The 72,089-nt window shown below is 41.3% G+C and overlaps 2 protein-coding genes and 2 pseudogenes across 3 annotated transcripts in view; 2 read left to right on the forward strand and 2 right to left on the reverse strand.

Annotated features, from left to right (window-relative positions):
* Positions 1 to 14,011, forward strand: part of LOC137262228 (carcinoembryonic antigen-related cell adhesion molecule 1-like) — an 18,076-nt pseudogene extending 4,065 nt beyond the window's left edge.
* Positions 14,012 to 22,106: 8,095 nt separating this feature from the next.
* Positions 22,107 to 34,757, forward strand: LOC137262314 (uncharacterized; annotated as a pseudogene).
* A 6,576-nt stretch (positions 34,758 to 41,333) lies between these two features.
* LOC137262480 (sialic acid-binding Ig-like lectin 5) lies at positions 41,334 to 43,976 on the reverse strand. The gene is made up of 2 exons (XM_067800135.1): positions 43,730 to 43,976; positions 41,334 to 41,668 (listed from the first exon to the last, which is right to left on the reverse strand). The coding sequence occupies exons 1-2, from the start codon at positions 43,974 to 43,976 to the stop codon at positions 41,334 to 41,336; spliced, it is 582 nt and encodes a 193-aa protein (XP_067656236.1).
* Positions 43,977 to 67,782: 23,806 nt separating this feature from the next.
* The window catches only part of LOC137277935 (cell adhesion molecule 4-like), a 10,550-nt gene continuing 6,243 nt past the window's right edge, over positions 67,783 to 72,089 (reverse strand). The window contains exons 6-10 of one of the 2 annotated variants that reach the window (XM_067809948.1): positions 70,331 to 70,352; positions 69,876 to 69,953; positions 69,543 to 69,564; positions 69,150 to 69,205; positions 67,783 to 68,408 (exon numbers count right to left, since the gene is read on the reverse strand). In XM_067809948.1, the coding sequence (XP_067666049.1) occupies positions 69,911 to 69,953; positions 70,331 to 70,352 (65 nt within the window). In that variant the 3' untranslated portion in view covers positions 67,783 to 68,408; positions 69,150 to 69,205; positions 69,543 to 69,564; positions 69,876 to 69,910. The remainder of the gene's footprint in view (positions 68,409 to 69,149; positions 69,206 to 69,542; positions 69,565 to 69,875; positions 69,954 to 70,330; positions 70,353 to 72,089) is intronic. The other variant, XM_067809957.1, reaches the window with a different exon arrangement.

A 72,089-nucleotide genomic window follows, 5' to 3' on the forward strand; every position in this document is an offset into this window, starting at 1 on the left:
CATGATGGTGAATGATGAACTGGGGGATCGTTTTATCATTCATATTCATGGCTGTGACATTTGTTAGTGTTCACAGAGAGAAAAGAGAGAAAATTTGTATTTATGTGTCACGTGTTTTGAATACATAAAATATACATACATAATTTAAAACACTGACAAAATATAACATCCGGCCATATGGCCTACGAGACACAAGACACTACAGAACGTATAGTGCTTGAAGTGAATAATCTATCACAGTATATAAGCACCATTAATGAAAGAAAACGTTATAGTGAATAATGTATCGCCAGTCCCATGTTCACCATTAAAGTGTTATATGTGTAGGTACAGGACTACAATATGCGTTTACGTCTATTAAACATTTCCGTAACCATTGCAGCTAGAGGTTTAATTATCTTAGCATTACTAAGTATGAATGCGGCGTGGTCGGTAGGTGACAGGAGAGGGAAAAAGGATTAGTGTTTAGTACATATTCCTATAAGTCATATCGTAAGTCCGAATATAACGGACATTTGTTCTGAAATGTGCTCACCAATTTAGTGAGACTTGTGGTCACGGTGTCTCCAGACATACCTTGAAACAGACTATGTAACTAATCCCCCTGTTGTTCTACGGGTGACTGCATTTTGTTGTTTTAAGAAAATTGGGCATAGTGGGGATACACCGTCAAAAGTATCGGTGTCAGGCATATGCCAGATCATATCTACCTGATGCAATACAACTGTGGAATTCCCTAAGTTCTGAAATTCAATTACTAGCATTTATACTTTATCCCGATTAAAATGCTCGATATTAAAACCAAATAACTCCCCATGTTTGACCTAAACTGGGGAGTAAGAAGCTTCCGTTGTAGTGATTTGAATGCTGATTGGTTTGATAGACACATCGTCGACAGTACCTCGTGCTCATGTTGTCATCCAGTCAAAATGTTGTGCATTATTTCTTCACATGCAATAAATACACGGAGATAAGACGAAAATCGTATTATTAATTAAAGACGTTTAATTAAAGACTTGGCACTATGGAGATGTGCATCCCTCACAAGCACCAATGTACATGTGTATGCCATGTGTATGAACCAAGAGAATCAAAATACTTGCCAACTCATTAAGATATTACACTGTTGTATGGTTTCTTCATGTACTGTATCGTTATAACCATGCGTTGTAAACTCAACCATCTGTATACAATGCTTTGTATACATGTGTAAATGTATGTACATTTTGTATATGTATGTTATACGGGCCTGTGGCCTATAGACGATAAAAAAACTTGACTTGAAACTAAAATATTTAATTTTTAATTACCTTAATTGTTTGATCTTTGTTAGACATATCAAAGAGCCCGACCTATTCAGTTACTGTATTCATAAGAAACAACTCCTGTTAACTTAGGCCTAAACTCAGCTTACTGTTTATGTCATCACGACGCTAACGCTACACTAGACGCTGTCTTTAACGTCAGTACCGGTTGCGACCTTCGCTCGCTTGGAGCACTGTTTGGCATCTCCTGGACATAGAATAACTGTTAAGATCCCAGCCCTGGGTATTCTAGGTCATTCATTATGCAATGCTTGTCGTAGTTGTTGAAGCGTCTCGGCTCGTGGAAGACGTTGTCGGAGCCGTGGATCGAGATAATCCCAAAGGTGATCGATTGAGTTTTAATGTGTGGCCTTAAAAGGCCATGGAAGCACTGGTTTCTGGTTGGCGAAGAAGTTCATTGTTTTCTGAACTGATTTAGTCGACAGTAATAAATGAATTTCTCTTGACATAGCAAGGCGTAGTCGGTTAGAACATACATGATGGCGATTCAACATTGGTGCTAACTTTAACCACACCAATTATTTGACCGGCATTCGAAACGCTGAGGAATCAATAACGAACCAAGTTAGATTGTACCCTTGGTTTGAACGAAGCCTATGCAGGTGGTCCCAGAGTTCCTTTGTCAGAAGTCGACCCAGACATCACCTAGGTGAGTGGTACAATGGGCCCGGGTCTATCAACCGGCTGGTCATACAAGGTTCTGTGCTATTACGATATGTTACACAAAAGTGATAACGAATGACAACAGGCATTTTTCAGCATTGACCAAATGATTTGTATCTAGGAATGTCAAAAGCATAATGTCAGTTTTAATATTTGCCAAGACAGCATGGCGCATGGGCAATCGTGATAAAAAAATAATCTTTCAGTTTTTCTGCTGGAGTATATCATCTGAGTACCTTTCCAATTGGTACCTTTCAGTTTCTAGCATCTTCTTTGTGATACTCTGTGGTAGGCGGGCAGCTCGGATGATGAAACGTATACACTGAAACTGGCTTTAAAACTAAAACCTAAAGAAGACACACCATTCACATGACAATGATCCTGATGATAATAAACATGGTTGCCTGGATGTTCAACGTCACACTCAGCAATAGTGCAGCTATATGGCGGTGGTGTATAAATAATCGAGTCTGGACCAGATAAACCAGTGAGCAACAGCATGACCATCGATCTACACAATTAGGATTCGATGACGTGTCAGCCAAATCAGCGAGCCTGCCCACCCGATTCCATTAGTAGCCTTGATTGCCAGTATATACAAGGACACACAAGGGCGTGCAACAACGAGAACGTATGAGTAATGCAACAGATCCTCCTGTGTTTCTCACTGGTTACAACACGGTGTCTGTATGCAGTTTTCGCTCCCCATTTCCTCCACATATTAAAACGTTTTAATAGCGCAACGATGACCCTTAATAACACGGAAATACTTCATCACAGTCCTGGCTAACAAATAGTTATATGAATCATCTGAAGTGTTCTGTGGTAGTCAACGCACTGGAAGAAAACACACCTATTATGTTTTTTTCATTTTTTTTGTCTGAAAACTGTGATCTTCTTTGGATGCACACTGGAATTTGCTGGTAAGCGTTTATCTTTACTTTTTATCATTCCAGTTAGGTATAAGGTGTGTTCTAAGTTTGTCATATTTTGGCAGAAACGTTTGAACTTATTTGGTGTTTTGTTTTTCGAAACATTCGACAGAACTCTAACTGAAGTAATCATCAACGATTAATACGATGTGCAAGGTCGGTGTTGCTGGGCAACAAGCCATTGTCTGTCCACTCCATATTACTCGCCTCCTTCCACAATATGAGGTAAAATGTGTTATATCTTACACGAGGTCAGAAAGAAGGCCCAGGAAGCTTGGTCAGAATGCGATCCTTTTGTGAACATAACTGTTATCATAACTATTTTTTTAGTAATTCATTCACACATGCTCTTGGCCGAAATCTGAAACCGGGACACCAAGCTCCCAACTGAGAACCATACTTTTATATCATGGTCAGTGTTGATTGAGTTTGGTTTTACGCCCCTCTAATTGGCAATATTCCAGCAATATCACAGCAAGGGAGACGGAAAATGAACTTCACACAATGAACCCATGTAGAAAATCGAACCCGAGTGTTCGGTGGGGCCAGTGAAAGTTTTAGCCACTAGGCTGCCCCGCCGCCATTTCTGTATGATAAAGAAGTCTTGTGAGGACATGTAACTAGATAAAGACATATCAGATCACAAAATCTTCAAAACGTCCTAAAGGACATGATAGCGGTTGGTTTTATGATGTACATTCGTCTAGAATGGAAGATAATGAGATCGTATTTTTTTTTAAGACGCGGTTTATACTGTACGAATGGAATATTTTCATCAAAATACGATAGTCAGACGTTCGTAAATCCAAACGAATGTTTTAAACGTTCGTGGCATGTTTACGGTACTTCAGAAAACTGCCATTAAAATTAGAAGCGGCTTGTGGCAATCATGTGCTGCTACAAATATCAGTGATAACGAAAGTCAACGTCTGTTGTACATTTGTTGACTTCATGAAATTGGTGAAAAGACGAAATAGATGCCAATCGCAACATCCCATCACGAAGTCTCGAAGCTGGAACGTACCAGACCGGATTTGCAAATCACATCAACGTACACAAGAACACCATATCTCGTTAAATTAACCACCTCAAAGCAATCATGAATGTGGGGTAGCCTTGTGGGTAAGGCCTTCCATGTGGGTTCGATTCCCAACATGGGTACAATGTGTGAAGCCAATTTCAAATGTTCTCAGCTATTGCTGGAATATTGCGAAAAGAGGCGCAAAACTAAACTACTTACTCACTCACTCACTCACTCACTCACTCGTCTCTAGTATTGTGATCAACCTTCAGCTGTCGGTGTATAGCCCATCTATAGCCCATTCTTCCGTCTCTAGTGATAGTCTGTAGTATTGTGATCAACCTTCAGCTGTCGGTGTATAGCCCATCTATAGCCCATTCTTCTGTCTCTAGTGATAGTCTGTATGATAGCGTACTAGTTTCAAATTAAGAGACGTGATAATCTAATATTTTTACTGTCCAGTGATGACAGCTTTACGTTAAAATTATATTGATTTTAATATTGATATAAATGAAATAGTTCTCGTCACGATATTGCTGCGATATAACTTGCAAAACATCGCAACAATCGTGTCTTTTATCAACCTCACCGCCATATACCACTAACGATACTGCTGGACAAGTGTATTCTATGTGCTGTTGATCGACCAAACAACATGAAATTAGACACCAAAGTATTTGTTCCTTTGTTGAGTAGGGAGTGAGTAAGGTGAGTGAGTTAAGTTTTACGCCGCACTTTACAATATTCCAGCTCTATGGTGGCGGTCTGTAAATAATCGAGTCTGGACCAGACAATCCAGTGACCAACACCATGAGCATCGGTCTATGCAACTGGGAACCGATGACATGTGTCAACCAAGTCAGCGAGCCTGACCACCCGATCCCGCCTTTGTTGAGAAGTCTGCACCGACGACGCCGACGTGCAGCATGGAGCAACACCTTGCATGTGTGGAGAAAATGGCCTTATGTCAGGAGCAATGATGATTCGTGAATTCTCCCTCAATGCTGAAATTGTTGGTAGCCTGTCGTCTGACGTCAAATGAAGGTATTGAGCACTTTACGACAGGTCGACAGGTTTGGTGTCGAAAGTGTGATAGCGTGGGGAATCATATCCTTGGGAAGATCTACAGGGTGGCGGTTCAGGGAACTGGTGCAGGGACCATATTTTTCAAACGGCAGACATCGTAGGATCTTAATCCGATACAGCATCTTAGTGTTTGCATTGAGGTCAACATAAGACTGAAACACGTTTACAATGCATTGTGGGAAGAATGGCAGAGAAATCCACATAACATAGTACAGAGAAGTGATGATCGACAGCTCACTGAGCGGGCATCTTACGACAGGGCAATTAGCATTATGTGATTATCACCATAATGTCATCTTTGTATCAATCAAAATGGAATCAAATATGCAATTACGCGTATTTATTTTTCAAAGTTGGCCTTTATGTTTCTGTTCTGTATCGTGTACTAATTATGCTGACATGTTTCAGCTTCTTATACCAAAACTGTGGCCCGTGTCGGACAAAATGTCAACGTGACCTGGAGTGTCAGTCAGTCAGCTGAGAATTTTAAGATAACATCTATCACATACAAACAACAGAAACCCAACAGAAATGATTCCACTGTCCTGTTCATTGTGGATGAAAATAAGCTTCTGTCTACAATTGTCAACACACACACAGAGAACGGGACGAGGATTCAGCTGAATGTCAGTACATCTATGGAGGGGAGGAAGCTAGTCAGTCTCACATTCCACAGTGTTGACGTACAGGACGCCGGAGTCTACAACTTAACCACCCCTAACAGTCGCATGTCTCTTAGGACTCGACTTCTTATTGTACTGCGTAAGTGTGAAGACAATCTGAGTACCAAATATAAACATAAATTCCGCATCAAAAGCGTGTGTTTTTGAGACAGATTGATAGAAATTTGACGGTCACAGGCAGATAATCTGCGAAATAATAATCCATACTTACACAGGAAGTTTTATCATTATAGCATTATAGTTTAATGTCGTTTACACAGACGTCATTGCAAGAACTAATTACGTTAGCGATGAAGCTATAAAGCTTCATCCTGTAAAAGAATCCAGATGAAATAAATATATCTTATTATTGTTGAAGGGTAAACTAGCACACTGGCCAATCTTCTTCCATGGCACTTTCATGAAGGTGTTGCTTGTGTTTTATGACACCTGACCTTCCTTTCTCCTTACAGATGTTTTGTAACACCTGACTTTCCCCTCTCACTACAGACGCTTTATAACACCTGACCTTCTCTCCGTGCAGACGCTTTATAACACCTGACCTTCCTCTCTCCCTACAGACGTTTTATGGACAGTACCACGGATGTGGTCAGCGATTCTGCCTCACTACATTCATTATCCGTCTGTTATTGCTTCCTTGGGAATGGATAGAAGTTATGTCGGGAATGACGTTCACTAAGATCAATTCATATATACTCTCCGCTCAAACGACATTCTGGCATATGATGACTTAATGTCACTGAATCTATCGTACAAATTCATATATCATTCATAATTGATAAGAATAAGGACAAGATTACAACCATTTCCATTCATCTTTTCACAGAGAAACCATCAAAACCAAACATCATCACGACTGTCGCTGACCCTGTATCCGGTGATCCTGTCAACCTGACCTGCTCCACAACCTTCCGGAGTCTTCCTACAGACCAGTCTCTGTACCCGTATACTCTGAACACGTCCTACACCTGGAGGAGAAACAACAGGAGTGTAGACAGCAGGGTAGACAACAGAGTGCACGTGGACGGACAATTCCTGACCATAGACTACGTCACCAAGGAGGACAAGGGAGAGTACTCTTGTCAATCTGGAGAAGAAGGACTACTGTCAGACTGGAGTCGGGGATACACACTCAGTGTTTTATGTGAGTTCAGTTTGAGTAATGTTGAAACAATAACTAGAAGCTAGATGTTTCTTCATATATAATCCTCAAAAAATCTTATTCTACTTCATGTGCTGTCACTATCAACGTTTGATGCCTAACTTCAAGTGAACATGAAGCTTGCCCATTCGATTATACACAGAAACTACAAACTTCCTGAAACGGATTATTTATGGAAAGACCCGAGCTATTGTGTCTCGAGATATCGCCAGAGAAATTCCGATCCGATTCATCATCACACCTTATCATATTGCAATTGCTCAGCCATTCTGCACATATACGCATAAATAGAGATTATCACCTTCGCCTCTACTGATATCAATTATATAAACAGAGTCTATATATTGATAGAGTTACAAAGGCGTTCCCAGGATATCTTTAGTTTTATCAACGTGTGTGATATCAGTAGACTCGAGGTTGGGATTCTAGTTATAATCAAATATCATTCTTCAATCTTGAATCCCTTTGGAAGACAGCCACACTAGATATATGGTGGCATGGTTATGACAGAAGAAAATTTCAAATTATTATTTCTGACCATCTCACATGCATTCCAGATGGACCTGACCAGATACAGTTTGACGGCACAAGGGACAAGCTGCAGATAGAGGAAGGGAAACCTGTAACAGTGAGATGTTCTGCTGACTGTTACCCTGCCTGTTCTGTAACCTGGATGGAGATATCCAGACAGGTGGTGATTACAGGACACAGGGAGGCTGTGTTGTCTATAGCAGCTGTAGATGTGTTTGTGTCTGGACAGTACACGTGTCATGTCAACAACACCCATGGGAGTACATCACGCAACCTTACACTGGAGGTCATCAGTAAGAGCTGCACACATTCTTTAGTAACAGAATATGCAACATTTAAAGCTGTATTTGGACAAAACCTGACACTATTCACAATTAGTGATCATTTCAACCCGTAGTACTCATTAAGAATTCAATTTTGACCATTATGCAATAGAAACATTACGCCAAGGTTCTCAGTTATCAGCTACAATCCCAGGAGCGTTGACTCGTCACGCCGATAACCTAGGTTCGAATCTCCACATGGGTACAATATATGAGGCCCATGTCTGGTGGACCCCGCTGTGATGTTGCCGGAATATTGCTGAAAGCGGCGTAAAACCAAAAGAAGTCAGACAGTCAGTCCTACAATCTCAAATGTTTTTTCTGTTTGTCCTATAAACTGAAAATATACTATGAAAGAAACCATGATGTGCAACGTGACAAAAAGAAATATTATTATAGATGTCGTTTGGAAGTGCCACCGTATACCCTTTGTAATATTACGTATTGTGGAATACTGAGAGACATCCAAAGAAAGAAAGTGCCATGCACACGTACAGAAAGTGGATACGGTATTGCCGATATAGTAGATAAGGCATTGCATATTTGCATTCAAAACAGGATTAAACACATACTAAAGTGCATGGTACATATTAAATGTTTCAGCACGTGAGCTTAATGAATTTGGTGTCGTTTCCATGGTCCCCGTGGCTGCTGTCTGTTTGGTCCTGATCGTGGTCATCGCCGTTGTCGTCATAGTTGTTGTTTGTAGAAAACACAGACTCGGGGGTAATACGGTGTGATGTGAGAGTGAATGAAAAAGTGTTCCACCACGGTATTTTAGAATCCTGCGTTCATGTTTGTCTGTACGTGGTATTATTAAATTTATGCTATGCCATGATCCAGCTTGATCTTATAACCATGGAATGTATACGTTCAGAAGCACTTCTTTCGCACTTCCAAGTGCAAGTAGGGGCGGTGGGGTAGCCTAGTGGTTACAGCATTTGCCCATCACGCCAAACACCCGGGTTCGATTTCCGACATAGCGACATAGGAAAAATATTTGAAACCCATTACTGTTGTCCTGTCCTATTGCCGAAATGTTGCTAAAACTAAACTCACTCACTCAGTTGCAAAATTTAGTACTTTAAGGTGTGTTGCGATTATTCCCTGCATGTGTTATTCTCTGCAATCTTAATAGCACGGTATTCAGGCACTGATGTTAACAAGAAAGGAAGAAAGTCGCCTCTTTGTGGCGAAAAGGAACCTGAGTAAAGCCTTTAATGCAGTGTTTATACCCTTTAAGAGACACGATTATTGAGTGACATAAACTCATCCGAGAAGTCATGTGAAATAACCGCCACCTGTGTTGTATCTACTTGATATTTTGCTCCGTTTCCTGACCTAACAATTGTGTAAAGAGTCTAGAATTGTTCTGCAAAATTAAATTTGGTATTTATGATTCCTCTGTGTGCAACTACACCAATAATTCGTTGATCGTATATTTGTCGTGTAACATTTTGCACGTGTAATTGTCTACTCCCTTTCAGGGAGGGGATACATTCTTAATCGGTGAGTATAATGGCTTTGACATTTTCTGACACAGTCTTAATTGATAGTATACCACAGATCAGGCTGCTGGTGGCTGGGAATAAATACGTACTGAGTTTTCATCTCTATTGACGTTTATGTATGCACAAGTATATTAATCCAGTACAACCACTTTTTTACTTGATAAGTACGAAGCACGACCAGTCTTGTCTACACACACAAACGTGAACGTCAACATCGACTGGAAGTATGGTTCCTATCAGTGCGTCACCGACTGGGTTGTGACGCATTTCTCAAATCATGGTTGTGGTTACTACTGCTAGACACATATTAGATGATCCTGCACACTAAACGCATTTGTGACAAGAGAGGTGGTACAACGAATTGGGCGAGTACACTTGGCTGCTGCAGGTAGCTTGACGATTATGCACGTGCAATACATGCTAACCGTGACATGAAATCAACACCGCTGCTGATTAACACCTGTCTCGCTACTGTTTTACACCTGTCTCAATACTGTTAAACAGATATAAACATATCAAAAAGTTAAATGAAACACAGTTAACTATATGTAGTTATTATCTATTTAATATTTAGCAGACGAAAAGTCAACTTTACCCATTAAAACAACACCGCATATTCCTTCGAATGATAAGACTGCAATTTCAGGCATAAGATACTGATATTCCACGCTAACCTTTACTTAAGACGAAGACATATAGATGATTGGGGCATTGACAAGCATTTTAGATATTCAACAATTTTGTTTAAAAAAAAACCCAGGAAAATGTCATTTGCTTCGTTAATGGATCGGTGGTCCTAAACATATTTGCTCAGTATATTTTGTTGATTCAATTCGTTGGGATTGTACCTGTTCCCAAATCGAGTGTGCTATAACAATTCATGCGTGAAACGCACGGGGAAAATGAACTTCTCGATATTTACCAGACAACCTGTCTCCCTCTTGTTTCAAGTGGATCGTTCTGTGGGGCGTTCCCAAGTATGCAAATTGGGGTCATTTGTCAGGTCGTGTATCATCTTATATGTGTTTAGCAGTAGACGAATCACCACTAGCGACCACAGGTGACTTGAAACGCTTCACAGTACATTATGTCTAGATATAATGTACTGTGAAGAGTTTCAAGTCGTGGGTCATCTCAAAATGTTCATATTTAAAACAATCTTTAATCCTCGCAATGACACAAGTGCCTGTGCTAGAGACCACATTAGTACCTAGATGCCTGTCTCATGGCTAACATCCCTCAGTCTCCTAATAAATGGGAATCAAGTCTCGAATCATCTACCATTCATTTTATAGAACTAATCGAAAGACTTTCGATTTGATTGATATCGTCAAATTATGGCTTACAAAATGTGGCACGACAGCGGTATACTTCCTGTTGATAACGTCGATCGGTGACTGTTCTTCAGAACCGCAGCTACAGTCTCATTCTAATGGTACTGGATAGAAACCCGTGAAATCCGGGTGAGTCAACCTATGTCTGTTAGAGGCGACTAACGGGATAGGGTGGACAGGCTCGTTTATTTGGTTAACACATGCCATTGTATCTCAGTTGCAAAGATCGATACTCATACTGTTCATCACTTCATTGTCTGGTCCATAATATAGATGAAATAGTGTCGTGTGCAACATTAAGAAAAACAAGTAAGCAAACAAAACTAGTGGAGAGTCGGACTCGCCAGTCTTTATTACTGACAGAGTTCTTCTGTCTGTGTCATGGTATTACATGTTTCCAGACGAATCAGGACTCGATCATCAAGGTCATTGGTCTTTCTTGGTCTTTACTTCCCCAGTGGTCACTTACGTCCTCACTAGTGGACTAAAACAATTTTGATGAATGTACATGTTAGCACCGAATCAACATGTTTTTCATGTTTTCTGAAAGTCTGTCTTGCCGGTGTAAAAACATTTCCCGTTATATCACTGTCGTTAGGAAACTACAGTTATGAAATTCCCAGCACGTGTACATGTATGTAATAGATTTTGTGAAGCAATTACATTCCAGTGTGTTTGACTGTCTGTTTGGACAAACTTTAACCTTTGTAAAATTCTGTCCTCAGCATTGTCACATACACCCGGGACTCAGGAGAAGACGGGGGCTACCAGGAGATAGAAGGTTGGTGTCATAAGTCATTTCTAACATATTAAATGAAATATGTAATACATCAGAAGACGTTTCTTCAAAGGTTAAAAGGGTACCCATGAATCATTAAATACTTAATGTATCACTTATGAGTAACAGTTCCTGTTTTTCTTTATTCATTCTGAACATCTGAACATTCACGACAAATGGTGGTTACTTATTTCAGCGCAGTTTCTTGTACACTTGTAATTTCTGAAACGTGTTTAAAGAGTACCAAAGTCGCATATCGGCGTGCAGTAATAAAATCATTAAGGGTGGACAATGAACCATCTCTTTGAGTTCATCATTAACCACAGAATATTGTAACTTTCAGAGACAGGATACGCTGATTATCGGTGAGTTTCAAATGAAATGAATAAACAGTTCCTCGCCTCGAATAGCTGCCAAATTATTGCGACATGTAGCAATACTCACTCATTTATTCTCCACAAAACGGTGTGACCTTGAATGACTTCAGAGTGAAACGACACAAAATCCACATCATAATGTAATATTTTGTGTCAGTGACTTTGTGTGGACCTAATTATCATCACGTTTAATATTCATTTCCTCACATTTTCCTCGTGTTCAATAATCACTTTCATCAGTCTGGTATCGTATCACAGGGAAGGTGAAAATGACAGCAGCTACCAGGAAATAGAAGGTTGGTGTCTCAAGGTTAACTACGATCATGCTGTGAAAGGACTGTGAACTGTGTCAATTCGGAGCCAAGAAATGTTGCCATATGAGTCTTATTAATTATTACGATTTTATTATTCATAATTCCTGTTATAAATTAAATCCGATAAAAACATGAAATCCCTTAGTCACATTCTTATGTGTTCTGGTGTCATGACGCGTCTATATGACACTTCTTAATTTCCACGAAACGTAACCAGGGTACAGTGATAAAAGATCCACTAGCCTGGATAGATGTAACGGTCATGTTTCCGGTCATGCCTCACGGATAATTCTTCCTCCTTCAGTAATTGCTTGCTTCCTTTTCCTTTTATGTGATGCAGACACATGGTTTATAAAGAATCGTAGTTTCTTTGACAAGTTGGTCATAGAACAAATACAATTTTGCTTAGTTTTAAAAACTCTTAGTTGGCGATTATTGATGTCAGGAATATATTCAGTGTTTAGTAGGAATGAGGTAATATTTCATACCTCACGAATGATTCTTTTTCCATTGTCCATCTCTCGCTTCAGTAGATGTTTTGTGATGAAGACAGGGATCTGTTACTTTGTTATGAATTGCAGTATCTTCGAAAAATATACAAAAAGTATTTCTTCCAAATGTACTACAATCAGTATCTGTGATTTGAAAGTAATAAGGAATATTAACGACGGATCTCATATGTGTCCAATACTAAATACATGTGTTATATCAGGAGGTGATGTCAACGTAGACGACATCGTCCCCATCGTAGCTGTCTACTCCGTTATGCTGACTGCTGTGGCAGTTGTGGTGGCAGCAGTCGCTGTTCTTGTCTGCAAGGACGTGAAAGGTACAAAGAATGCATGCATATTTTTCATCAAATGAATCAAATGCATTAAGTCATCAGTTCACTCTCCCCCATAAACCAACAAACCTCAAGCAGCACGCCCTTATCCTTTGCCCCAAAGTGAATTGGTCTTCAGCAACCCACTGGTATGCTCGTCATAACAGGCGAATAACGCTAGCTGATTTCTTCAGCGATTTCAGTATAATTTACCAATCAATGAAGGGGTACCCGGTTGGATGAGATGATAATGACTGCAAACCATACACTGTCTTACAATACACCTTGGAGATCCGGGTTAGAACTGATCCTGTGCAACCTATGCTTGTTACAAATGCAAATGTCTCTTTTATTCGTTGTTGTTTGGATTCAGTAAAGGTCAGTGCAGTAGCCTAAAGTTAAAGCGATCATTCGCCACGCTGAAGACACCTAATAATGTGTGAAGCAGTATAGGTAAAGGTGACATGAAACTACACGCAGTCTGTCTGTCCAATCGGTGATATTTTATGAATATTGTCATAAGCAGAGAAAAAACAATACTCACTCACCTACTCGTGTTCAGTAAGTGGCAATGTAGACGATTAATTCATTTTAAGTGTTCCCTTTGTTTCGTTTTCAGATTACCAGGGAAGAAGGTACATATATTTACTTTTGTATCTTTAATGTTGGAGTAGTATGGAGTAGAATCTTTTTTTCTTGCCCAGCTGCTGTCTCATGTCTATGTAAAGACTATTTGATCGACTTATATCAGAAGACTAACATCATATTTAAAGAAACAACGAAATTTGGTAGACCGATGCTTATGCTGTTGATAATTGGATTGTCTGGTCCAGACTCCATTATTTACAGACAGCTGCCATATAGCTGAAGTATTACTGAGTGTGGCGTTAAACAACGAACAACAACCATCAGGATCATCTATAGAAATATAAGTGTACTGTTGTAATTACAGATGTGGTGACTATCTTACTGTGATGGCAGAGAGATTATCCCATGACTTCAGTGATGTATCTCGTGCTTCCAACAACGATATCTTACCTCTACACGATTACGAGCGACTCCTGAGGGAACAATTCCACATCTACACGTCTCTCCACCCTTCATCTTCCTCAACAGAGGACCACAGTACCTGGCGAAACCCAAACTGACGGTACAGGTCCACTTCTACAAGTGTCTTCGCCCTTCCTAGCCCTAAACAGTGGACCACAGTAACAGGTGAAGTCTAAACTGACGGTACAGTTCCATATCTGGACATCTCTCCACTCTTCATCTTCCACAACAGAGGACCACAGTACCAAGTGAAACCTAAACCGACGGTACAGTTCCACATCTACACGTCTCTCCACCCTTCACTTCTTCAACAGAGGATCAAAGTATCAGGCGAAGCCTATATAGTTCAACATCTGCAAATTCTTACAATTTCAGCTGGAAAAATAAGAGTACTGCAATAGGTGTGAACAGGAAATATTTTCCACAATGTCCTCTTTTACAGAGGACTGTACTGATATCGACAGTTATGAGATATGTTCCTGCTTGCCCTCTACATACCCGGCGAATGCAGTCACCGAACAGTATGTCCTTTCAGCGAGCGGACGCTGGTAACGAAAAGCTTTGAGCTTTACTCACAGTACATATAGTATATCAACAACACTGATTTGGCAACAGATTATGTTTTTCACCACAATGGCCCATGAGAAATGTCTTGGCAAATATTAAAACTGAAATTATAAATCTAGGTATCAGTAAAGCTGTTTCCACAAATGCCATTCTTGGTCAGACAGGCAGACACCCGCTTTGTGTTAAATATTATACTCGCTGTATCAAGCACCGGTGTCGACTATTATACATGGAACATACAGGATATCGAAAAGCCTGTTATGAGATGCTCAAGATATACGACAAAAATGGGATAATAAATTGGGTGTCACAAGTTAGATTATTACTTTGGTACACTGGTTTCTCATATGTATGGGTCGCCCAGGATTGTGGTCACGCTGGCATATTTATTAAGCAGTTTCAACAACGTTGTGAAGATATCCAGTTTCAAGATTGACATTCTAAGATTAGTAATTCTCACTTTTTGGGTCCTGAGAAATACATAGCCGCACCTGCTGACAGACACGATTTGAGAAGAATCCTATGTAAGTTTCGTTGTCTTTTAAATAAGTTAAATACTCAACAGTATAGGTTTGATAAAACTGTTGAGAAAAGAATGTTATTATGCACTAAGTACCAATTGCAGCAAATCGAGGATGAGTACCATTTTTTCCTTATTTGTCCTTATTATTCTGGAAGCCGCAAGAAAACTATTCCATCATATTATCATGCTAATCCATCACGTGCTAAATATTATCAGTTACTGGCATTAACTCATTATGAAAACATACTGGCTTTAAGTATCTATTTGAAACGAAACTTACCAATTTGAGTATACTGGCAGTACCCAACCCTCCGCTCTCCCTCCCTACACTGCTGTGCACTATTTCTTTTGAATATTTAATGTACTTTAGGCCATGTGGCCTTCATACTGAAATAAATTGTCATTGTCATTGTCATTGTCATTGTCATTGTCATTGTCACTGTCATTGTCATTGTCATTGTCATTGTCATTGTCACTGTCATTGTCATTGTCATTGTCATTGTCATTGTCACTGTCATTGTCATTGTCATTGTCATTGTCATTGTCACTGTCATTGTCATTGTCATTGTCATTGTCATTGTCATTGTCATTGTATATCAACAACACTTATATGGCAACATTTTTTTCAGTCAATAAAACTTTAACCTTTAAAACATATTTTAAATCAATATAGATTTAACCTGTTTTATCAAAAAGATATAACTGTTATGTTGTCTCCACACACTGATCAGTATAAATGTTTTTGAACAAAACTCTCTTATATCAAACACTACACACATAAGATTGCCCTTGATAGTTTTCACACGGGGTAGATAGGAATATCGACTAAGGTTCCAAATAGGACTCCATATGAATAGAACACCCATTTCAAAATAAACACACGCATACACACACGCGCACACACACTCACACACGATTCAAATACATAGCTAAAGAATTGTTTTTACATCTCTCCCACAAACGCTTTAAAAGCTTTACTGTAGTTTTACATGCTGTAAGCTTGATCAAACTGTTTATTTCATACAAATGGCGTGACACGGGTGTCCATTATTGTACAGGAATGCTCAGAATTCACATTACTGCTATCCTACTTCTGTATTGGTATCATCCTGCCTGGAATGTATTCCTCGGGAAATATTTGTCTTAAGAGTGACGTATCGTGATCTGTAGCTTAACACCAGCTGACATTTGAACAACTGTTAACAACCCGTTTCCTGCACATATCACTGAACCATTCTTTCTCGTGTAAAGAAATGCTGAAGCTGTCATAAGGATGGAATGTGAAATATCCCTCTTGAAAATAATACAGTAGAGTATTTCTGTACTGCAGCGCCGCAAACAATTTTATCCATGCATGGCTTCAGATCGGACAAAGTCACGAGACTTGTTTCGATACAGTTGAGTTGAGTTGAGCTGCATTTTATGCTACACTGGTGTTGATGCAGCCATATAGGAACCTCCTGTATGTATTATGTGCAACTGTGCGAGAGGTTTTGTTTGAAAAACAACATTTCTCTCCAAAAAATCAAAGCAATTTTGCTGGAATAAATCTAACATCGAAATAATCTTGTCAAAGTTTCAACTACACAGAACTTTTAGTTTAAGAAGCCAAGTCTGAATACATGCATGATCACTAAAAACATTTCCGTGTCGCTGTAGCTCACTCGGACATGTTTTACAAAGTTTAAAGGTCAACGCTGGGGATGAATGGGTGAGTGAGTGAGTTAAGGGACCTTGAAGGAGTTCAGTAGTGACCTTGGTTTATATTCCTCGGGTGAAGGTGGTGTACCCTGGTGGACAATTTGTTCGTTCGTCGCGCCAAAATCAGGATTCCGTTTTCCCCACATTCACAACGTGTGAAGCCCATTTCTGGTGCTCCCCGTGGTGATATTGCTGGAATATTGCTAAGGGTGACGTAAAACCAAACTAACTCACTCATATTCCTCAGACAGACTGGATATTTTGGAGATTACCAGTGAGCAGAATTACCATTTTGTACATCTGGGTATTCTCGCATACACGTCACAGAAACAAACTGCACGTATATATCTCGGTACTCATACATATACGTCACAGATATGATCTGTAAATACACCTCGGTATTCACACATATACATCACAAAACAATCTGTACATACATCTTCATATACTCACATATATGTCACAGATATGATCTGTAAATACACCTCGGTATTCACACATATACATCACAAAACAATCTGTACATACATCTTCATATACTCACATATATGTCACAGATATGATCTGTAAATACACCTCGGTATTCACACATATACATCACAAAACAATCTGTACATACATCTTCATATACTCACATATATGTCACAGATATGATCTGTAAATACACCTCGGTATTCACACATATACATCACAAAACAATCTGTACATACATCTTCATATACTCACATATATGTCACAAAACAATCTGTAAATACACCGCGATATTCACACATATACATCACAAAACAATCTGTACATACACCTCGGTATTCACATTCGGATCATTATATCAAACCTTATACGCCACGACTTATCAAAAACAGCTACTTGCACAATTTCACGCCAAAATCATGGGTCACCAAAGACAGCGAAAACGTAAATGCGTTAATTACTTTCAGTCAAGGCCATCTATGGCCGACAAGTCGATACGATTTTGGAAATGATATATATGATGTTGCAAAAGGTTTTTAGACCCGTGGAATGCTGCTGTCGATCGATTCTAACCCTACACAGGTGCTGTCAACGTGGCTTGTATTAATAAACGACTTTGAAAGGTGAATTTTCGCTGTCTTGGGAGATCCAAGACCACTGTAGAATAATTGTTCATATTGTGACCAGTCATCTACCTCCAGTTGCTGGAGATCTATAGCTCTTTCCTATGTTCTAATGTCCTACTTGGTATACAATTTTCAGCTACATGATAGTTTTTAATGCCTTACTATGATATACTAGTTGTGTTATTGCCGTTTGGTGACAGGTTTTAATGAAATAAATTTAGCATTAACTGTTTTAGTCACGAGATGGTTGAAATATTACCAGAGTGGCTTTAAACTCACTCTATCATCGTTACACTTTCTTCTGACTTCCAGCACATTCTGACTACAGGTACTTCTGACCTGAGATAACCGCCACTTCTGTCATCACAACGTTTACTTTTACCACCGCGTTTAGTAGACGGGTGCTTCGGACATGACATAACCATTACACAAATATGGGATTCCAGCCTGTCCCATTTGATCTTCACCTGTAACATATTTTCTTCACCTGTAACATGATGTCCGCTTTAAATACATGCCCAATGTGGAACATAAAGACGGCAGTGGGTTCAATATTTTGCAGTCCGATTAATGAGATCCAAACTCAGTTTTAGGTTCTTGTATCTCTACTGTCATGTATCTGAAATAGCCTCTCCCATCCCTCTGTGCTGCGGCGATATTCATCCTAATCCCGGGTAGAATTATTTCAGATCCTCTGAAATAATACACATTGGACGTACGCAGCTTGAAAGACAAAATTTATTTCCCTTACACAGAATTTCGACCTTTTGACTTTAAATGTCTTACAGAATCCTGGCAGCACGCAGACATCCGCAGCGTTGATGTAGCAATACCTGGACACCACCTACCATTCGGGAAATACTTGTGGTGGTGATTTGGCGATCTAATAGTATGTCAGTAGGGTTTACTCCTACTGTTACCTCCTTTTTTAAATGCGCAGTGACAGTGTATCAACATATCTGGAAACAACAGTTAATGAGAGACACAATCAAGGTATTGCAGAACAGATTTTCTTCCTTAAGGGTTACGTCTCAATACTTCTTCCTTGATGGACACAGCTTGCTGTAGTTCTGCAGTTGAAGGATGGTTGCCGTTCTATTTGATAGGTCCTTCATTTATATTCAGTGTCGCTCGGCAGTCTTTGACAAGGACTCCAGTAGTCTATTATTCTTTCGGTTCTTAATCCTAAACCTATAGCTGCCGTATATCACATTTTGTCCACAATGAGCGTAGCTACAAAAATATATACGCTCACTGATATGCTGTATGTTTTTGAAATGTACCAAATGAGGTGAGACTCTAATAAATAATTATCTGTCCATAGCAAAAATGGCGTGGGCTTACAGATGAATTGCTAAAAAGGCTGGACAAGCCTTCAATACTATCTAAAAATGAAGTTTTGTAACCTATCGGGCTAACACCAAAAGGAAATGGCTTGCAACACGTCTGTCCACCTTGAGAATATATAACGTACTGGACGCCTTCTTGAGCATTAGCCATGATGATGAATGATGAAGTGGGCGGATCGTTTTATCATTCACGTTCATGGCTGTGACATGTGTTAGTGTTCACAGATAGAAAAGGGAGAAAATTTGTATTTATGTGTCACATACTATGCATACATAATTTGAAACACTGATAAAATATAACATCCGGCCATATGGCCTACGAGACACAAGACACTACAGAACGTATAATAGTGCATGAAGTGAATAATCTATCACAGTATATAAGCACCAACGATGAAAAAAATAGTTATAGTGAATAATGTATCGACAGTTCCATATTCACCAATAAAGTGTTATATGTGTAGTTACAGGACTACAATATGCGTTTACGTTTATTAAACATTTTAGTAACCGTTCCAGCTAGAGGTTTAATTACCTTAGCATTACTAAGTATGAATGCAGCGTGGTCGGTAGGTGAAAGGAGAGGGAAATAGGATAAGTACTTAGTACATTTTCCCATAAGTCATGTCGTAAGTCCGAATATAACGGACATTTGTTCTGAAATGTACTCACCAATTTAGTGAGACTTGTGGTCACGGTGTCACCAGACATACCTTGAAACAAACTATATAACTAATACCCCTTTTGTTCTACGGGTGACTACATTTTGATGTTTTAAGATATTGGGCATAGTGGGGATACACCGTCAAAGTATCGGCATCAGGCATCTGCCAGATCATTTCTACCTGATGCAATAAAACTGTGGAATCCTGTAAGTTCTGAAATTCAATTACTAGCATTCATACTTTATCCAGATTAAAATAACTCGATATTAAAACCAAATACATGTAACAAAACTTTTATGTTTGACCTAACCTATATACTAAGAAGTCTCAGGTTCCGTTGTAGTGATTTAAATGATGACAGGTTTGAGAGACACATCATCGACAACCCCTCGTGCTCGCGTGGTCATCCAGTTAAAATTGTTGTGCAGTATTTCTTCACATACAATAAATACACGGAATTAAGACAAAAATCGTATTTTTCATTAAAGACGTTTTGTTTCAGTCCGGCACTAAGGGATGTGCATCCCTCACAAGCAATGGTCTACACAAATTCAAAAGAATCGATTCCCCCGCCGTGTCCCCCGCCGTGATATTGCTGGAATATTGCTAAAAGTGGCGAAAAACTAAACTCACTCACTCACTTCAAAAGAAGTTCATGTACATGTGTATGCCATGTATATGAACCAAGAGAATCCAAATACTTGCAGTTCATTAAGATGTTATATTGTTGTATGTTTTCTCAATTCAGAATCTCCTTGTGTGATTTCAGTGAACACTCTGATCGTAAATGTGAAAATTTAAATCCAAGTGAATTTTTATGTGTAAAATGTAATAGCAATGAGGTCGAGGATAAATATCATGTGTTATTTGTGTGCAAGAACTACCGAGACCTGCAACAATAAATGTCTTTCAAACTTATGTACAGGGTATAAAGATCAACATTCCATGATAAATCTTTTAAATTCTAAGAATGGAGATGGTATTATCTCCGTCGCATGTTTTCTGAAAAAAAGTACTAGTTTTGAAACAAAAACATATAACTGTACTATGGGTCGTTTGGCCTGAATTACTGTATGTCTGTCTTTGTTAGACATATCAAAGAGCCCGACCTATTCAGTTATTGTATTCATAACAAACAGCTACTTTTCAGTTAAGCCTAAACTCAACTTACTGTTTATGTCATCGCAACGTTAACGCTACACTCGACAGTACCGGTTGTGACGTCCGTTCACTTTCAGCATTGTTTTGCATCTCCTGGGCATAGACAGAAGAAGTGTTCGGATCCGAGCCCGAGATAATCTCATAACTGATCGATTCGTTTTGAATGTGTGGATTAAAAAGGCCATGGAAGCACTGGTTTCTGGTTGGTGAAGAAGTTCATTGTTTTCTGAACTGGTTTAGACGACGGTAATAAATGAACTTCTCTTGACATAGTAAGGCGTAGACTTTTAGAAAATACACGATGGCAATTCAGTATTGGTGCTCACTTTAACCACACCAATTATTTGACCGGCATTCTAAACGCTGAGGAATCAATAACGAACGAAGTCTACGCAGGAGGTTGAGGGCATAATTTCAGTTTTATTATTTGCCAAGACGGCATGGCTCATGGACCATCGTGGTGAAAAATAATCTTTTAGTTTTTCTGCTGGAGTATATCATCTGAGTACCCTTGCAATTGGTACCTTTTAGTTTCTAGCATCTTCTTTGTAATACTCTGTGGTGGGCGGGCAGCTCGGATGATGAAACGTAAACACTGACACTGGCTTGAAAAACTAAACCCTAAAGAAGACACACCATTCACATGACACTGATCCTGATGATAATCAACATGGTTGCCAGGATGTTTAACGCCACACTTAGCAATAGTGCAGCTGTATGGCGGTGGTGTATAAATAATCGAGTCTGGACCAGATAAACCAGTGAGCAACAGCATGACCATCGATCTACGCAATTAGGATTCGATGACGTGTCAGCCAAATCAGTGAGCCTGCCCACCCGATCCTAGTAGTCGCCTTGATTGCCAGTATATCCAAGGACACACAAGGGCGTGCAACAACGTATGAGTAATGCAACAGGTCCTCCTGTGTTTCTCACTGGTTACAACACGGTGTCTATATGCAGTTTGTTTTCGCTCCCCATTTCCTCCACAAATTTAAACGTTTTTACAGTGCCACGATGACTCGTAATAACACGGAAATACTTCATCACAGTCCTGATTAACAAATAGTTATCTGAATCATCTGAAGTATTGTGTAGTAGTCAACACACTGGAAGCAAACACACCTATTATGTTTTTTCATTTGTTTTGTCTGAAAACTGTGATCTTCTTTGGATGCACACTGGAATTTGCTGGTAAGCGTTTATCTTTACTTTTTATCATTCCAGTTAGGTATAAGGTGTGTTCTAAGTTTGTCATATTTTGGCAGAAACGTTTGAACATGTTTGGTGTTTTGTTTTTCGAAACATTCGACAGAACTTCAACTGAAGTAATCATCAACCAGTGATTAATATGATGTGCAAGGTCCGGTGTTGCTAGGCAACAAGCCATTGTCAACAAGCCACTTGACCCATTTTACTCGCCTCCCTCCAAGACCACAATATGAGGTAAAATTTGTTATGTCATACACAAGCACAGAAAAAAGGCCCAGGGAGGCATGACGGGAGCGGCAGCTAGGTCAGAATGCGGTCCTTTCGCAAACACTATTTCGCGAACTATTTTCTGGTAATTCATTCACACGTGCTCTTGGTCGAAATCTGAAACCGGGACACCGCGCGCCCAACTGAGAACCATACTTGTATATCATGATGAGTGTTGAGTGAGTTGAAGAAACGGTTTATACTGTACGAATAGAATAATTTCTATCAACCTACGGTAGTCAGAAGTTCGTAAATCCAAACGAATACTTCCTAAACGTTCGTGGCATGTACTTCAGAAAACTGTCATTAAAATAAAACAAGCGGGGCGGCTTGTGGCAGTCATGTGCTGCTACAAACATCATTGATAACGAAAGTCAGCTTTTGTTATACATTTGTTGACTTAATGAAATTGGGGAAGACGAAAAAGACGCCAGTCGCAACATCGCCTAACGACGCCTCCAAACTGGAACGTACCAGACTGCATTTGTCACGTCGACGTACACCATATCGCGTTATATTAACCACCTGAAAGCAACCATGGCTGTGGGGTAGCCTTGTGGGTAAAGCCTTCCATGCGGAATCAATTCCCAACATGGGTACAATGTGTAAAGCCCATTTCAGGTGTTCCCCACTATTGCTGGGATATTGCGAAACTCGGCGCAAAACTAAAACACTGACTGACTGACTGACTGACTGACTGACTGACTGACTGACTGACTGACTGACTCACTCACTCACTCACTCACTCACTCACTCACTCACTCACTCACTCACTCACTCACTCACTCACTCACTCACTCACTCACTCACTCACTCACTCACTCATTCGTCCCTGGCATGGTGATCAACGTTCAGATGCTGGTGATACCTAGTGATTATTTCCATGATAGCGTACCAGTAACTTACGAGTTGTGATATTTGTACTGTACTTTGATGGCAGCGCTTACGTTCTAAATGTATTGATTTTAATATAGATATAAATTAAATTGTTCTCGTCACGATATTGATGGAATATTGCCGATTGCGACGTGACGCTTAGTTTCAAAGCAAGCACTCACGCACTCACGCACTCACGCACTCGCGCACCCGATGACCCGAGAAGTGGTAGAGAAGAGTAGACAGTCTTACAAAATATCGCAACATTCATGTCTTTCATCTACCTCACCGCCATCTACCACCGCCGATACTGCTCGACATGTGCATAGTATGTGCTGTTGACCGACGAAACAGCATGAAATTAGACACCAAAGTATTTGTTCCTCTGTTGAGAAGTCTGCACCGACGACGATGACGACGTGTAGCATGGAGCAACACCGTGCAGGTATGGAGAAAATGGCGGTGAGTCTGGAGCAATGATGGTTCGTGAATTCTCCCTCAATGCTGAAACTGATGGTAGGCTGTCGTCTGACGTCAAGTGAAGGTATTCAGCACTTTCCGACAGGTCGACAGGTTTGGTGTCGAAAGTGTGATAGTGTGGGGAATCATATCCTACTTGGGAAGATCTACAGGGTTGCGGTTCAGGGAACTGGTGCAGGGACCATATTTTTCAAACGAAAGAGATCGTAGGATCTTAATCCGATACAACATCTTAGTGTTTGCATCGAGGTCAACATCAGACTGAAACACGTTTACAATGCATTGCGGGAAGAATGGCAGAGAAATCCACATAACATAGTACAGAGAAGTGATGATCGACAGCTCACTGAGTGGGCATCTTACGACAGGGCAATTAGCATTGCCATGATGTGACTATCACCATGATGTCATCTTTGTATCAGTTAAATTAGATCAAATATGCAATTACGTGTATTTGTATTTCAAAGTTGGCCTTTATGTTTCTGTTCTGTATCGTGTACTAATTATGCTGATGTGTTTCAGCTTCTTATACCACCACTGTGGCCCGTGTCGGACAAAGTGTCAACATGACCTGGAGTGTCAGTCAGTCAGTTACGGATTTTAAGATAAAATCTAATACACAACAGAAATCCAACAGAACTGGTTCCATTATCCTGTTCATTGTGAATGGAAATACGACTCTGCTTGCTACTGTCGACACACACACAGACAACGGGACGAGGATTCGGCTGACTGTCAATACATCCCTAGAGGAGAGGAAGCTAGTCAGTCTCAAGTTCCACAGTGTTGACGTACAGGACGCCGGAGTCTACAACTTAAACACTCATAACAGTGACGTGTCTCCCGGGACTCAACTTCTTATTGTATTGCGTAAGTGTGAAGATAATGTGAGCACCAAATAGAAACTCCGCGCCAAAAGCTAGTTTTTGAGACACATTGATAGAAATATGGCGATCACAGGCAGATAATCTGCGAAATAATTATCAATACCTATCATAGCTTTATCATTATAGCATTATAGTTTAATGTCGTTTACACAAATGTCATTGCAAGAACTAATTACGATAGTGATGAACATCACCATAAAGCTTCATCCTGTAACAGAATCCAGATGAAATATATTGTATATATTATATTCTTATATTTTGTTATCGTTCAAGGGTACACTATGACACTGACCAATCTTCTTCGATGGCACTTTCATAATGTTATATAACACCTGACCTTCCTCTCTCCTTACAGATGTTTTGTAACACCTGACTTTCCTCTCTCACTACAGACGTTTTATTACACCTGACCTTCCTCTCTAACTACAGACGTTTTATAACACCTGACCTTTCTTTCTCCCAACAGACGTTTCATAACACCTGACTTTCCTCTCTCCCTACAGACGTTTTATAACATCTGACCCTCCTTTCTCCCAAAAGACGTTTTATAACACCTCACTTTCCTCTCTCCCTACAGACGTTATATAACACCTGACTTTCCTCTCTCCCTACAGACGTTTTATAACATCTGACCTTCCTTTCCCCCTACAGACGTTTTATAACATCTGACCTTCCTTTCCCCCTACAGACGTTTTATAACACCTGACCCTCCTTTTTCCCAAAAGACGTTTCATAACACCTGACCTTCCTCTCTCCCTACAGACGTTTTGTAACACCTGACCTTCCTTTCTCCCTACAGACGTTTTATAACACCTGACCTTCCTCTCTCCCTACAGACGTTTTATGAACAGTATCACGGACGTGGTCAGGGATTCTGCCTCACTGCATTCACTATCCATCTGTTATTGCTTCCTTGGGAATGGATAGAACATTTGACGTTCACTAAGATCAATTCAAATAAACTTTCTGTTCAAACGACATTTTGGCGTATGACGGTGACTTTATGTCACTGAATACATACTACATATTCATATATGTTATTAATAATTAATAAGAATAAGGACAAGATTACAACCATTTCCATTCAACTTTTCACAGGGAAACCATCAAAACCGAACATCACCACGACTGTCGCTGACCCTGTATCCGGTGATCCTGTCAACCTGACCTGCTCCACAACCTCCCGGAGTCTTCCTACAGACCAGTCTCTGAACACGTCCTACACCTGGAGGAGAAACAACAGGAGTGTAGACAGCAGGGTAGACAACAGAGTGCAGGTGGACGGACAATTCCTGACCGTAGACCACGTCACCAAGGAGGACAAGGGAGTGTACTCTTGTCAATCTGGAGAAGAAGGACTACTGTCAGACTGGAGTCAGGGATACACTCTCAATGTTTTATGTAGGTTCAGGTTGATTAATATTGAAACAATAACAGAAGCCAGATGTTTCTTCATATACAATCCTCAGAAAATCTGATTCTGCTCCATGCGTTGTCACTATCAACGTTTAATGCCTAAATTCAAGTGAACATGAAGCTTGCCCATTCAATAATAACTCAGAAACAATAACATCTGAAACGGATGTTTTATGGAAAGACCCGAGCTATGATGTCTCGAGATATCGCCACAGAATTCCGATCCGATTCATCATCACGCCGTGTCCTTTGTTGCTATTGCTCAGCCATACTGCACGTGTACGCATAAATAGAGACTATCACCTTCGCCTCTACTGATATCAGTTATATAAACACGAGTTGATAGAGTTACAAGGGCTTTCCCAGGATGTCTTTATTTTTCTCAATGTGTGTGATATCAGTAAAAACGAGGCTGGGATTCTAGTTATAATCAAATATCATTCTTCAATCTTGAATCCCTTTGGAAGACGGCCACACTAGATATATGGTGGCATGGGTATGGTAGAAGAAAGTTTCAAATTATTATTTCTGACCATCTCACATGCATTCCAGATGGACCTGACCAGATACAGTTTGACGGCACAAGGGACAAGCTGCAGGTAGAAGAAGGGAAACCTGTAACAGTGAGATGTTCTGCTGACTGTAACCCTGCCTGTTCTGTAACCTGGTGGGACACATCCAGACAGGTGGTGATTACAGGACACAGGGAGGCTGTGTTGTCTATACCAGTTGTAGATGTGTCTGTGTCTGGACAGTACACGTGTCATGTCAACAACTCCCATGGGAGTGCATCACGCAACCTGATACTGGAGGTCATCAGTAAGACCTGCACACATTCTTTAGTAACAGAATATGCAATATTTAAAGTTGTATTTGGACAAAACTTGGAATGACACTATTCAAAATCAGTAATCATTTCAACTCGTAGTATTCATTAAGAATTCAATTTTGACCATAATACAATAGAAAGATTACACCAAGTTTCTCAGTTATCAGCTACAATCACAGGGACGGTGGGGTAGCCTAGTGGTTAAAGCGTTGACTCATGACGCCAAAAACCTTGGTTCGAATCTCCACATGTGTAGCCCATTGCTGGTGGACCCCTCTGTGATGTTGCCAGAATATTGCTGAAAGCGGCCTAAAACAAAACGACAGTCAGTCCTACAATCTCAAATGTTTCTGCTTGCCCTATAAACTGAAAATATACCATGAAAGAAAACATGATATGCAAAGTGACAAAAGGAAATGTTATTTTAAATGTCGTTTGGAAGTGCCACCGTATACCCTTTGTAATATTACGTATTGTGGAATATTGAGAGACATCCAAAGAAAGAAAGTGCCATGGACACGTACAGAAAGTGGATACGGTATTGCCGATATAGTAGATAAGGTATTGCATATTTGCATTTAAAACAGGATTAGACACATACTAAACTGCATGGTACATATTAAATGTTTCAGCACGTGAGCTTAATGAATCTGGTGTCGTTTCCATGGTCCCCGTGGCTGCTGTCTGTTTGGTCCTGATCGTGGTCATCGCCGTTGTCGTCATAGTGCTTGTTTGTAGAAAACACAGACTCAGGGGTAATACGGTGTGATGTGAGAGTGAATGAAAAAGTGTTCCACCGCGGTATTTTAGAATCATGCCTTCATGTTTGTTTGTACCTGGTATTATTATATTTATGCTATGCCATGATCCAGCTTGACCTTATAACCATGGAATGCATACGTTCAAAAGCACTTCTTTCGCACTTCCAAGTGCAAGTAGGGGCGGTGGGGTAGCCCAGTCGTTAGTGTTCGCTCATAACGCCAAACACCCGGGTTCGATTTCCGACATAGGAAAAATATGTGAAGCCCATTACTGTTGTCCTGTCCTATTGCTGAAATGTTGCTAAAACTAAACTCACTCTCAACTGCAAATACTTTTAAGGTATGTTGGGATTATTTCCTGCATGTGTTATTTCCTGGGATGTCAAAAGCACGGTGTTCAGGTATAACTGGGAAATAGTTGATAAAACATTTTAGTAACAAATCCAACCGGAATAGCTACAAAAATGAAGGAAGAAGAAAGTACAACTGAAAAGTAGTGTTCTTTTATATAGTACATAATTTATACCACTTTTGGTCAAGTGGTGAATATAGTTTTATCTTCATAACTGATATATTCACCCATACTAAAGTTTATTGTATTTCACATCACACTCACATACTATCATGTTCGTCTTTGATTTAAATCAGTGGATTTATGCCACAGGAGATTAGTCTATTTTCTTATGTTCGATTTTGGTTGAGTTTAAACACGCCGTTGGTGGTAGCAAGAAAGGAAGAAAGTCGCCTCTTTGTGAAGAAAAGGAACCTGAGTCCAGCCTTTAACGTAGTGTTTATACCTTTTAAGAGACACCATTATTGAGTGACATAAACTCATCCGAGAAGTCATGTGAAATAACAGCCACCTGTGTTGTATCTACTTGATATTTTGTTCCCTTTCTTGACCTACAAATTCTGTAAAGAGTCTAGTATTGTTCTGCAAAATTAAATTTTGTATTTATGATTCACCTTTGTGCAACTTTACTAACAATTCGTTGATCGTATATTTGTCATCTAACATTTTGCACGTGTAATTGTCTACTCCCTTTCAGGGAGGGGATACATTCTTAATCGGTGAGTATTATGGCTTTGAAGTTTCTGACACAGTGTTAATTGATAGTATACCACAGATCAGGCTGCTGGTGGCTGGGAATAAATACGTACCCTTGTACGCTAAACTCTTGAGACTCATCACCAGTTTGTGCTCATTCGTAGGAGCTGTTTTGTCCCTTATACTATGTCATACCTTTGTGGGGACAGTGCAGACTGAGCTTTCATGTCTGTTGACGTTTGTGGATGCACAAGCATATTAATCCATTACCACCACCTTTTTTCATGATAAGTACGAAGTACGACCAATCCGGTCTACACACACAAACGTGAACATCAACATGGACTGTAAGTATGGTTCCCATCAGTGCGTCACCGACTGGGTTGTGACGCATTTCTCAAATCATGGTTGTGGTTACTAGACGAACCACCACCAGCGACCAAAGGTGACTTGAAACGCTTCACAGTACATTATGTCTAGAATTAATGCACTGTGAAGAGTTGGGGGTCATCTCAAAATTTTCATATTTAAAAAAATCTTTAATCCTCGCAATGACACGAGTGCCTGAGTTTGCGACCACATTAGTACCTAAATGCCTGTCTTATGGCTCGCATCCCTCAGTCTCCTTATAATGGGAATCAAGCCTCGAATCCTCTGCCATTCATTTAGTAGAACTACATCAATTCCTGCATAAGGATCTCCAGTTCAAATTTGTCATAACAAATAATCGAAAGACTTTCGATTTGGTTCATATCGTCAAATGATGGCGTCCAAAATGAGGCACGACAACGGTATACTTTCTGTTGATAACGTCGATCGGTGACTGTTCCTCAAAACCACAGGTACAGTCTCATTCTAATGGTTCTGGATAGGAACCAGTGAAATCCGGGTGAGTCAACCCATGTTTGTTGGAGGCGACTAACGGCATCGGGTGGACAGGCTCGTTTATTTGGTTAACACATGCCATTGTATCTCAGTTGCATAGATCGATGCTCATACTGTTCACCACTTCATTGTCTGGTCCAGACTCGATAATATACATCCCACCAAATTTAGTTGAAATATTGCTGTGTGCAACATTTAAAAAAAAACAAGTAAACAAACAAAACTAGTGGAGAGTCGGACTCGCCAGTCTTTATTACTGACAGAGGTCTTCTGTCTGTGTCATGGTATTACATGTTTCCAGACGAATTAGGACTCGATCATCAAGGTCATTGGTCTTTCTTGGTCTATACTTCACCAGTGGTCACTTGCTTCCTCACTGGACGACTAAAACAATTTTGGTGAATGTACAAGTTAGCACCGAGTCAGCAACAGGACATTTCAAGTCTGTCTTGCCGGTGTAAAAACATTTCCAGTTATATCACTTTCGTTAGGAAACTGCAATTATGAAATTTCCAGCACGTGTACATGTATGTAATCGATTTTGTGAGGCAATTACGTTCCAGTGTGTTTAACTGTTTGTTTGGACAAACTTTAACCTTTGTAAAATTCTGTCCTCAGCATTGTCACTTACACCCGGGACCCAGGAGCAGACGGGGGCTACCAGGAGATAGAAGGTTGGTGTCATAAGTCATTTCTAACATATTAAATGAAATATGTAATACATCAGAAGACGTTTCTTCAAAGGTTAAAAGGGTACCCATGAATCATTAAATACTTAATGTATCACTTATGAGTAACAGTTCCTGTTTTTCTTTATTCATTCTGAACATCTGAACATTCACGACAAATGGTGGTTACTTATTTCAGCGCAGTTTCTTGTACACTTGTAATTTCTGAAACGTGTTTAAAGAGTACCAAAGTCGCATATCGACGTGCAGTAATAAAATCATTAAGGGTGGACAAAGAACCATCTCTTTGAGTTCATCATTAACCACAGAATATTGTAACTTTCAGAGACAGGATACGCTGATTATCGGTGAGTTTCAAATGAAATGAATAAACAGTTCATCGCCTCGAATAGCTGCCAAATTAATGCAGCATGAAGCAATACTCACTCATTTATTCTCCACAAAACGGTGTGACCTTGAACGACTTCAGAGTGAAACTACACAAAATCCACATCATAATGTAATATTTTGTGTCAGTGACTTTGTATGGACCTAATTATCTTTATAATGTCCTCATCACGTTTAATATTCATTTCCTCACATTTTCCTCGTGTTCAATAATCACTTTCATCAGTCTGGTATTGTATCACAGGGAAGATGAAAATGACGGCAGCTACCAGGAAATAGAAGGTTGGTGTCTCAAGGTTAACTACGAGCATGCTTAAGGACTGTGTGAACTGTGTCAATTCGGAGCCAAGAAATGTTGCCATATGAGTCTTATTATTTATTACAATTTTATCATTTATCATTCCTGTTATAAATTAAGTCACGAAACATAACCAGGGTTCAGTGATAACAGATCCACTAGCCTGGACAGATGCAACGGTTATACTTCCCGTCGTGCCTCACGCATAATTCTTCCTTCTTCATTAATTGCTTGCTTCCTTTTCCCGTTATGCGATGTAGACAGGACTCTCCTACCTTATAAAGAATCGTAGTTTCTTTGACAAGTTGGTCCTAGAACAAATACCATTTTCTTATGTTTAAAAAATCTTAGCTGGCCATTATTGATGTCCGAAATATATTCAGTGTTTAGTACGAACAAGGTAATATTTCATACCTCACGGATGAATCTTTTTCCATTGTCCATCTCTCGCTTCAGTTGATGTTTTGTGATGAAGACAGGGCTCTGTTAGTTTATTATGAATTGTAGTATCTTTGAAAAAATAGCTACAAAAAGCATTTCTTCCAAATATACTGCAATCAGTATCTGTGATTTGAAAGTAAATAGAGGATACTAAACGACCTTCCGTGTAATACCATTTTTATTAAACGAGTTAATGGTTTGGTATCAGACGAGCGAAAGTGAGTTTGACACTAAATCTTTAACGAGTTTAATGTTTATTACTCGCCAGCATAAATTGACAGAAACTGCGGCGAAATTGCCTACAGTGTGAGGACTCTCAGCTGTCAAGTCAAACAAGGTCTAGTAAAATCTCGACATCAACATTAGCATTGTGACGTCACAACTGTGAACCATTTTGACGTCATACGTGAAGCGATATTACACTAGTGTATTACTGCAGCCGTCGGTTCCAAATGCATTCCCGTGCTTCAAATACTCAATAACACCCGGAAATTGGCCAACACATGATATTTATCTCCTAAATATTAACGACGGATCTCATATGTGTCCAATACTAAATACATGTGTTATATCAGGAGGTGATGTCAACGTAGACGACATCGTCCCCATCGTAGCTGTCTACTCCGTTATGCTGACTGCTGTGGCAGTTGTGGTGGCGGCAGTCACTGTTCTTGTCTGCAAGGACGTGAAAGGTACAGTGAATATATGAATCCTTTCCATCAAATGAATCAAACGCATTCAGTCATCCCCTCCACAAACCAACACACCTCAAGCAGCACGCCCTTACCCCAAAGTGAATTGGTCTTCAACAACCCACTGGTATGCTCGTCATAACAGGCCAGTAACGCTAGCTGATTTCTTCAGCGATTTCAGTATAATTTACCAATCAGTGAAGGGGTACCCGGTAGGATGAGATGATAATGACTGCAAACCATACACTGTCTTACAATACACCTTGGAGATTCGGGTCAGAACTGATCCTGTGCAACATATGCTTGTCACAAATGCAAATGTCTCTTTTATTCGTTGTTGTTTGGATTCAGTAAAGGTCAGTGCAGTAGCTTTATGGTTAAAGCGATCATTCGCAACGCTGAAGACCGCAAAATGTGTGAAGCCCATTTCTGGTGTTCGCAACATGATATTGCTGGAGTACTGCCAAAGGTGACATAAAACTACTCTTAGTCTCTCAGCCTGGCGTTCCAATCCGTTATATTTTCTGAATATTGTCATAAGCAGAGAAAAACAATACTCACTCACTTACTCGTGTTCAGTAAGTGGTAATGTAGACGATTAATTCATTTTAAGTCTTCCCTTTGTTTCGTTTTCAGAGGACCAGGGTAGAAGGTACATATATATACTTTTGTATCTTAAATGCTGGAGTAGTATGGAAGAAAATCATTATATACTTGTCCAGTTACAGTCTTATGTCTATGTAAAGACTATTTACTCGACTTATATCAGAAGACTAACATCATATTTAAACAAACAACCCAATTGCGTAAACCGATGCTTATGCTGTTGATAACTGGATTGTCTGGTCCACACTCGATTATTTACAGACAGCTGCCATATAGCTGAAATATTGCTGAGTGTGACGTTAAATAACGAACCACCGAACAACAGCCATCGGGATCATCTATAGAAATATAAGTCTAATGTCGTAATTACAGGTGTGGTGACTACCTTACTGTGATGGCAGAGAGATTATCCCATGACTTCAGTGATGTACCTCGTGCTTCCAACAACGATGTCTTACCTCTACATGATTACGAGAGAGTCCTGAGGGAACAGTTCCACATCTACACGTCTCTCCACCCCTAATCTTTCTCAACAGAGGACCACAGTACCTGGCGACACCTAAACTGACGGTAGAGTTCCACTTCTACACGTCTCTCCACCCTTCATACTCCTCAGCAGAAGACCACGGTACCATGTGAAGTCTGAACTGACTGTACAGCTCCCCATCTACACGTTTCTCCACCCTTCATCTTCCTCAACAGAGGACCACAGTACCAGGTGAAGCCCATATATACTCGTCCAAAATAGAAAGCGTGCATTGAAGAAATTGATCAAACTAAAAAAGAAAACAATTTCGTAAGTGTAAAAAATGTTAACCTGTTCATGAAAAAGTTATTTTGAACACAAAAACGGTTTTCCCCGTTAAAATTGCGGTAACGTTAAATGACGTGCTGCACGTTTGTGAAAAGGCATGTTTTACACCTGGAGAGTGTGAAAATGCATGCAGCAGTGTGAAACCTTGGGTATTTAAACACAAAAGTAACGCCTTCCTATCGTTCACATTTAAACTTGCGCTGCTGTTGAAACGACTCCAATTTAGTATGTCAAGATTGACAATAAATCAACATCTCCTTGCCCGTGTTTATGATTAGAGCTGGCAGAACACACAGAGAGGTTGCCCAGCATTTCAACTGTCACCGTAACACTGTAGACAGGCTAGTCCATCGACCCCTCTCCTGGAGACCCCGAGTTACCACCCCTGAACAAGATCGGTATATCCGTGTCACCCATCTCCTTAAGCGGCAACGACGACAGCCAGGAACATCCCTGACCTGAGACGGATGCATCCTCAAACAGTAATCAACCGGCAGAGAGAATACGGCTTACGTCCTCGAAGACCTGCAATTCGTCCGATTTCGACGTTACGTCATCGTCGTGTTCGTCTGCAGTGGTGTACACAACATCATAGGCATCCCTTACACTGGTGGCGACGTGTTTTATTCACAAATGAAAGTCGTTTCCATCTTTCATCATCAGATGGCCGCCAGAGAGTGTACAGATGTCGAAACGAACGCTACGCAGATCCATTTGTCGTGGAGCGAAACCGTTATGGAGGAGGGGCTCTCATGGTGTGGGGTGGCATCACTGCCCGTAACAGAACTGCGCTGGTCATTATTGATGGCAACCTCAATGCAACCAGATATCGTGATAAAGTGCTTGCACCTGTTGATGTACCGTTTCTGCAACATCACGGCCCCGGCGTCATTCTACAGCAGGACAACACCCGACCCCAAACAGCTCATGCTGTTCAACAGTATCTGCAGCAACAGCAAGTGGATGTTCTTCTGTGGCCCGATATCTCACCCACTGAGCACGTATGGGACGAAATGAAACGTCAGCTACTCCGGCTTCCCCATGCACCGTCAACGCTTGTGGAACTCCAAAGACAGCTTATCAGAATATGGAATAACATCCCACAACACTCCCATGCTAACCTGTTCGCTTCCATGAGGCGTAGTAGATGCACAGCAGTAGTCGATGCAGACGGAAGTCATACTAGATACTGAGTGTGTGACTTTTGTGTTAGACCCCTTGTGTCTGACTCTCCATGGCACCAAGAGTAGCGTAATGAAATTTCTCGTGTTGATCACAAATTGATTGATCTGTGATGTAATGAAATTTCCATGAAATAAAATTATATATCATGGAAATTTGTGGTATTTGTGTTATTTTTTAGCATGCACACTTTCTTTTTTGGGGAGAGTATAGTTCAACATCTACAAATCCTTACAATTTCAGCTGGAAAAATATGAGCACTCCAATAAGAGTGAACAGAAAATGTTTTCCACGATGTCCTCTTTTACAGAGGACTGTACTGATATCGACAGTTATGAGATATGTTCCTGCTTGTCCTCTACATACCCGGCGAACGTTGATGTTTTCATAACGCCATGATGTATGCAGTTACTGAACAGTGTGTCCTTTCAGCGAGCGGACGCTTGTAAGGAAAAGCTTTGAGTTTTACTCACAGTATATATAGTACATCAACAACACTGATTTAGCAACATTTTTTCAGTCAATAAAACCTTAACCTTTAAAACATTTTTTAAATCAATATAGCTTTAACCTGTTTTATGGAAAACAATTAACCGTTTTACATATCTCCCACAAATGCTTTCAAAGCTTTACTTTAGTTTTATATGCTGTAAGCTTGATCAAACTGTTTATTGCATACACAAGGCATGACACACATGTCCCTTATTGTACAGGAATGCTCAGAATTCACATTACTGCTATCCTATTTCTGTATTGGTATCACTCTGCCCGGAACGTATTCCTCAGGACGTATTTGTCTTAGGACTGACGTATCGTGATCTGTAGCTGAACACCAGCTGACATTTGAACAACTGTTCACAACCCGTTTCCTGCAGATATCAGTGAACCACACTTTCTCGTGTAAAGAAATGCTGAAGGTGTCATACAGATGGAATGTGAAATATTCCTCTTGAAAATAATACAGCAGAGTATTTCTGTACTGTAGCGCCGTAAACAATCTTAACTATGCATGGCTTCAGATCGGACTAAACAACGAGACAGTTTTCAAAGGAGCTGTGCGTAATAGATCGTTAATGACCAGGAAGGAAGATGTCATTACAAGCTGGTTCTTAAAATATGTATTCCAACTACTTCATGTTTCCACTCATTTATCAGTCTGTCATTAACATGCCCAGCCACCAGTGTCATGCCGTTATAGCCAAACGTGACTGAGAACCGTAGAAATACGTTCTTAACATCTAATACGTCAGCACAATTGTCACAATATATATTCTAGAAACCACACAGTTGATCTCCGTAACGGGTTATAATAGTCGGTATGGTCGAGTACGTTTACAGTGTCAATGCCACTGTCTATATTCTAGAGACCTCAAATGGTCTGTAGTCACGTCAACCGCCCTCGCATGGGTAATGAGAATCAGTATGGTCTTGCTTACAATGTCAGTGTCACTGTCTATATTCTAGAAAGTCATCCACACTGGCATGGGTTCTGATGAGTATAGCCTTGTAGAAGTCGGTTCTACTCAAATTACTTGATTAAATTAGAATATCATGTCATTTAATTACAATGGCCATTTGACATATTGGCTTTGACACACACTATGAAATTCCTCATACGACACGAATAGTTTATTACATGTAATCCAAGGGTTGAGTAAAACTTGTGTGAACGAGTTGGTCTGCTAGCTTTTAACAATGTATTATTATTATTTATTATCCGTGAATATGCGGGTTACAATGAATCTTCAGCACCCCATGCTTGTCCTAAGAGGCGACTGACAGGATCAGGTGGTCAAGGTCTCTGACTAACACGTCATCGTATCCCACTTGCGTAGATCGACGTTCATGCTGTTGATCACTTGATTGTCTGGTCCAGGCTCGCTTATCCACAGAGCACTGCCATACAGGTGAAATATTGCTGAGTGCGGTGAAAAACTAAACTCACTCACTTCATCCACCCATCCCTTGTTTAAGTTTTGTCTCGTTTCTATATATCAAAAATGAATTCTTACTCCTAAAATTGGTCTTGCATGGCTGCTTCCACATCTCACTCATGTGCAGAATTTGAACTGAATTTCAAGGATTTCACTTGAGACATATTCAATGGCTATGATGTTTTCTAGCAGATCTTGTATAGAAAGAGTGGAATGTGTTGAAATCAAGAGTTTGAATTCATTACAAATCATTTTGCAATAAGCCGTAGGGAGTATATTGGTACTGTTATTGCGAATTGCCTTAAGAGCATCGGCTGACAGTCAGAACATAGCACGCAATCCTAAACAAACCACTGGAACCTAGCGATGTGACGGGCTATGCTTGGGGCGGTACTGAGCCTACTAATACTTTTCCCGATCGCGAGTAAATGTCTCTGGCGTATGAAGTCTCTATACTCGGTTCATGGGAATCCAAAATTGTCCACAGATCCGTTCCAATCCGTAGTCCAATGCACCGTGTTCACCTGTGTCTGTTCATCAGTCTGTGTAGCTGTGTCTTTTTCTCGGTTCAGGTGTGTCATATTCCCAAGTCTGCAGATTGAATCACTCAACGATGTTTCGGGGTTCTCAGTCCGAGGAAGATTGTTTGGCCTCACGTAGGTTTGTTTGTTTATTTGAACCACATCATGAACCACGACCTGACAAATGACCCCAATTTGCATATAATGAAAAGGCCCTCCAGAACATTCCACTTGCAAAGTGAGTGAAACGGGGTTGTCGCCTACAATTTAACTAATTTCCTCGTGCGAATCGTGTCTGCGGGACACGTGTTAAACAGAAGCGGCATTGAGTTCACGCCACAGTCAGCGTGTATTGCACGTGCTTAATCCCCGATCTACCTCATGTACCTGCAGCAATCAAATGTATTTGTCTACATTCCCGCCCCGCCTACTTGTCACACACGCGTTTACTGCGCAGGCTCATAGCATTCGTGTCAAGCAGTAGTATTATGCAAAGATATGTGTCACGATAACCTAACCACAGGTTGATTTTTTCGTACCATCAGTTCGCAGAAAAAAACGAACTTCATTGTGCCAACCATGCACCTGTCCAGCATCAAGAAGGGGTTTTGCAGTTCACTGTATACCTGGATATTTCAATCCATAAACATTGGTAAACTTTTCATGCGAGGTTTATTTTTCAGACCATAAAATCTTGCCTCCTTGAGAAGTAAAGTAGGGCTATAGCATCATGTCAACCTACACACTGCGGTCAAGACGTGCTCTCTCACATTGTAATGCCACGCCCACTTGATGTCACAGCTGTCATTTCAATCTTGCCTGCCCACGAATACACAGTGGATTGTTCACTACTTACTTGGAATCCTCCATAGTCATCTTTCTAAGCCTCAACATTTTGACAATGTGCATCTTTGACTATTTTCAAGACCCTTGTCTGGACTATGTGGTTTACGTTCACTCATCATTCATCCATTTACCCATAGGGGCACAGTGGTAGAAAATAATCTTTGTGTCTTTACTGTGATATTGCTGGGAGCAGTGTAAACACTGTGAAGACAGTGAGGGAGGGAGTGAGTTCAGTTTTGTGCTACTCGTTGCACTTTTCCAGTAATATTTCTGCAAGTGACACCAGAAATGACCTTCACACATTGTGCCCACGCCAGGAATTAAACCCAGGTGTTCTGTGTGCCTTAACCACTAGACTACCCTGTCGCCTCATATTTGAATGGAAGTGATTATACTTTTTGTCAACATCCGTCGAATTTCCAAGATACTTTAACATTTGCAGCAAATAAAAAAAACTGCTAAATGGACAAAACATTCAAAAGCTAAGCATATAGAGCAGTTTATTGGAGTCAACTCACAGTGCATACAAATACATAAGAAACTGGTTTCCTCTCTTATGTACATATTTCAACAACAGCGCAGGGAGTGACAGACTTCCAGGTGTATTTACAAAAGAATGACATGTACAAGACACATTGATAGTTTTATTTACCTACAATCGTCATTACCATAAATAAGCACTTTGGAGGTTAAATGCATTAGCATGTTAACTATTAACCCAAGTAACGCAACTGAGAAAAACAGATCATATTGTTATAGTAAATATATTCTGAGGATTACTCAGAAAATACTATATACCGTTAAAGGGCATCACAGAAGTTATTTATTTTTAAAAAATAACAATAGAGCACTGACGCAATGTAGGACACAAGGAATGGGCACTGACCATGCAAGGCATTGAACAAGTCCCTGTGGCATAAGTGATCACTACCCCACCTCAAAAACACCTGGACACAAATGTCTGGAACAGACCTCATTAGAAGCTAGGGTGATGTTCCTATTATTAAAAATGGATCAGTCTTGTCTCAAAATAGGTATCATTTACTGCAGCTGCCTGGAGATCAAAGGAATCAGTTCTACACGATGGGTTCATGCAGAAAACAATATTTCCTCAGCCAGAAAAACATCAGCCATTTTAAATATTACAGGTATTTGGGTTTGAGACCCCTACTATCTCTAAATAATAAACATAAAGGTAACAAAAATATGGAAAGACCATTGTATTCGTTCTCAGTTTTGAATTATGAAAGATTGTATACTTAATGACAATTGGACTACATCTTGATAATCTATTGGTTGGTGACTTGCTTTTCCCCCACCTGATCTTACAACCTTGTTTGCCAGGCGTCATGTATTGTCCTGCCATCTTACAAATGATACGCCCTCATTGGCTGCATGAATGTATCTACAATGCATCTTAATGATTCATTAAAAACACTGACAGATGTGTCATACGTATTTCATTTTTAGATGCTTCCATGGACACACCTTGGACCTTCAACAGAACATCTTTTGAGTTGATCGTGAATGATAAGCTGTCTGCCCTTGATTTGATCCGCAAACTATCTATCTACCAATTAAGTTCCTGCTTGCTGTCATACTCCAACAATGTTCTTGTCAGTGATCATATTAAGTTAGCCCCTAATGTTTCTGTACTAGTTTCCAGGGATTGACCACCAGTTTCAGTTGTGCTTCCCCAGTAAACTCTCATGACAAATATTTAGCATGCATGATGACTTACTCTTATGGCAACGTACTGAAATGTGTGTGAAAAAGTTGACAGATATGAGATACTTTATGTTTTATGTACGAAGAGGCTGAAAACATGGCCCACGTTTCCCACACAGAATATATACAAGAACGTTCATCGCTTTCTCTCCCACATGATAGAAGAAAACTTGGCTGCTGACTGTCAGACAGTGGAATTATGACATTCATCACACATCTCGAAACTCTTAATCAAGAATATTCTGTTCACTTCCGATGGGATGTCACACCAGTTTGTTATCATGTATCGATGATTCTCAAAGATACATCTTGATGTTACGTGATGTTTCACACAGATACACCATGATGTTTCATGAATTTTTCACGCATGCCAACCGTGATGTTACACAAATGTTACACAAGTGACTTCTTCCCCAAGGTGTGTGGATGTTCTTCACTAAATGAATGACAACTATACTGATGTTCAATCCAATGCCTGCTAGTGATCGTATATCAGCCGTATTCAACCCTAACTTTACTTCGTACACCTGCTTAACATTCACGTGACACCCAAGTTGATATAACTGTATTATAAATATGACATTCTAGCTTCTCATGCTGATGTGTGTTACATAATGTAACATCCCTGTTACCTCTTGGTGTTGCTCCATGCACGGCTTCCAAGCTATCATTTCTCTCTCTCAAGTCCACAGCCTTAATATGTCTTCATAACAGAGTTTAAGTTAACAAGTGTCATATTCTATGGGTACACTGCTATTACACTATCTCATACTTGTCCACGTAGAAGAGAACTTCGTCGGAGTACTTGACTGATTGGTCATCTTCGACTGACCTCACATCCTTGATCTGAAGTAAGAGAAATCAATCAGTGCTGCAGTTCCTTGTGTCTGAGAAATAGATGGAATGTATGTACAGGATTTACTGGCCTTCATGCCAAGCCAAGCAAAGAAACAAGAATCAATTTCTTTCAACAAATACATCTACACATTAAAATTAAGAGTGTTCCTAATACAAAAACTAATGTTACATCTTGGATAACCCAGCATTGTATCTTTATAAAATGCAGGTATTGTTCAACTCTCAAAGGCCAGTAGAAATGGGAAATTGCCTCACCTGAATATCACAATAAGATTTCCAGATATGTTGCTTTATTTAAGGTACATGATGTGATTGCAAAATACCAGAGATATCATTTATACCAGGACTACAAATGTAACCAGGGCCACCCCGAATCTGCGAATTTGAGTGGGTGGGTATGGGTGAGGGTGTGCGCGGGTAAATTGGTGGGTATGAGTGAGTGAGTAAATGAGTGGAGTTTTATATCACTTATAACCCAGAAACATCACAACTCTTAAGAAGATTTTAATTAGGTTCATGACTTGACCCTTCCGATGTTCATCAGAAATAACACTTTCCAACTGCAATGCAACCAGTTGCGTTCACGATACAGCACCCATCGATCCATTTCATAGCGGGATCCAATCATAACGGTCAAGTTGGCAGTGCTACTGTCATTGCATCCATTTGAAGGGAGTAAAAACTTCATTACATATCTCATTCAAATATAATCTTGAATTTTACATATTCTGTTACAAAGCATGTTTCCGGAATCTGTGGAAGCCCTACTGAAGACCTCTAGAGTCAGGCTGCGTGATGCATTCCCATGGCTGTTGTTGACGTGACACGTGTACTGTCCAGACACAGACATATCTACAGCTGGTATAGACAACACAGCCTTCCTGTGTCCTGTAATCGCCATCTGTCTGGATGTGTCCCACCAGGTTACAGTGCAGGCAGGGTTATGGTCAGCAGAACATCTCACTGTCACAGGTTTCACTTCTTCTACCTCCAGCTTGTCCCTTGTGTCGTCAAACTGTATCTGCCAAGGTCCATCTGCAAAGCAGGTGAGATAATCAGAAATAATAATTTGTTATAATAACTTGATATTTTCTTCTATCATACCAATACCACTGTATATCAATTTCACTTGAATTAATTTTTCATCAACTCTCGGTTTAGACTTTTGAAGTTGGTTAGGTTTTATTTTTTACTCATGCCAATTCTACTTTTAGTGTTGATCACATCTACATCTGCTAGCCTTGTCGAGTCTAGGCTCACCAATATAAGACTCCCAGTTTCAAAGATCTTACTGTTGTCACGAAAGTATTACATTCAAATGCAAACGACGACACATGACGCACATTCTGCTTTTGTTCCTCTAAGTCATATATACGTGTACGTATCAGTCAGGTATTCCGACTGAATGGTCGACCGCGACCGCAGCAGGGAAAACGTCCAATGTTTTGTTTGTACGAGCTGGATAGCCGCTCAACTGTGATTTTGTTAACAACTGGAATCTACAGTCAACTGTATTTTGTGTGTACACGTCCGATATTGTCATTTGTATGCTCCGCCTGACCAACGTTGACAATTCGATTCATATATTATCTTGACGTTCATGTACATCTCATCTGATACCCTTACGATTATATCTCTAAAGATCAGTGCCTGTACCAGATATCGTCAACGTTTCATGCATTTTACCGTATTCTTAATTGTAAACCCAATATTGTCACTATTTAAAAAAGAAGCGCCTTTGAGGACAAAAGCCCCATGAGTGAGTGAGTGAGTGAATAAGTTAAGTTTTACGCCGCACTCAGCAATATTTCAGCTATATAACAGCGGTCTGTAAATAATCGAGCCTGGAGCAGACAATCCAGTGATCAATAACATGACCATCGATCTGCGCAAATGGGAACCGATGACATGTGTCAACCAAGCCTGACCACCCCATTCCGTTAGTCGCCTCTTACGACAAGCAGAGTCGCCTTTTATGGCAAGCATGGGTTGCTGAAGGCCTATTGTACCCCGGGACCTTTACGGGTACTCAGGCAGGTCGATAAATCACTGTAGACTATTTTTTCAGATAATTTTCTTGCATCTGTGCCTGGTCAGGGTTTTGAGGGTCAAATCACACACTACTGACTGAAAATTGTAAACCTGAAATTTTCATGCCATACTTCAATCACCTAACAAGGGGGATAACTCAACGAACAACTTTGTTTTGAATGAAATCCATGTGGTCATGCATTCTCAAAACATCCATTATTATTGTATCAACATTGATTCAATCCCATATATCTCCCAATTTCGACAATCGTACATTGAAAGTACAGTTCCCCTACTTTTTGGAAGAGTATATATGAAATCATCATGTTGAAACACGATCAACGCTGAAATATCAGTTCTAAGGTAACCAGTTAAAACCCCCTTCGTTTAGTGAACGCCCACCTCTCAGCAATGTTTGCTTGAAATGCCGTGAACTTTTATCCCCGTGGTTGGTATTGACTCTCCTGTCTTCCGTATTTTCCTGATGTTTTACATAACCTTGTTTTGACCTTTGTCACCGTGCATCTACATTCTCTGAAATCTGCATATTTACCGCTACTTTAAATATGCAAGCCTGATGAACATAAATTGACACTTTGATCTGATTCAGTACATATTATGTATTGTTGGTTTTGTGTTGATCTTTTGTATTTCAGCTGAGTGGTCCGTGCCCGTTTTTTGCTCATTTAAAATATATGTCCATGTGAGAAACAATGACATTACATAATTTTAAAGTGTTCGTGTATATTGGACATAACACCTGACACCGCTTGCCTTTGAAGCTGAAGGCCTTCACCACAGATTCTGGCTGTGTTCTCTTCCGAAAGTTCTGTATCAACGGACACCAGTAATGCCTTTTTGTTAGCGCTATGAGTATACCTGGTGTGGAGTTTGGAGCTGTATAAATGGACACATTATTATGTAGCTGTCATTAAGTCCTATCAGAACCACAAAGGTACTACCATAATAATGATTCAGGACATAAAGGTTCTATGTAAGTTGTATGCTAAGTTGCATAGATATGCGAGGTTCCTGTACCGTAAACAAAGGTAGGTTCTTACTCACAAAGGACATCCAGTACATGTCCGTGACTCCAGTCAGACTCCAGCCCCTCCTCCACAGCCTGGCAACTGTAGGTGTCTCCCTGGTTCTCTCTGCTGGCGTGGGTTATTGTCAGGTCATCTCCACCTGTAGGAGACTCATCACCAGATTCTAGCAGGGCTATGTCCCTCATCCAGATGTAGGTCATGGTCAGTGGGTGATGGTCCGGGGGTAGACTCCGGGAGGAGGAGGAGCATTCTGAGGGTGACATTCTCACCTGAAACAGGTGAGGTAGGTCCGGTGATAGTGGGTGTGGGTGGCTTCTCTGTGAAAAATGTAACAGATGATCCGAGACTTTAACACCAGTGCCAATAAACATGGTTTTACTAAATGTGTGGTTGGCCTCTCTGTAAAAAATGTTTTACAATATGAATCCACTGAGACATAATAAACTGAATAAAGTAAATGCTCTGACACTTTTATTTATTAAGTATTGGCCTTTATTGTCAATTAAATAAACTCCATCGACACGTTAATACTCCTAACCGGTTTGTTGATTAAAAGTACATGTACGACACAACTACTTCCCCACCGGTCAAATGAATAAATCTTTTGCCCGGAGAGAGGGGGTTGGCTGGATTGATCCCAAGGTGCGTCGCAAAAATTACGTTAGATATGCTGGGTGTTGTTACAGACAGATAGTTTATTTGACATATCACAGGATCTGAAAGTATAAAACTAGCACGCTCCTGGCGTTCAGAGAAGTTGTCTAGTGTATCACAGCGTTCCATTAGCTCACGTCTGATATCATCATATAGTGGACATCTTAAAAGGACATGACATTCGTCTTCGACTTCATCTGTACAAATAGAGCATGTTACACTGACTGGCGCTCGGGATTAATAAGACAGGTGGATTCAGATATACTGGGAGTAAGTGGTTGGTTGGACTGTTGTTTTAACACCGCACTTAACAACACTCCATATATATGGCGGCGATCTGTAAATAATCGAGTCTGGACCAGACAACCCGGTGATCAACATCATGAGCATACATCTACGCAATTGGGATACGATGACATGCGTCAACCAAGTCAGCGGATCTGACTACCCGATCCCGTTAGTCGCCTCTTACGACAAGCAAGGAGTAATGAAGATCAATTCTACCCCGGATCTGTGAGTAGGCTTGCAAGCGCACGCATGCACACGCACGCACGCACACACGCACGTCTTTATATATCCTTAATTACGTTTTAATGTAGGCGTATCCTTTTACTTATATACCGTTCTGTAAACTCCACTCAGTACTCACGTGCTACAACGAGGACCTGTCTACATCCAGTAACTTCCTGTCCATTGCTTCCCTGACAGTAGTAAGTACCAGCGTCCTGTACAGTAACATTGTAGATGGTAAACCTCAGCTGTCCGATCTGTGATGGTGAGTCCTCCCCGGTGTATCTGATCCTGGTCCTGCTGAGTACCACTACACGGTGTGACAAGGGGTGGACCAGTAACAGTCTCACAGATACCGAACCATTCACCCATACATAATACACAAAGCTGACATTCTGTGGGTTCATGGCCATGGTAACATCTTCACCAACACGTGTAACAGTGTAAGGGTATCCAGTTGTCATGGAGACTAGAGCTGTATAACGAAAAGGTAATTAGAATCAGAACTCAGTAACACTAGATACGTTGACACGTTAGACATTGCGTAAGATTACACTGAAAAGCAACTTAATCAGAGATTCAATATATATTTCAGTTTTCAAAGACAGATACATACCAAACCCATATAGAGCTACGGACACAATGGAACCCAGAAACATTGTCACTACTACGGTGAGCAGAAACTGACAGATGCAGTTTCTGATATAATGCGTCACATGATGTAGTTTCACTGGACAATATTTCCTTATAAACATTTCCGGGTGAACCTTACGTTGTGAACCTTACAATATTGCCCTGTGAATAATATATGTTTTTTGTGAATATGTCCTCCATCAACGCCCACATGGGTACAATGTGTGAAGTCCATTTCTGGTGATCACCCACTCATTCAACCACTGACTGACTGGTTCACTCATTCACCCATTCACTCACCATTCAACTACTCACGCACCAACAGATTCATCCACTCACTCATCCACCTATTCACTCACTCACCCACTCATTTACTCAACATCCACTCACTCACTCATTCACTCAAACACCCACTCACTCACCGACTTACCTATTCGCACCCTTCTTCGCTCACCGATTTACCCGCCCACTCACTCGCTCACCGACTCACCAACTTTTTTTGACACACTCACTCACCCACTGATTCAGCCTTTCAAAAATTAATTCACAAATTCACCCACTGATTCCCCAATCACCTATCACTTTCACTGCTTGTACTGAAAAGTACTGTGTTTGACTCGGGCTATCGCTACAAGTGATACCTATTTAAAACATTGATAATCTGTCCACAAATCTGACATGATGTGAAAACGCAAACAAATGAGTATTAAATGCTAAAATCTCAGTGTTTACAAAAACATATTTTCGCCTCCTCCACAGCAAGACTGCTTAATTTGAATACACCCCTCTACCCAAACACCACTGGAACCCAACCACTCACGCCGAGATTCACGCTCTCGTGAACTCTCAAGTGTAATATTCCCTCTATCAAACATTTACTATTTGACCAGCCACGTCTTTCTCCTCTCTCACGTACACACAAATAAAATATAATGCTGTACGAATATGGCAAGTGACATTTTGATGTAAAGGATGAAACACCACTCCGAGGTTTTGGTAGCAGGTGTAAACCAGCGGAGGACGGAAAATCCCAGGGGTAGAAGGCCGGGGCGATTTTACCAACTCCAAGGGTGGTCACGATGACAATGGTTAAGCTGCGTTAATTATTCCACGTTTTCCGTGGAAATATGACTTAGCCTGTGATTAAGGGGATGTCATCTTGTCCAGAGTAGATCTCCTACACTATAAATGCTAGCTTCATAGAACTTAGTACACATGCCAAGCATGATTGATCCCTTTCGGGGATTAGACCCGGACATGAATTTTTTCAGGTTCCCATGTACTTAGAAGATCACCCAAACGTTTACTTTATCAAACGTGGTACACATGTTCGCTATGTTCACCATGATTCCTCGATGTGTCTTTCGGGTGTTGCACCAGTGTGTGAAATTTGTTTGTGATTTTTGGTTTGTTTGTTTGGTTGGTTGGTTGGTTGGTTGTTTTTTTTTTCTTTGTTTCCATGACAAGACGTTTGACATTGAAATTGGAACAGAACCTTAAAACTGTTCACTATTACTTCACCAACCTTGGCATATGGATAGGCCTGGTGGTATAGTGACGCTTTCTTTTAGGTTTGGATATCTGAATAAAATATTTTTGGCGTTTAGATGGCAAGAACTTCGACCTCGACTGACTTTGGTGGTAGTGTTCTTTCTAGGAGCAAAACTTTAAAACCTTACAAGCCTCCCACTCTGCCATATGCACAGCAAAACACTGGCCTATTGTTGCGGGGGATATTGATGACTTTTGTCTTAATTGATCGTTCCTATTGACAGCAGGGTAATTATCTAGAGAGATATTCAATCTACACACCTCAAGGAATATACAAATATTCCTTTTAAACCTCGTTGCAAAATGCCTGCGATACTTGTGATCATATTCCGTCCTTCACTTGATGAAGGGGAAGGAAGTAGTCCAGAAACGTCATGTTGTAAATAATAAAGACGTTGTCAGTCCATACACGATGCAGTGGTTTCTCAGAAAGTTTCTCCACAGTGACCGACTCTTGGTATACTGTCGATCATCACTGTACATCACCATCAACAAAACCTTCAAACTTCAAACCTTGGCACACAGAGCATAGCTGTGGAATTCCTTGTTTTCGTTATGAGTCTTGACATGCATCATCAGAGGATCATCACATAAATAAATATGTGCAAAAGTACACAATAAGATTCTACCATGAAGAGTCTCCACATTAATCAAAACCCGACCTACCGAATTGATTGGCATACACAAAGGATTAAGAGATTTAGAAGCGTTAGAATGGAAAATTCTAAAACAGTGAATCACCATGTTTGAAAGGTATTTTTGACTAATAAGAATAGTAGTATAGGGAATGGGGGTTTTAAAACACTTTCAAGAAATGTCTCTACAAAGCCTTATTTACTAAATAAGGCTTTGGTTGGGCCATTAGCTCTTGCTACTATTACCCCTACTACAAAAAAGTTGGCGGTAATTACTGTGCCTTGGTAGGAGGTAACACTGTGCCGTACGGTACGATCAATAATTCTTCTCTTACAAATCCCCTACCCGGCCCATCCCTCAAGTAGTACAAGTTAGGTTCGTCGGCTTTTATATCCACTTTATCTATGTTGTAAGTTTTGACTGACCATATAGGATCGGTGGCCCGCTTACGGCTATCGCCCTCGTGTTCCCCCGGCTGGTATAGATACCTCACTAGGGCCCTATCTGGTATTTGTTTCTCCTTCCCACGCAATGGAGCGGCCGACTCTGCAACTATTGATTTTAGTTTGATAGCGTCTGCCGGTTTCTTACCGGTGAGACGGGTGACTTCATGGTTGATTGCCGACACCACCTTGGGTAACCTCGTGACCCATTCAGTCGATCGTTTTCCAGGGGTGGTCATCTCCCTAGCATACTGATAGCCGAACAAGCGCTCAGCCAAAGTCCTATTAAATCTCTCAACTATGGCTTGGCTGCGATGGGCTCCGGCCGTGCCACGTCTGACCTTTGTATCGTGTTTGGCTAGCAGTTGTGACACGGCACCCATGAACTCCCGTCCGGGGTCAACTTGCAGCTCTGTTGGCCACGTCAGCGGACTGCGTTTGTATATGCGTTCGAATCCTCTGGCTACCTGGGCCGAATCTTTCGTGGTCAAGGGTTCGGCTTCCTTGTAACGACTGGCTACGTCCACTACGGTTAAGGCATACTTGTACCTCTTGTCGTGGGGTAGGAACAGTAGGTCTGCCTGGTGAACGCTATTAGGTATGTTAATACCGAACCTCCTTCTAGGCACGTAGCGTGGTGCCGGCAAATAGATCTGCCACAGGGCTTGTTTTTCAAGCCACGCTTTGGCTTCCTCCGGGGGTACTCGCGCTAGTTTAGCTAGCTTATCTACTGCGTTAGCTCCTTTCCAGTACCCACGCGGGCTGTAGTAAATAGCCTCAAATTTTTTCATGTCCATACGCGTATGTGTTTATTCCATCAATAGCTATCCAACGTTTCGTGTCCATAGGCGATAGGGACGTCTTGTTTATAGTCAGTCCGTATATCTTATGCCCATCACTTCTAAGTGTGTTCATTTTATGTCTAAAGGTACGGGTCTTGAACAGGGCTTCCTTGAATCTAGCGTGTTTGATGTGTTGTTTCACCACATACTTCTTAACCCCCTTAGCCTTCCGGATCTCACTATTGTCGGCTTTCAGTATGGAGTACATCTTAGGTCTCAAACCTATGTACTCGGCTATGGGCGTGCCAGCACACTCGTCCTTCATCTTACCTAGGACCTTTTTATTTACTGTACTGTGTAGGGTATGGGTCTTAGGGTAGTCGCTGGTGTCGTATAAATCGAGGTGTTTTTTCATGTCCTCGTACACGTCCTCGGTTCGAATCTCCATCAGCAGGGAATCCGTGTCAGTGTACAGTACTTCACACCTGTCGCCGTACTGTTTCTTGAGCTCGTTGTAGTAAAAGTCGTACATCAGGTGTTTGGATAAATCGAGGATGCTCATCCCCACGTAAACAGGCCGGTTGAATTTTATGTGGCTTTTCTTCATGTGTATGGCAACCAGGTTGTCTGTAAATATTTTATTACGGTTGAATGCCGGACTGGCTATCAATTTCCTGAGCTTGTCTTACTCACTAGATCTAACCAGCTTAACGGTCACGCGTTTCCTCAGGTTCTCCATAGTCTTACCAAACACCGAGTTGTTCATGAGCTTGTAGAGATTTTTCTCAAAATCACTGGTGGCTTTTTTTCGTAGGTCTGTGTTCATTCTGATGTAGGGCTCCATCCATGGGCTCTGGTCGAACATGAGCACCCTGTGTATTTTGGTCAGCCTCATACCCAACGACAGGTACAGCTGTAGGTTGCGATAGTGAACGATGTACTTGGTCTTATTCATTAAGTTAGGCACGAGTTTTTCAACGTCTGTCACACGCCCACCTGACAAGTTATGTTGGTACTCAGACATCCAGTCTGTATTAACCCTCATACGTTCGGGTGCAAGGGGATAGCTGTTGTGCGATGTGTGTAATTCCTTAGGATACTCTAAGTCAACCTCGATGATATAACCTTTGTTCGAATCTGGTGCAACCTCCATAACATCAACGTGAGGTACCCATTCGAATCCCCCTGTAGGTAGATACTGGCTCATGGCCCAGCCGTACAGGTTGTTTGCGTCGAGGTAGAGAATGTGATTGGTTGGTTTGTTAGGATCGTAACCTTTCACGTATTGATTATTTGCTTTCGCGTATCGTTTGGATGCCATGGAAATCCCACCTCGCAAGCCTTTCTCAATGAATAGGTGCATGTCGTAATCTGTGAGCAATTCCAAATTAACTCCGGTCTTTTTAAGCAAGGCGTCCCACGACAGACCTGGGCTGGTGTAATACCATGCGGGGTCGAGTTTATACTGCTTTAAACAGGTCCGCCTGAACGTTTCAAACACGTCGGCTAACAGCAGTACATCTGTCCTCAAGTACAGGTCGTGATAATCACCCAGGTTCTTACAACCCAGTTTATTCCATACGTTAGTCGCGTGCGAGTAATCATCTCGTGAGACGGACGCCTCATTCAGCTTGCTATAAAAGCAGTCAATAGGGGGTAGTCTGGTCTCGGTGAACTTGGCCCAACTATCCATGTACTCATAGGGGTACACACCCTTCCTCATAAGCAGGGGTCTAGTCTCGGCGTCTGTGTATCGATCGGTGATAGGGAAGGTATTGTTGGCCTTGACCAGACTGTCGAGTGACGACAGGAGGAACTGAAACGAGTCAATGAACCTAAGTCCGTTTAAGCTGAAGGAGATGTATCTCTCCATGTTGTTGGGGATGCACGTTATATTACCATCGATTTTCGCGATGGCCTGCATGATCAAGTGTGAGTCGTACCCTCTCAAGTTGTGAAAGACAACGGGGATGTTTATTGTCTTAGGGTTGATTTTAAGCTTGAGGTTGCACGCGTTGTGAGCGGCGCCTCTATACTTACCAGTTATGTGGCAGTGATCTCTCACCGAATCACCGTTAAGTGGTGAGTCACACACGTGACAGTTAGTGCTACTAGCGTGAGCTAGCCTGTCGACTCGGGTCATACGCATGGGAGCGATTCTATACAATACATTCCTAATAATTTTTTCTTCCTCCTGCAAACACTTTAGAAACCTTTCAGCCGCGTCAGGGCCCCTATACACTACCGGAGCTTTCGTTTCCCCGTCACAACGGACGACAATGTATCCAAACGAACAGGCTTTATGCTCTTGTGTCTTGTGGGTGAAGCTACCCCCACTGGGGGAATCCCCACCCACAACTAAGGCTTCGAAGTCGGCGTATATGATATAAGGCACAGACATTTGGTTCTTGTGGTTACTGAATTTTAGGATATTTTCACCTTCCTTAGGCATGTCGACTCGTATGGCCGTCTGCCCCACACCTTGACAATCATCCCGGTGGGATTCTAATAAATCAGCTCGGGTGAAGCCATGTAGGCATCGTTCACAGAAGTGGGTCTTTTCTCTGTGTGCCGATTGGTCATACAACAGCCTGCTAAAGTGTTTTATCCATGTGTAGTGATACTTGTCACCTCGCTGGATCATGAATATATTGATAACTTGGCAATCCTTCACCGTGCTGACCCTGTGTACTATTGTTGTGTTACCTTCGTGCCCAAAGACATTTATAGCCAGATTATTCTGTTTTTCTACTTTAGTGATCTGGGATATTGGGGTTGGTTCATCTATACCATCCCAATTAAGCCCATCATCCTGAGGATAATTAGAAGGCCTGTTCGGATTAGTGTCAGCTGGAAATAAGGCTGACCTGATAGCTAACCTCAGGCAATCGTTTCCTCTATTCTTAACGTTTACTATGGCATGTTTGTTTCTATAGTAGGGAGGTAAGGCTAGGTATGACCCGCCTCTGAACGGCACGTATTTAGCTATGTCTAGATAGACATTATCGATTTTATCTACAGCCCACCCGGACCCTAAGTGTGTGTAGCGTTCTAGGTATTCTCGTATCTGCTGAAAACTTGTATCGATTGATTCGTCAATGGTCTCTGCATGTGTGACGACCTCTTGTTGGCCTCGGAAGTAAGGCTGAACATACTCAGTGGCCCCTGTGGAGACCTGCTTATCGAGCGACATTTTCACTGTGATCTGAAACTTGATACTTCCTAGATTATTTAGTTCCTGGTTGACCTTATCAGCTATCAGAGGCTTGATATCTGTAATGTCTATATTTCTATCAACGTCCATGCGCCAACCTCTCAAATAGTTGCCTACAGCGCGCTCAGTGCTCACGAACTGTAGGTCAATAGCTCTATTCTGTCGTAATAATTCTAAAAGCTGTGGTTTTCTCATACGGGAATACCCGCCTAAACCCAAATCGTGTGCCTCGGCTTTCAGTTGTTTTACAGTGGGACGTGCTACGGGGGTATGTGATAACAATGCGGTTAACCCGGCTCTCCCCAGGTTTGAATAACCCGTGTGTCCAAGCTGTTTTGCTTGAGCTTTTAATTGTTTTACCGTAGGAGGGGCTTCTAAACCTAGTAATCTCAACAATGCTGACTTCCGCATTCTAGAATACCCGATAACACCTCTCTGTTTTGCGACCCGCTTTAGCTCGCGCACAGTATACATAGTGTTTACACCTAAGAGAACTAATGTCTAATTGGTTCACAGTAAGGGGAGGTAACCCTTAAGTGGCTATCTTGAGCAGTCGCCTACGTTCTTTTATGTAGCCTTTTTTATTCTCGTAGATGAGTTGATGTCTGACTACGTTCGCTCCGTGAGCTTTACATAGACAGTAGTGTCCTTTAACCCCGATACCACACACAGAACACGTGTAGTTAGGACTTCCCATATGGAAACAACAGAACCCCTGATTCCTGCATTTCCTACCACAGGCCTCGGTCTTCCCCATAAGTATGTATTCGCATCGGTATGGAGCGGGTCTCATGTTTACTTATAAAGGTATTTTAGTTTAATTGCTTCGCAACCAACGCAGTAGCTGCTATACCCAACACTATGAAGCCCAGTTCACGATTCATTTGTCCCTTGGATGGTGTGTAGTACTGAGCGAGTGTGGGTTTATTGAGCGGTTCCAATTGTTTACCAGTTAGTAGGTAGTATTCTTTCATTGCTTCATCGACATCGTAGAATGTTTTAATGGCATGGTTTTCACGCTTGAGTTGTTCGTTAATAAAATCGATCCTCTGGAGGCGTTTTTTAACGTACTCGTCCTGTGCTCTTTGTAATTTCTCAGTAGCGAGATCGTGTCGCTTCCTTTCTTCCTGTATTTCAGCCGCGTGATCATCTCGTAGTTTCGAGAAGAGGAAATTACTCCCGGAAAATGCCAGGGCATTCACTAACGCCCCACCGACCATCATAGCTATCGTGGCCATCCCTATATTTATTTCATTATATTATCAGGTATTATTCCTTGTTTTACTAGGATGTCTTTTGTGGCCATCGCCATACCAAGGTTCATTATGAGCATACCCATATCCTGCAGGTTGAAATCTAGCTTGATAGTTGGTTGTTTAAGCACCATTTTAGTCAACCGAGCGTACCCTACTGCTAGACTGGCTACCACTGTGGCGTGGTATGCGTCGTTGACGAACGTTTTCCCCTCAGACATTATGTATATGATATAAAATATTAAAATTATAACATGATATGCGGGTCAATAGTGGGGGTGGGGGGCTCACTGTTGGGTGGTGGCTCACTGTGGGAGGGTACCCCCACGTATAACCACGAGATAGCCAAGGCAGCAGTTACACCTACAGCCAACAACAGTCGGGTTGGGTTGGTCACTTTATGTTGGTTACACCACCGTTTTTTACCGGCAGCTACTCTCTTAGGATTCTTCTGGCTGGTTACTGTTGAAGTGGTCTCCACCGTCACTGGTTCCTGTGAACTCACTGTTTGGGGTGTGGGGGGTACCACCACTGGGGTCTCCACCATCACCTCGGGACTCACTGGTTCCGTCACCTCAGACATCTATACTATTATTATTATTCTTTCTCTCAAATTGACAATGTTTTGCCGTGATAATCGCCGCCGTCACTGGAGCCAACAACATACCATATTTGTGGTACAGCCCGCAGCTGATAGAGCTCACGGCGTGTTCGATAAAAGGGTCTTTCTCGAGGTCCTCCCACAGGTAAAGTCGGCGCTCTGGTGGAATGGGAAGGAAATGTGACACAATACCGGTGTATATCTGGGTCATAGCCGATCCTATTGTCTTTGTCATTTCTGCTCCGAGCCGGGACTCGTATCTAGCGTACAGCTTATCGATTTCTTCGGCTGACATTTTGTTAATTTTATCCGGAGTGTAGTCTCCAAAGTAATGTTTGGCTTTGCCGCCAACAGCCAACGCCACCAGTTTCTCTCGCTTGGGGGAATCCCCACTGGGGGAACCCTCCAACGACAATTGTTCGAGCAATTCCTCACACTCCATCTTATAATATAGCAAGTAAGATTTAGTTTTAACTATATAATACCCGATGCAGACAAAACACAGAGAAATGAAGGTTAAGTTGCACACGACAAACACTTCAAATATCATAGCTATGCTTAGCTTTGCTTAGCTTTGCTTAGCTTTAGCTTAGCTTTGCTTAGCACACTCTATATGCTACTGGTTGGTCGGTCTTTAGCACGAGCTTAGCGTGTTTAGTTTCAGCGAGCTGTTTCTTCACCCGTTCCCGTTCTAATTTACTCATCACATCGTTCTCTCTCAAACACTCCTCGAACGAATCCCTGTCCTTGCAGTGAAATAAGGCCACCCATCGCGTCTGCTCCCTGAGGTCTTTCAACACCGAGTTGAACTTCTGCGTTAGCACCCAGACGCTGTGATTTGCATGCCGGCCGGAGAAGGCCAGGTACGATAGCATGTCTCTCTTTTTTGTTATCTCGCGATTAGCGCTGCAGTCGTCCAGTATGAACAGCGTCGGTTCCCCTTTAAATTTCTCGTGAAGAGCTTTCAACCAGTCCTGCAGGCGTGTTCCAGGGTCGATTTTGTGTACGTCCGGGTCCGTCATCACCCAAGGTCGCGCGTACGTTTTATTCATGCTCAGAGTAGGGCACATGATAACGATGTTATCGAACACATCCTTGTAGTAACCCTCCAACATATCCAACACGAAAACGGTCTTCCCACAGCCAGTCTGCCCGCATATGATAGCGCAGTGTGGGTCAGTGGGTAGTTGGGGGTACCCCTGGGGGGTTTGGGGGTCTCCCCCACTAGTAGATGGCTTGCACGAATCTCCCATTGTCTATATTAAGTTGCGCGTCCATAATAACGTACAGATATAATTTCAACTTACCAGCGGTTTGAGCCTTCTTAGTAATCTGGATGGTTATCCCTTCGCTGCCGTTATCTATACGGCGCCCGCTACCGTGCAGTTTATCATCATCCGTGGATCGCATGTCCAACCATAAGGCGTACTTGGTGGTCAGGTATTCACCGATCTGCACGGAGCCTAGGTCCAGGTCCTTTGTTATGTAGTCCCCAACTGGTAGCTTTTTTATCTCATCCCACTGCTGGTGTGGTCTCATACCATGACTGAACAGCTGGTTGGGCACGCCCTCGATGGTCACTTCCACCTTTTCAATCTCGGGGTTGAAAAACTTCTCGCTGTCCCTCCGGAATGGATCGTAATCCTCCACGGGGACGACCAGGATACCTTTCATCGATCGCGCCGGCACGTTCAGGTTGATATTCCACACAGTGTCGCTCTTATCTCGCACGACTGATCTATGCCTCAGTACGCGATCGTACAGGATAGCCATCTTCCCAGAGTACTGGCTTCGAACCTGCCTGGCCAGCTCCGGGCTAGTGACCATGTCGAACTCCAGAGAGATGTTGTCTATGGCATAACTGGCCTCATCACCGTTCGGCGTACGCACTACTTTGCTATAGTCGTTAAACGTGAGCTCGTATTCGAGCCTATCACCCAGCGCGGCCTGGTAAAACGGCGCGTGTCCCGTGAGCAACTCGAAGTCGAGCGGCACGCAGAATCGATTTCCGTATGCTAGAGCGATGGCCTTTTCACCGTCCGATAGCTTGTCTTGCTGGTCTGTCGTGAAGACGTATCCTATGCGCGCCCGGGTTGATTTGCTGATACCCTGGTACACATCATTGACTCGTTCTCCCTCGCTTTTCCAGAGATCCTTGTAGCAGTGAAACACGTCGCTGTCGTCGATGCTCAGCACCTCGTTACCGCTGATCTTGACGGTCGTTTTCTTGATGATAGCTCGACCCACGTTCCGCACTAGCTCGCGTTTGTCGTTGTCGGAGGTCAACGTGATATTGAACGCCAGTCGAACAGTGCCTGGTACAATGAGGTCATTCTCACCAAGGTTTGGAAATCTAACCAGCAGAGTTTGATTCTGGTCTATCTTGCTGGGATTGTTGGTGATGGTCACCGACTGGCGCACGGCTCTGGCACCTAATGGCTCTCTCAATCTTCTGAAAGGATCTAATTTTCTGCCGTACATTGTTATATATAAATAAAATATATTTAAATACTAATGGATGAAGACATACCTATGGATGAGATACCGGGCGCTAGTGCCCAGACATTCGATGATGAGCAGGAGACCTCATTTACTAGTTCACCATTGAACCAAGAACTCTTGGCAACAACGGTAGATGATTATTACGAAAGTTTAAGAAGTGATAAAAACTACGTTAATCCACAGGGCCGATACCTTGATAATTTTTTTATTGATACAAAGGGTGTTCTACGTCTTAAGTCTAACCCAGGGGTTGACCTCGTTAACAAGCGCAATAAAAAACCACTGGCCTTGTCAACTCTAGCCAGACGCCATGGTGTCGAATTTATCCGTGAACATCTAAACATGCATGATTACGTTGGCACAATACCTAAGGCCGTTGTTGAAGATCTGCAAGCTACCAGATCCCACCTCACCACTAGAGATGAAATAACACCACAGCGTGCTACAGAAGCCTCAGACAGCATAGAAAAACTGTTGAGCACCTACTGGGACAAACCGTTACCGGGGTTTGACTTTCCGGTAAGGGAACTGCGCGGCTTAGACGAAGCCGTGAAACGCGTGCGTGGAGAACTCGTGAACAACATGGGGAAACTGAACGAAATCGACGAGCACATCGCTAAGGAAAAAACCAAACTCAACGAAACTGAAAACGATGATATGAAGCGTCGTATCAATGAACGACTACGCGATTTAGAAGACGAGAGACGTACACGATTGGAATCCGCTTCCTCGAATCGTGAACAGCTTCGATCCCAGATCAGTCGCATTCGGGAAACAATCGATAGAATACTGAATGAGGATACAACTTTAGCCAACAGGATTCGGATATTGTTCCGGGAGCAAGGGATCACCATCGCCCGCATTCTGACTGCATTGGGTTTCATCATATCAACCCTGGTGGTGTCACTGACGGGGGGAACCCCTGTGGGTCCTGCCGGCGGCGGGGGAACTCCAAGTGGCGGTGGGGGTGTTAAAGACTGGATTAAAAAACTCGGGGAAGGCCTAGCTAAACTGGCTGGTAAAGCCGCCGAAGCCCTTCCCGGCATACTGGGTAGCATCGTCTCGTGGTTGTTGAGCGCTCTGTCTAAAACTGCCATGTGGCTCAGTCAAAACCTGTGGGCAGCCATCGTCGCCGTGGCGGGTCTGGTGTACGTAGCGGCTAAGAAATCTTTAACCAAATAAGTCCCAAAGCTACCCCACCAACCACTAGGGCTGTTTTATTATCAATATGCTGCTGATAGGGGGGTACCCCCACATGAATATAGGGGTGTGTGGGGGACACATGAACTTTAGGCTCCGGGGGTGGCGCCACTATACCCTTTTCACGTGGTTGGGTGTGTGGGATATGGTGGGCGTTAATATCGGGGTTGATACCCAACTTTTGGTCCGCCGTGGCTATGACTATTTTGTTGTTATAATCCACCTCTTTTTTTATTCTCAGTTGCATATCACTCGGAGCCATGTACAACCCCACGCCGAACACGTAATTGACTTTCGATCTGGCGTTTTCTAACGCTTTTTGGTAGCGGTCGATGGCCCCCGGGAGATCAACTGGAGAATTAATAGTATCATCAACGTTGGCAACGAACTGTTTCTGAGTGTCGAAAGCAGCTCCCTTACCTATGATGTTGGAACGCGTTTGCGCCTGCGCACCCAACAGTGCCCACACGTACGTTCGAATCGAGTCGTTCAAGCGTATTGTACCAGCACGAGTGAATTCTTTCGATGTTTTTGAGATCATTTTAGTCCAGGCTGTGGCTGCATCAGGATTGGTTTGCTTTATACAGCTGACATGGATCTTTTCATTCGTTGTGGGGCCTGTAAATGTATGACGGTTTGGGTTGTATGAACCATCTTTAGAACCGGCCTGATATGTTCCGGACCTGTAGAAGTACACGAGAACTATACCGAGACCATGGTTCACACCAGGAAGGCGAAAGTCTTTATTCGTTGGAATCTCAAACTCCCCACAAATACGTTCATAAGCGCGTCTATCATAGGGGTTATTCGTCATACTCCACGCTTTATCTTGGGGGAGAGGAGCACTTATTTCCTTCAATATTCGTCTCGTTTGATAATAAATATGAAACAAAATAACCGCCTTACTCAGTTCGTCTATACCGTAGTCTGGTGTCACACCCGACCCTGTCGTCGCACACCACACAGCAAAGTTTAGTTGGTTCTGCCAAAACTGCATTGGGTTTTGATTCCAGTTTACCACCGCCTGCGCGTTATTAACGGACACGATATATTTTTCAAAGATATTAATAAAGGTTGTTTTAAACCCCGTACCATCTGCATTCACCACGATTTTCAAGTGTGCTAAATCCATATTATAATATATAATTCATATATTATAATATGTACATAACACTTCCAGGAATAACGAGCGGTGAGGCCGTTCAGCTGACGCACGCGATCGATAACACGTCAGGTCAACTCGAAGTCGCACTCTGCGATATCACCTACCTACCGCAATGGACTAACATTAATATCAGCAACAATAAGCTGTTCGTCAGTGGGGCTCGCAGCCAGATAACTGACGGCTACTACAGCGTGTGCTCTCTAAACGACGAGGTCTTCAAACCCCTGGGAGCCGAACTCAAGATGAACGACTCAAACGGCACAGTGGTGTTAATCAACAACGGAAGAACCTCCTTGAGGCTCGGCCGACCATTAGCGAGTATACTCGGTATGTCTCCTGACGAGATAAAACCAACAACAACCGTCACAGGCACGAAGTTACCCGACCTAGTACCGTACCGAGAGCTGTACATTCATCTCGATCAGGTGAGCACAACGTACAACATTCAAGGAGGTCACCCTTCCACTATACTGAGAGCAGTGCCGGTGAAAACTGAGAAATTCAACGACGGTAGAACCGAGTCGTTTTCACCACGGCAGTATAAGAGATTAACCCAGGGCAACATACCTGAGCTGACAATATCGGTGTTAGATATAAATCATAATCCTGTAAATATAGGATACCTCAGCTTAACGCTTCACGTAACATGACCAGCGCACAAGGGCCCGGAGTGAAAAAATGCGTCAATATCGGGATCTCCGACCTCGGAGACACGCGCGGTTTCGACGCTCCCGGAGTAGATGGTAAATCGTACGCCTTGCAACTGAAAAACAACATTTACAAACGCGTTGAAGTCACCTCCGGTGGAACCCTAAGTGATATAGTAGATACCACAAGAGCAACAGTCAACACTAAGTACACCCTTGTCAACACCGGTGATAATAATTGGATAATATACCCATCGTTCGGGGGTAAACTGTTCGACTTAGACGATGTTGAGAGCACTACCGTCGTCAAAAACAAACCATATATGCTCGTATTCACCGAAGATGACAAGTGGGTGTTGTTACCCGAGAACGACTGGTTTCTCAATATTAGACTCGTCTCCCCCTACGTGTTCACTGATAACAAAGACAACCACCTAAACAAAGTCGTGAACAATGGAACCCTGCTCGTGGCTTACGTCCCAACTCAGAGACGTAGCATAGTCGTCAGCCCAGTCAACACTATAGCAGCCCACATGCTATCGAGTAAACCAGCCATGCAAAACGTGAAATTGCAGTTGGTGTCTGAATTCGAAGGCGTGGTCAAGATACTAGAGAGTCTACCGGCAAACTCAACATTGATCATCAAAGTCTACCTAGGGGAACCATCGGTGAATGAGGTCGAGATCGTGAAGGGGATCAAACTCGGGTGGGTGAAACGACACCAGTATCAAGTTTGCAACGTTTACGTGCGGGTGGGTGTCGGCTCCAACACCAGTCTGCAGGGGGTCAACGTGATCGTGGAAAACAAGATATCACTAATCAATATCTTCCTGCCTGACAACATACACTTCATGGGTATGAAGTTAACCCCTGAATTATTATCAGAAAACCAGTTGGAAATTATATCGTAATAGTATAATAATGACCAGTCATCATCCCAACACTACACTTAACGACCTGGGAGATACGGAGGGATTCGATCAGCCTGGTGAGGAAGATGAATTTTACATCCTGCACTTTAAAGACAACGTGTACAGACGGGTGTCGTTATCAGATTTAAAAGAACCCAAATGGCTGATCAACTTAACACCCACCTCACCTTATATCACAATAGACGCAGATACGGGGCGTATCTCTAAGATTAGGAACAACGGTATCTGGGCCGGGGATTTCATTCCGGAGAGGGGATTAATAAAACTTACAAAAATGGGTTATCGGCTTTCTTCGAAAATAAATTAACATTTAGTAATCCTGAAATAATATCCCCCCCTTTCACACTCATCATAGAAGTCTTCTTTGAGTATTCAGACAATGGAGACCCCCCAATAGTACACCAAATTTTACCCGAGGTGTTAATGAGCTGGTTTAGCATACATAAAGGCAAATATTGCCGTATTGTTATACAACAGGATACCACGGGTCCTATAAACCATTTTACAAGCCTCAGTGGGGTTTTTATTACAACAGAAAAATTTATTAGCCTCTCACCTATTACCCTGACTAATAGTCTAGAAATTATAGACTTTAAATTCATTAATAGATTTTTAACTGAAACCCAATTAAAATATCTTTCAAAATATATATTATAGGATGGGTCTGTACCCAGTCGTAGAGGAAGTAGCGAAGACGTTGGAAACCGTAGATGGGTTCCGCTTGAGGCAGTTATGTGATGTGAAACGTCAACTAGAACAAGACCGTGACACGCGAAAAGCATTATGTAAAAAGTACAATAGAGCTTTCAATATCGTGGACGGGGCTGACACTGCCCTTATGGCAACCAGCATGGGACTAGGGGCGGCAGGCGTTGGGTTGTTAACCACCATCGTGGCTGCACCTATAGTGCTAGGTTTTGAAATAACAGCTGGGGTGGCAGGGTTGGCAGGATTGGCGCTTAAGTTGATATCACGCAGACTGTATCGTAAGGCATTGAAACACGACGAGATCAGGGTTCTGGCCGAAGCAAAGCTCAACACAGTGAGTGAGCGTATTTCCACGGCACTCTCTGACAGTAAGATCTCAGAAGAGGAGTTTCGTTCAATCCTCTCTGAACTCACAAAATATAACGGAATGAAACAAGATATTCGGTCCAAGTCTCGTAAGTCTGCTATCAGCGAGGACGAGAAAAAAAAGTACATAGCACAGGGAATACAAAAAGCCCAGCAAGCCTTTATTACGAACACCAAAGAGATCATAGGCGGTTCACATTAAACTGTTTCATTGATATAAACATAACATAGGCCGCCAAAGTGAGGAACCTAACTTGTACTACTTGAGGGATGGGCCGGGTAGGGGGTTTGTAAGAGAAGAATTATTGATCGTACCCTACGGCACAGTGTTACCTCCTACCAAGGCACAGTAATTACCGCCAACTTTTTTGTAGTAGGGGTAATAGTAGCAAGAGCTAAGGGCCCAACCAAAGCCTTATTTACTAAATAAGGCTTTGTAGAGACATTTCTTGAAAGTGGTCCAGAACCCCTATTCCCTATACTACTAGAATGAAGGAAACAGCTATTTGTGCTGCATTGCAACATGGTCGTTACACACAATAAAATCGGTTTATGGATTAAGCATGAGCCAAAGTGAGTGAATGTGTTGCAATATGGAAAGAACTAGATGACATTGAAAACTCTGTATCTGAAACAGTTAATACAGCTTCTACAGGTACAGTTAAGTTCTATCTGAAGTGTTCCCAAAACGTTAGTGAAAAGACACTGAGAGAGCTTTGAAATGAAAAGTCAAGGGCTGTTTGAGTATAGGTAGGTTCGATTCTCCTTCTATGAAAACTTGCTGAAGTATGTTGCATTTTTGGCATTCATGCCATAAATGGTACATTATGTGACCAGTTTATATGCTTTGCTTATAATAGTTGCAGTGTTGTAGCCTTTGTTAGGTTCTTCCTCCCTTTTTCCCTTCATCATACTCTTTAACTCATGTCACTTGCTCGTGTCATGCACAGTCAAGCTCCCCACATCGGTCTTTGAAACACATTCACCTCTAACAGCAATACACATGAGGATAAACCGGACAAATGGACAAAATACATGTGGCACGAGGGTGAAAATAGTGCATTCTTTACAAACTTTAGGTTACACTTTCACACTGATAACTCTTTTTCCGAAAGCAGCTGATCACACAAAAACATACATTTGCTTTAACAAATGAGAACACAACCGGTGTGGTGGGATTAGGAATTCAAAATATAAAGCATGAGAAATATGCGGCACTCAGAGCTCAAAGAGATCACAATGAAGAAAGACAGTTACGAACACGCTTCAAATATACTTTCAAATCCAAAACACATTCACAAGCTCTAACCCTAAATTTTTTGGGGAAACATTTTCAACTAATATCACAGTTGCTACGGTTGATAAATTGGTATAAGAAGGTATAAGAAATATCCTTCGAAATATCAAAATATTACACAGACAAGTCTAAAATACTGCGAGTGAGTAGTTGGTTGCATGGCTGTTAACACTCATAAACATTCCATACATATGGCGACGATCTGTAAATAATCGAGTCTGGACCAGACAACCCGGTGATCAGCACCATGAGCATACATACATGTATTTGGGATACGATGACATGTGTCAACCAAATCAGAGAGATAAACGATCCCGTTAGTCGTCTCGTACGACAAGCAATGGGTAATGAAGACCAATTCCTGCCCTGATCTTCACATGTATACTGCCATCTTTAACTCCACAAAAGCACACGCATTTATATATGATTCATTACGTTTTAGTTTAGGCGCATTCATTTACTTATCTACCGTTCTGTTAACTCCACTCACGTGCTACAACGAGGGCCTGTCTACATCCAGTAACTTCCTGTCCAATGCTCCTGTCAACGGGTGCATGTGATCGACGTGATTACTTACATGCAATACTTTGACGAAATGAAGGCATAGTTTAGTTGTTCAAACTTCTTCAGTTGGTTTCACAAGATATGACGAACAAGTATACATGAATGAGATGAGCGGACTTCCAGCTCAACCCCAGGGCCTTTCCTTCGAGCGGCATTATCCTGCTCACGGTCGTCCCTACACAGACAGTCGGAATGCCGGTCTCCACACTCACATCTCACGTCTCACGTACAGTTTAGATGTGAGCATACATATATATGTAGTTTTTAACAACAATAGACAGGCAAAAATGCAAAAAAGGACAGATAGAGAAACAATAGCACTTCCTTCTACAGTTGATGTGATGACAGACACAGCCAAGGGGGATGACCAATAAAGGTCATAAATGTCATATAAGGTAATTAATGGAAGTGACAAAGAGGAACAAGGTAAATGACAAAACAATGTACTCTGCGGTAGTGATAAAGAATAATAATAACTAAATATCATATAGCCTGGCTACATAGTTTTTGGTCTGTAGAAATATTTGGACATGACTGTCCTGAAGTAGACACTATAACACTTCTTTGACAGTAGTAAGTACCAGCGTCCTGTACAGTGACATTGTAGATAGTAAACCTCAGCTGTCTGGTGTATCTGATCCTGGTCCTGTAGCCGGTATGGCTGTTGTTGAGTCCCTCTAGTCGGTGTGAGCTAGTGATGACTACTAACAGTTTCTAAGATACCGAACCTACATAAACAAGGAGTATACTGAGCTGACATTCTCCTGGTTCATGATCATGGTAACATCTTCACCAACACGTGTAACAGTGTATGGGTATCCAGTTGTCATGGAGGCAAGACCTGCACTCAAAACAAATATTACTCATGAAAACAAGGCTAAAAGTTTACATAAATATTCAAGCACATTATTTAAGCTCGCTCAATATATTACAACTTGACAGATACATACCACATATACAGACACGCAAACGAAATGTAAACCAGAAATTAAGGCGTCAAAATATCTAGTTTCTCTAAAAACTATTTTCTTAGACAAAACTGGTCACTTATAAAAAGTCATGTAAAGCTCATTTAATAGTTTTTTTTTCAGCTGACAGGTACATACCGCACACACGTAAGCCCCAAAAGAGAATGTGAGTCACAGACATGGCTACTAGCGTGGTAAATTCATACTGACACATCACGCACTGTAACAATTTTTTGCAAGAGATGAAATATTTAGTTTCGCTGGATAATATTTCCCTGGAAAAAATGGGTAACTTCCCGTTGCATTTAAACACATGCCTACGAGGTCGTGGCCTTTAATAGTCAGTAACTGGTTGTTTACATTCATATGGACAGACAAGTAACGTTGATGACAGACTACTCACAAACCTACCTTTGGTTGGTAATGTTGCAGTTATATCGCAGAGCTCTGTATGTAATCGAGTCTGGACCAGGGAATCCAGTGAACAATAGCATGAGTCACCCGATTCCATTACGACATTAACTCGCAAGGTTCCCCCGAAGAAGGAAAGAGTTCACTGACTGTAATGCGAAATTAAAGCGATTCCACAGGAGGACAGATGGGGACTACAGAGGTCTAGAGGTCAGACAATAAAAGTACAGTTTTACTTGTTCTGTCGCCTCATACCACGACATCTCTTCCCTTGAAGACCCTACGATACATCGAAAAACTCTTCCGCCGTTTCTGAACAGACTGATCCAACATTCATCTGTAGACAGCGCTCTCTCCCAATCACGTCGCTGCCACCGACGTACAGTTGCAGTCGGCGTTAGCTGTGTAGTCGGGGGATCAAAGTCATCGCACGGAAGGAGCGTGCCAGCCATACCAAGTCGTTGAAAGACTGTTCGTGTGCTGATGGCGTGTCCTAGTATTGTAGCTGCCGTCCATATCACCGTCACGAATGTGTTCCGAGGGAAGACTTTCAGTTCGTGTCGTGACTCTTTCCGATTTCATAATTTCAAGCATCTTTAGAATAAAATATGTATCTATTTAGGAAAAAAAGCGTCGTACATTTTGGACAATTGCCTACGAAAATTACAGGCAATCCTATAGTTGATAGGCAATCTCTCGAGTGCGTGCCATTGTATACGTATCAGGGTATTAATTGCTTCTCCTAATATATCATCGTGGAATAAGCATATTGTATGTGTTATTGAAAACTGGAGATATTAAAACTAAATGACCATGTTTCTCAATCTTAAACATGTCAAAGTTCACTCTGGTAACGACTATCAGGACCCAGTATCTCTAAAGTTAATAGAACCAAGGCGCTGTACGTTTATCTGTATTGCATGTATATATCCCAGGGCCAAATCCCCTACCACATATGCCTTCGTGGAATACTTGCGACTGGCCATCGATGCTTCGTATAAATTATATGACATAATCTCCAATTCACGTCAAAACAACGTTATCGTAAGTTGGTGTTTTTTTTGTTTGTAAACCCGATTATCTGTGATAGCTAGATTAGAGAATAGAACATGGATTACAGTCACAAATCAGAGAGTCTAGTAAATTCAGTCAAGTATATAACCTTACTTTCTTTTAGTCCGAGAAGTCTTTACTTATTCTTTGTTAACTTTAATCTAATGGACATCTCTTTACTGTTTGTTTCCCTTTACACTGACTTCAGGTTGATGTGCAACGGTTCAGCCTTTATATCGTATGGTTCATATATTCTGCATCAATGTTAAAAATTGTTTATATAAGACTGTTAACAGTAAGTTGTTTTGTGAAAATGTAGATTCTGTGAACGTCCACAGTGGTGACGTGTAGAGTATTAATTGAACAATTATCCTGACCATTCTAGTATCTGTAACAAATCTACATGTGATGTTTAGGTCCTTTACTCGCTAATTGCTTTGTGAACATGTTGTTCACACAACAGAATCGTAAGATGGACTATTTCCAGATTTCATTTCTTCCTAATGCTGTCGGGATTCAGTTGCAAAAAGTTGATGCATAACTCAGTCTTCTGGAAACTCAAATATCAGAAGAATGAATAAAGTCAAGCAAATTGATGTCATTAATGACTTGAGGTATGCTGCCAAAAGTACCTTTTCAGAAAGTATAACCTCTAGGTTTAGAACTGCAGAAGAGAGGGGAGTGACAGTCCGGTTCAAGGGAACATTGTAATCTTGCCACATGTCCTGCATCAAATATGCTATCTTAAAGTAGGTATATATAATAATCTAAATCAATATTTCATGGAACATTTAAATGTAAGAATATACAAAGGATTTCTGCCACATATACCCAATACTGTGTAGGTTGGTGTCGATGTGAATGGTTTGTATATTTGTTACGCTCTCTAACTCAGCAAACCTCAAACTCATGCAGTAAAATAGGAATAATTTTAGTGTCAAATATCTTGAAGAATAATTCAAACGGAATTGGTATAAATCTATGTAATATCTGTCATAGTACAGTGTGAGAGAGTTAGGGAATCAGTTCTCTTGGTAGGAGGTCTGACCATACCAACCCATACACAACATATGAGTACGAGGGGATATAAAAATGTTCTAATTATCGCCATGAATTTATTGTAAATTATGTTGAAACTGATAAGGCAATATAATTAATATGAGTAATCCTTACCTAGTTAATGGACCAGAAACTATGTGAGGGTGTTAGTCCGTGCGTGCGTGCGTGTGTGTCCACTCCCGCGTGTGCATATATGTTGAAAATGGGTATTATATTTATGTCGAGTTTTATTTGAGGTGCTGACAATCAAAAGATCACAATCGGAAACCGATCTGATGAGTTATAGAATTAAGAAATTGTGGAGCCTTAGCCGACAAGCCCATCCACTTAGCTCATGTGCAAATTACCATGTGCAATCCTATTATATATCTAGTGTTTGATATATAGAGAAACCTAAACCATGTCCCATGTAATACCATATTTATCAACCGAGTGAATGGTTTGGTATCTAAATCGCTTTCGCTCGTTAGATACCGATACCATTCACCAATTTCATAAATATGGTGTTACACGGGACACAGTTTCGTATTTTATTTATTACTCACCCAGCATTAGCAAAATAATGTCGAGCAAAGTACTTCTTTACTAGGAATTCAACGAGTGTGATGACACTAAGCTTTCCGAGAGTCAAGCAAGGTCTAATGCTATTGTGACCGAGGTATGAGCATTTTGACGTCATAACTATAAAACACTTTGACGTCATACGTACGCCATCACGCAATGTTATTACACAATGTGTAATAACTTTCTAAAATTATCTAACAGTGATGTCTACAACGGATGAATAAAAAAGTATTCATCGGTGCGGTGAGAAAGCATAAGAGTTAAATCTTCCTGATAAAACAGGTTAAAGCTATATTGATTGAAAAATTGTGTTTTCACATTATCGCTGTTGATGAAATATAACATAAGTTTCATGAAACGGAAATAAAAGGTTACGGCTTTATTAATTGAATAAGAACGTTTATGCTAAATCAGTGTTGTTAATATACTACAGTTAGGGTCAAAGATCGATACCAGTACAATCCTCTGTTAAAATGGCATCGTGGAAAACATTTCCTGTTGTTTGGTGATTAGCGAATGTAGTATTCTGTTTTGGCAGGTGAAACGTCAGCTTGTTGAGATGTTGAAATGTATAGGCTCTGTTGAAAAGTGGAGACACGTGCAGATGTGGAACTGTACCATCAGTTTAGACTTCACCTGGCACTGTGGTCCTCTGTCGAGGAGTATGAAGGATGGAGACACATGCAGATGTGGAACTGTACCATCAGTTTAGGTTTCACCTAGTACTGTGGTCCTCTGTTGAAGAAGATGAAGGATGGAGAGACGTGTAGATGTGGAACTGTACCATCAGTTTAGGTTTCACCTGGTACTGTGTTCCTCTGTTGAGGAAGATGAAGGATGGAGAGACTTGTAAGTGTGGAACTGATCCCGCAGGAGTCGTTCGTAATCGTGTAGGGGTAAGACATCGTTGCTGGAAGCACGAGGTACATAACTGAAGTCACGGGATAATCTCTCTGCCATCACAGTGAGATATTCACCACATCTGTAAGTACAACATTATGCTTATATTGCACTTGGCCATAGGTGCATGTATTTTTCTTTCAAGCAGTGTGCAGCGGAAATCACGTCCTATAAACCACTTCAACTATGATCATAGATTTCCAACATTTTTTTAGCAAATTGTGCATCAGTTACATAGGCACTTTTGCTACTTTCTCTGTCATTTCCACAGGTAATTGATGCCGGCTTATAGTCTAAGATTTCTACAGGTACGTTGGGTAAATGGTACAATTGTGAAAATGGTGTATTTTCTAGTTCCTGTTAAGGCACTATTTATCTTAATGACATAAATAATGTCAACTGACCAAATAGTATTTTTCTCTACAAGAACTATAACACAATAAAGTAAGCAGGTGATGAATAAGGAAGAATCATTCACCGGGATGACCATTACAGCTCTCCAGACTAGTGGATCCTTTTCCCCAACACGGCCTATCACCAATATCTGGTAGTGCTTTATGAACACTGAGAAATGTCCTAAGTATTCGCACATCTAGAATATCCGACTCTATTTACAATGTTATAGCTATTCTATTATGGCTGTTTCAGACTAAATAATCGGGGGTTTTGGTCTCCTTGGTTGGTTTGAGACACGAGTCCTGTTGCAGGCTTCAGACACTAGACAGTTCGAGCTACGTTTACTCGACATATCAGTACCCTATACAGCAGTTCGAGTTTCACAGTCGTTACATATCATGCTAGTTGTTAACCTTTAGACACCAACCTTCTATTTCCTGGTAGCTCCCATCGTTTTCGTCTTCCCTGTGATACGGCACCACACTGATGAAAATGAACATTGAACATGAGCATAATGAGAGGAAATTATTAAGCTATGACACACTCTCAGTTCATATCGCGCTCCTAGTCGTGTATAGTTTTGTCTGGTTGGTTTGCGTTTTAACGCCGCACTCAGCAATATCACAACTATATGTTGACGATCTGTAAATAAATGGTCTTGGACCACATAATCCAGTGTTCAAAAGCACAAGCGTCGATCCCGTTCGTCAGCTTTTACGACAAGTATGGGTTGATGAAAACCACTTTACCACGGGTAATTACACCAATGTGGTGATGAAATATTTATTCATCTTACTTGAAGATTGATGAACATACTCACCGATGACGAGCACATCCTCTCTCTGAAAGTTTAAAGTGTGTGGGAACAATTATGCATACATACTCAAAGTATATATTTATTTCTTGCACACTGATGTTACCATTTTTTCTCCATTTAGAAGTTTAAGAGTTTAAGATATACTGTACATCATACGGTATGAGTTTCAGTAGAAGGTCAATCAGTGCTAATAGTTGTCAGAATTATAAAATGTTAATAGACCTGTAGTTTTGGTTGCAAAAAGTTAAGGACTGTTTTTCAGATATTCTACATAACACTACCCCTTAAATAATTCGAATGACCTGTTTAACATCTGAATCAACCGACGTGACGTACTAGAATGAAGTCCAGCACCGACCTACTATCTCCTCTTAGCCTCCGTCTGTGTTTGCGTCACGGGTGTAAGTGACAACGCTGGGGGAAGGAAATGTAGAAAGTGGTTGGAATCAAGGATATTTACAAAAAGCAATCCGCTGTCCTCAGACAAAGAATCTTGCAAAAGGACAAAATAGTTGTTACAGTTATATGCATGAATGTGTTAGCAAAATGGGTAAGCAAGTTAATAGTATTTGAAGCTCTTCTAACGTTTGCCTGAAAGAACGAAATCTTTTTGACACCAACAGCTCATTAACGATGTGCCATTAATTCTGCTTGGGCTTATGCTTCACATATACTGCTACTGATAAGTGAAATAGAGCTAATCAAATCACTGTATTTCTGATTAAGTGTTTCCACAATAGCAGCTACTACATAATTTTAAGTCAGCTGTTTACACATTTGGCCTTACTCACCGATTATATGTGCATCCTCTACCTGAAACAAATAATTTTGTGTAAATAATGACATATGCACAATGTTAGATGAAAAATAGAAGATAAACGAATTTCCTGTATAACTATACATCTTTGAAGTGGAAATAAATATCTTGCTATTTGTAGAACGACATGTTTATAGAACAACATGTTTGTACAACGACATGTTTGTAGAACAAACGCAACCTGAGTAACACCAGTGTCTTGAAGCATGAATGTCGATTAAAACTAGTGTCCTGGAGCCAATGTAAACATAAACTTGGAAACTGAAGTCCATTAAACATGTAAATTTGTGCACACTGTTGATTTATATCCTCTTCAAGCATCAACTTGAAGGTTCCATACTGAAGTACTTTAGAAACGCGCGTATCATATTATTATCATTCATTATGGAGGATGCAAAACGAACAGAAACTGACTTTCACAGATGAACTTGATGCATACCAAGAAATGCCCACGTGACCCACCATTTGCTGGAAATCACCTTTTCACCTGCAAATTCCGTGAAAATGCGTAAACGTGGCGTTTTCACAACACATTGTCAGATCAGTCAACTGTGTACCGAAATCACACCGAAATTTTGAACTGCACCAAATTGCTGACTTTGGCACAACACGTGGCACATCTTTGACAACCATGTGTCTAGCCCGAGATCGTCGCATACAAGTTCAAGCCAGCCTCCAGAACAGATATTAGCATTCATGGAAGAATGGATATCGTCAGTCTCCAGACGGTACGATGGCGATTACGTCAGCAAGGGCTGCGTGCGCATAAGTATTCTATTCACTGACGAGTCCTGATTCCATCTCAGTCATGCGTATACAAGGATCAGAGTGACGTGGACAGCGTAACGGTGATTGTTGAGTTCAGCAGCGTTGAGGGAAGCGTATTACTAATGATTTGTTGAGAGATTGATAGTCATGCCGGGACACGTGTGGACGTCTGCTGTAGCCGAGTTACAGATCAAAATGATAATTACTGAGAACAAGAGTCGTTCCTGCTCCCAGCATGGCGCCAGATCAACGTCTTCAAATTTTGCACCAGGATTATGCAAATGACGGTCATAACCGTTACTGACATTGACTCTGTGAAAGTTTTGAGCGCGTTTGGAAATAAATTTGATCCCTTCATCGTTATCGTTAATTCAACTTTGCACTGACTACTTTTGTTTTTTCTTGTGTTTCAACCCTGATTGACAATTTCAGTGTCAAGAGGGACAAGTTCTTTCCTTCGTTTAAAACGGAGATTCAACGTCTTATCCCAGTGATGCGTTTCTAAAGTAGTTCAGTATACTTCACAGTCTCCTCTCACAATCTGTCCTCTTTCAAACTCTTCCTTAAAGGACATCAAGGACACTTTTACATTTAATCAAGATACACCACAGACACGTCACAAATCACACCTAGAGAGAATCACTTAATATAGGTAGGACAAAATCATCATTTCCTTGAAAATGTATCACATGTCAGTATGAAGTGAAATAATTATCAGCTAGCTTTCTACTGAGTATGGGTGGAAATAGACATCAGAGGCTACATACCAAAGTATCTTTATATGTTTTGCAGACAAAGAAGAGGCATGAAATCAATACTTATTAGTACTGCTTAACATTTCTATATGTGCATAGTGAGTGAGTGAGTTAATATTTAACGTCACAACGGCAATATTTCAGCCATATCGTGACGAGAACATTTCTATATTGAAATGAAATATGTATACATTATAAACACCTGTCGTC

Source organism: Haliotis asinina, chromosome 1 (genome assembly GCF_037392515.1).
Source record: "Haliotis asinina isolate JCU_RB_2024 chromosome 1, JCU_Hal_asi_v2, whole genome shotgun sequence".
NCBI lineage: Eukaryota > Metazoa > Mollusca > Gastropoda > Lepetellida > Haliotidae > Haliotis > Haliotis asinina.

What these genes read in the sequence shown, in the direction of transcription:
- LOC137262480 (XM_067800135.1), bottom strand. Translation starts at nt 43,976, where the DNA reads ATGTCACCCTCAGAATGCTCCTCCTCCTCCCGGAGTCTACCCCCGGAC. An exon ending in ACATGTACTGGATGTCCTTT is followed by an intron (nt 41,669 to 43,729) that starts GTGAGTAAGAAC and finishes CCTGCTTTGCAG; the next exon opens with ATGGACCTTGGCAGATACAG.